The 71041-nt window shown below is 42.9% G+C and overlaps 4 protein-coding genes across 12 annotated transcripts in view; 2 read left to right on the top strand and 2 right to left on the bottom strand.

Annotated features, from left to right (window-relative positions):
- Window positions 1-22466: 22466 nt before the first annotated feature.
- isg20l2 (interferon stimulated exonuclease gene 20-like 2) lies at window positions 22467-32564 on the bottom strand. 2 transcript variants are annotated; one of them, XM_039807368.1, is made up of 4 exons: window positions 32414-32564; window positions 25387-26195; window positions 24237-24437; window positions 22467-23024 (listed from the first exon to the last, which is right to left on the bottom strand). In XM_039807368.1, exons 2-4 carry the CDS (start codon window positions 26050-26052, stop codon window positions 22899-22901), a joined length of 993 nt encoding a protein of 330 aa, XP_039663302.1. In that variant the 5' UTR covers window positions 26053-26195; window positions 32414-32564; the 3' UTR covers window positions 22467-22898. The 2 variants fall into 2 exon arrangements, with proteins under 2 accessions (XP_039663302.1, XP_039663301.1); XM_039807367.1 differs by lacking the exon at window positions 32414-32564 and adding an exon at window positions 31644-31759.
- Window positions 31805-46947, top strand: rrnad1 (ribosomal RNA adenine dimethylase domain containing 1). 2 transcript variants are annotated; one of them, XM_039807365.1, is made up of 8 exons: window positions 31805-32459; window positions 34030-34148; window positions 35509-35725; window positions 36712-36774; window positions 39051-39188; window positions 41872-42662; window positions 46248-46432; window positions 46551-46947. In XM_039807365.1, exons 1-8 carry the CDS (start codon window positions 32358-32360, stop codon window positions 46697-46699), a joined length of 1764 nt encoding a protein of 587 aa, XP_039663299.1. In that variant the 5' UTR covers window positions 31805-32357; the 3' UTR covers window positions 46700-46947. The 2 variants fall into 2 exon arrangements, with proteins under 2 accessions (XP_039663299.1, XP_039663300.1); XM_039807366.1 differs by lacking the exon at window positions 31805-32459 and adding an exon at window positions 33886-33927.
- Window positions 46948-48042: 1095 nt separating this feature from the next.
- On the top strand, window positions 48043-59974 carry LOC120563199. The gene is made up of 11 exons (XM_039807369.1): window positions 48043-49753; window positions 50125-50490; window positions 50874-51239; window positions 53034-53387; window positions 53517-53534; window positions 54878-54941; window positions 55990-56033; window positions 56227-56377; window positions 56518-56631; window positions 58470-58537; window positions 59799-59974. The coding sequence occupies exons 1-11, from the start codon at window positions 49358-49360 to the stop codon at window positions 59820-59822; spliced, it is 1965 nt and encodes a 654-aa protein (XP_039663303.1). The 5' UTR covers window positions 48043-49357; the 3' UTR covers window positions 59823-59974.
- Window positions 59975-61541: 1567 nt separating this feature from the next.
- Window positions 61542-71041, bottom strand: part of LOC120563201 (NLR family CARD domain-containing protein 3-like) — a 15472-nt gene continuing 5972 nt past the window's right edge. For 4 of the 7 annotated variants that reach the window (XM_039807376.1, XM_039807373.1, XM_039807370.1 and 1 more), the window contains 8 exons: window positions 70162-70269; window positions 69555-69612; window positions 68735-68963; window positions 65461-67258; window positions 65208-65381; window positions 63423-63596; window positions 63262-63308; window positions 61543-62883 (listed from right to left, as the gene is read on the bottom strand). In XM_039807376.1, the coding sequence (XP_039663310.1) occupies window positions 62348-62883; window positions 63262-63308; window positions 63423-63596; window positions 65208-65381; window positions 65461-67258; window positions 68735-68963; window positions 69555-69612; window positions 70162-70269 (3124 nt within the window). In that variant the 3' untranslated portion in view covers window positions 61543-62347. Of the gene's footprint in view, window positions 62884-63261; window positions 63309-63422; window positions 63597-65207; window positions 65382-65460; window positions 67259-68734; window positions 68964-69554; window positions 69613-69960; window positions 70009-70161; window positions 70270-70467; window positions 70794-71041 lie in introns of those variants that run through there. The other 3 variants (XM_039807377.1, XM_039807375.1, XM_039807372.1) reach the window with 3 other exon arrangements.

Here is a 71041-nt window from a genome sequence, read left to right on the forward strand (position 1 = left end):
GGTATAAAATGTTTGTACTTTCCCTGTGCCCCGAATAGTAGCGTTGTAAGGTAATCAGTGATCCGCGCTAGCTTGTTTCAAGCTACAAACACATTCAATTAGCATGAAAACATGTCCCAGAGAGCGATCGAGTGGGTACACATCTGTTATTTACCCCTAGGTTCGTTTTGCGCCAGAATTGTCCTTTAACCTTTCTATAATGATTCCTTATGATTCCGTTTGATTGTTAAAGAATTGAGACCAAGATACAGTTTGTGAGCCTTTCACTCTCTGACGGACAAACTATATAACGGAGACACAGTTTCTAAATGACCTCAAACATATCTTGGACATTTCTCTCCTGACGTTTCTTCTTCTTTTAGTTGCTAATTTTTTTTGTTTTTTTTTTAATTTAAAAAATAACCTTTCAGAGAACAGGAAGTGCCTGAGCTGCTGTGTTTTCTGCTTCTGTCATGGTTGTGTATGTTTATGTTTCGGTTTCCTGTTTTATTTTGTAGTCTGTTTTTCTCCCTTGTCATGTCTTGTTTTACTTCCTGCCTTGTGTTTCCCGCCTTTGTGATTGTCTGCCCCGCCCCGATGCGTTTCACCTGTTCCTGAGCCCTCGTGCCAGCTGTCCCTTGTTCCACCCTCGTTACCTTGTGTATTTAGTCTCTGTGTTTGCTTTGTCTGTTGTCAGACCATTGTATCGTAGTGGCTGTATCCTGAGTCCTGTCCTAAATGGCTTCCAGCTTAGAGGACAATTTCTGCTGTCCGATCTGCCATGAAATCTTTAAAGAGCCTGTCCTCCTGCTGTGTAGCCACAGCTTGTGTGAAGAATGTCTGCAGAGCTGGTGGAAAGTGAAACGAATCAGAGAGTGTCCAGTTTGTAAGGGAGTATCTTCAAGGTTAGCACCACCTTTAAACGTGGTGTTAAAGAACCTGTGTGAGAGTTTCTTACTGGAGAGAGAGAGCAGAGAGCTTCAGAGGCTCTCTGCAGTCTGCACTCTGAGAAACTCAAACTCTTCTATCTGGACCATCAGCAGCCGGTCGTCCGTCTGCATTCAGAAACGCACTCCACCCACAGATTCATGCCCATCGATGAAGCTGCACGACAACACAGGAAGGAACTTCAAGAAACTCTGGAGCCCTTAAAGGAGAAGTTACAGGTTTGCGAACGAGTTAAAGTGAAGTTTGATCAAACCGCAGAACACATGAAGGTCCAGGCCCGACGCACAGAGGTGCAGATTAAGGAGCAGTTTAAGAAGCTTCGCTGGTTTCTAGGAGATGAAGAGGAGGCCAGGATGGCTGCGCTGAGGGAGGAAGAGGAGCAGAAGAGTTGGAGGATGAAGGAGAAGATAAAGGCTCTGTGCGGCGAGATGGCAACTCTTTCAGACACAGTCCGAGCCACAGAGGAGGAGCTGAGAGCTGAAGACTTCTCACTCCTGAACAACAAGGCTGCAGTGGAAAGAGTCCAGCAGCGCCCCCTGCTGGATGACCCACAGCTGCTCTCAGGAGCTCTGCTAGACGAGGCCAAAGACCTGGGCGACCTGAGCTTCAACATCAGGAACAAGATGAAGGACATGGTCTCCTACACTCCTGTGGTTCTGGACCCAAACACTGCTGATCCAGCACTCATCCTGTCTGAAGCTCTGACCAGTGTGAGGCGAGGAGAAGAAACGCAGGAGCTTCCTGGTAATCCAGAGAGGTTTGATGACTACTGCGTTGGGCTGGGTTCTGAGGGCTTTAATTCAGGGACTCGCAGCTGGGATGTCGAGGTCGGAGACCGTACAGACTGGGACCTGGGTGTGTTAGCGGAGTCTGTCCAGAGAACGGAAGACATATGGTCTGGATTATGGGTCTTACAGTTTGATGAAGGTAAATACTCAACATTGTCTCCACCAGATGCAGACAGTGTTCTCGTTGTGCAGAAGAAGCCCCAGAGGATCAGAGTGACTCTGGACTGGAACAGAGGAGAGCTGTCGTTCTTTGATGCTGATGCTAACACACACATACACACCTTCAAACACACTTTCACTGAGAGGCTGTTTCCATTGATGGGCACTGGGGATGAACTGAAGGGTTTTACCACTGAAGGTCCGTGTGACGGTGGAACAGAATGATGAGCGTCAATCTGTTCAGACAAACTGAATTCTGTGATGGAAAACGATAGCTTTTTGACTAGGACTGGGTTAAAATAATTATTCAGTTAAACTCAATCTTTGTTTGAGTGATTTGATATTGATTATTATTTTTTTTTTATATATGCCTCTTTACTGTTGATGTATAACTCAACACAAACGTTTTGGGGGTCAGTTCTTAATGTCAACGTTAACCTGGTGCATTATAAAAACCTCCGATGGTTGCTTCTCGGATTGTACAATTTACAGCATTATTTCTCCAAGTATCTCTTTTACATCCAAGCAAAATTGGTATTGCAATTTCCCTATACGTAATTAATATTGAATCGGAAATGTAATTAAATCGGGACCTTGTGAATCAGAATTGAATCGACCCGGGAAATCATTGACGATACCCAGCCCCATTTTATTTTTTTCATATTTAAAGTCCAAAGATGTTAAAACAAATGGTATAAACTGATAAAAATCAGCCAAGTAGGTCATTTTGTCCATTCGGTGTGTTTGTTTGCCAGCAGGATTACAAAAACTGTCTGTCCTGATTTTCAAGAAATGTAGTGGAAGGGTGAAGCATGGGCCAAAGAGGAACCCATTCAATTTTTATCCAAATCAAGGGAAGGGAAGGGGGGGAGATACACAAATTGTTTAACATTGTGTGATAGGGTGTTTGGCCTTGGCAGATGTCTACGCTCTCTCGTCTAGTTTAAAATTTGTTTTTGTTCATGTCAAAGATTCTTCTGGAGAGAGAGAGAGAGAGAGAGAGAGAGAGAGAGAGAGAGAGAGAGAGATACTGTTTACCATCAGCACATCTATCCCATTTCTATGTATATATATTTTTTTTTCTATTCTCTTGGCTGTTTAAGGACTGTTTTTAATTGTATTTGAAAGTCCTGTTGCACTTTGTCTAAATGCTTTTAATATTTAATTTATTCAAACTTTTTATTTAAATTTTCACAACAGGTGACATGTAGCACAGGCCATAGTGAACAAAGCACAGTGAAAACTGTGTCACTTCCCCTTAAATCCCCCCCACCCCACCCACAAAACAACCCAGTTCAGGTCCAAAACAGATGAGGACACACAACACGGACCCATACACACTGACACACACGCCCATAGTAGAGGCACACTTTAATATTTTATTTAAATCACTTTAAATTGCCTGGTTGCCGAATCCTGGCTATGTTCCAGATGTTAGGTTAATTTATTAACATTATCCAGATAAACCTTACTGATCATCTTTAGAACTAATAAGTCCTGTTTCTGAATTACAAGACCTGTCAATTAATGTGATTGTCAGTAGCTTCCAATGGATGTGGATGGTTTTAGTGTTTCCTGTTGGTTTACCATTAGATCATTGATTATATCTTTACAGTGATCCCTAGTGATACGTTTATTGATTAAAATGTTAGAGATTTTAAAAGAGTCTCATGAAGCAGATCATTTGTAGCTTTGGGCAATCTCATCCACGATTGTTGCCTTTCTTCTGTCGCTATTTTTCAGGAAGGTAGCTCTGTTGTTAGCTGTAACTTTTTCCTAAGCTAAAACCAACTGTCACTGAGCTCAACACCAGATCTGGTGTCTGAAACCAGGCTGGGAAAATTAGAGAGGTAACTTTGGCCAGTATTCACCTCCATAATCTGAAAAGTTAGAATAAAGGAGACGGTAAAGCTGTCAACCTGTCAGCTTCCTGTCATACTGGTTTTACTTTGTCTTTACTTTTTATCAAATGGCTTAATCGCTCCTGGCAATCTTCCACCAATGTCTGACTATTCAAATCTAACACTCCCTTTTTTTCTAACTTATCAGCTATCTGTCTGACTGTGACTGTCCAAACGGTCAAATAAGTTGTTTGTTCAAGCAGCAATTACGACTCCTATTTAAGTTTAGAGTGGCAGTGCCTTCTTCTGTGGCCACAGTGGGTATGACAGGAGCAAAGCAGGAAGTATGGTGACGAAGTATAAGAGCGCCAAATCGGGGTGGTGAATGGGTCAAACAAACACAGGACTTTCACCCATGGAGAGTAGGGGTTTGAGTCCTGTTTGAACAGAAAAGTAGCGATTTGTTTTTGTAACTTTACAAAAAGTCTGATTTTAACCCAAACCACGATCCTTTTCTAAACTTAACTAAGTAGTTTTGGTGCCTAAACCTAACCAAACTGCGACCGTTTCACAACGGTAACGACGTGTTTAAAACTGCAACTTCTATGTACTCTGGTTTAGATATGAGGGCGGAAAATGGGTCGTATTAGAGGGTAGGGCTGGATGATTAATCAAAAATGTATCGACATCAAAATTCTGAAGCTGTTATCAACGTATTTGTCCCATGACGATAAATTCCATAATTTATTTCCATTGATAGGCCTACTTTCTCCTTAAAAACATTCTGCTGCATGTGCAGGGTCGGAAATTAACACTCGCCAGTCGCCAAATGTGGGGGCAGGCCGACAAACACACACACACACACACACACACACACACACACACACACACACAAACACTGGCGCACCCACCAGACACCAGCCACTAGCTTCTGTTTACTGATAGCTAGCGTTTAACTCAGGCTAATTCATTATCTAGTAAGTGGCAATTTTTGGCAGCCAGCCTTCCAAAGAAACAAAAGACACAGTGAAATTAAATGTTAACTGATCATTAACCATTGACAATGGTTATATATAATCGATATGGTTTCACGGGTCACGTAGCTCTCCACAAGCAGAAAAGAGAGGAGCTTAAAACGCCACTTGCTGGTTCAAAGTTGGGACTAACAAGTTAATTAGCAGCAAAAGACGTTTATTTTTAAAACTTTATACAAAATAATTAAAAAACGCAGTGCCTGTCGTCGAATCACAAAAAAATTCAATTATCGTTCATTTATCGTTATCGAGGTAAAATGTGCAATTCATTTTGATTTTAGGTCATATGGTGCAGCCCTATTAGTAGGAATAAACAACCTATATCGTCTTATGGTTTGAAGGACTTGTTGGTCTGACTCACTCTTTTCTTTCTAAGACACACACACACACACACACACACAGACACTTAGTCAGGCTGAGCTGGGTGTACGGCCTCAGTGATTAGGAGAGAGAGAGAGAGTGAGAGAGAAAAGAGAGAGAGAGGTTTTCCTAAGGGGAGGCAGAGCGGACAGAGGACGCATCCCAGGCAACAAAGACAGGCATCGCAAGAGGCTGAATAATCAATGACATCACCTTGAGGAAAAAGGCGGCGGGGGCCAAGAGAGAGGATGTTTGACCGCTCAGTTTGCCAGGAAAGGTCATTTGAGGCTGGATGGAGAATGCAGAGGGTGAGGAGGTGGGAGGGAGGGAGGGAGGGAGGAAGGAGGTGAACTAGATTCTTAAAGGACTGCAGCCGCTTGGTAAGAATTTGGCCCATTTGTCGCTTTACCCAGTGTGTGATGAGAGGCCTGGTGGTCCGTTAGACATCAGTGCAGGCTGTTCCCATGAACCATTCGTTCATATTTCTACAAAAAGCGATGTGATGTAATCCGTACGTATTCCACATGTTTATTAATGTATGCACCACATTGACTGTTGCTGTGTTAAGAGCGCTCTGCTCCGTGTAGGGCGGAGGTCGGGGGAGGATTTTTGGGTGAGAAAACACAAGACTTTCACCCAGGTAACACGTGTTAGTTCCCACGAGTGTTTTAATCCAAAACACAATCTTTTTTTCTAAACTTATCCAGACATTTTGTGGCCTAAACTTAACCGTCGACGCCGCGTGACAGTCACCTTATGTCGGCTAAACTCAACAAGCAACTGCCGCTGAAACGATCCGCACCTCAAACTCTGCCCTGTACCCGGTTCACAGTCACCTTTTCTCGGCTAAATGTATCTGTTAAGACCGCTAAACTTACAGTGCTCAGCATAAGTGAATACGCCCATGCTAAAGTCGACTAAAAAGAGGAATACAAAAATCATCTTTTGGAAATTTATCTTAATGTCTTAATTAAAAAAATGAGGAAAAAGCCAATCAATTTTCGTGTATCGTAAATAAATAAATGTTCTTCCTTAAAATACAGGGGGCATAAGTAAGTCCACCCCTATGTTAAATTCCCATAGAGGCAGGCAGATGTTTATTTTTAAAGGCCAGTTATTTCATGGATCCAGGATAATATGCATCCTGATAAAGTTCCCTTGGCCTTTGGAATTAAAATAGCCCCCCCACATCATCACATACCCTTCACCATACCTAGAGATTGGCATGGGGTACTTTCCATAAAATCATCTCTCAATGCAAATCAAACCAGCTATTAGGCTAACTGACATAAAACCATGCCAGTCCTAGGTATGGGGAAAAAAATTTTAATATTTTAAAAAAAAAAAAAAAAAATTATATAATAATAAGGAAAGAAAAAAAAAGAAAAAAAAAAAATCGGGGTATGGTGAAGGGTATGTAAGTGTGATGATGTGGGGGTATGGTGAAGGGTATGTGATGATGTGGGGGGTATGGTGAAGGGTATGTGATGATGTGGGGGTATGGTGAAGGGTATGTGATGATGTGGGGGTATGGTGAAGGGTATGTGATGATGATGGTAGGGGGGGGTATGGTGAAGGGTATGTGATGATGTGGGGGGGGGGGGGGGGGGCTATTTTAATTCCAAAGGCCAAGGGAACTTTATCAGGATGCATAGTATCCTGGATCCATGAAATAACTGGCCTTTAAAAATAAAAAAAACCTGCCTGCATCTATGGGAATTTAACATAGGGGTGTGTATACTTATGCCCCCTGTATTTTAAGGAAGAACATTTATTTATTTACGATACATTATTCATTCACAAAGAAAATTGGTGTCCTTAAAGGTTGGATTTTTCCTCATTTTAAGATCAATTTCCAAAAGATGATTTTTTTTATTCCTCTTTTTAGTCAACTTTAGCATGGGTTCATAAACTTATGCTTGGCACTGTAAGTGTCATGTGATCGGTCATCGCGTGAAGGGCCGGCCGTCACTGTAATGTCGTAGAATATTATAATATAATATATAACTGTTGTGCGTAAGTTTTAGTACAATATCATTTGAACCCGTTCGTGAGAAAGTGTAGCCCAGTGCAGCACACATACATTTTAGCATACAGCACAACAACAATGTCCTCATGGCTCAACTACAAAACAGGCTATTCCAAAAAGAACATCATTTGATGAGTTATTTCTGCTATTTCTGAATTTCAATTTTAGCTTCCTACAAATGTTAAAAACATGAATTGATTCAATGAGATATTTCGATAGGATTCAGATTTGGTAAGCGGATTCATACAAATCTATAAAAGTGGAGGAACCCAGTGACCTACAGTATACTTCCCAGACTCTCTCTCTCTCTCAGTCTTTTAAACCCACCACGGAGCCGAACACAGCCTCTCTTTGCTTCTGTCTGTCACGCTGGAGAACAAAGTGCTGAGCCATTGCTGCCCCTTGCGCTGTACCGCTCTGCTTTCTCCCAGCAAGGACCACCGGCGTCACCCATTTGGCCCCTCTGCTTCTCCTCCATCACCTACCAGTCCCACATCGCGCCACCTCGAATGACTCGTTCTGCCCGTCTCCAGGGGCAACCCCGGCCCCCCCTGACAGACACATTCTGACAGGAAGCAAGGAGCAACCGGGGAGGGCTGGAAGCAACGGAGAGATCTCTCAGAGGGAAGAAGAAAGAGACTTCGTACAGCTTGACTGAGCGCTGAGAGAGACATTAAGTTCACAGGAACGATTTGGAAACGATTCACCAGTCGGCCTCGAGCCGCAGCAGCCATGTCTTATTTGCTGTTAGCTGCTGACTGGTGGAAGTTTGTGTTTGTGTGTGTGTGTGTGTGTGTGTGTGTGTGTGTGTGTTGTAGTCTGCATGCCACAAGCTGATTAAGCAGAATTGCTGTGAGCTTTAAAGGCTTATATCTCAGACAGGGAGACAAAAAAACAACTGGTCTGCACTCATTATTTAGTTTGAGACACATTTCAGAGGAAACTTCTCGATGCGACTGCAGAGAAGCTACACCTACTGTTAGATATAGGCTAGTCTATATCCACGACGTTCCGCATCCACAGGGTAAATCCAGGTAGCTAGCTAGACTATCTGTCCGATCGGAGTTTTCTGTCGCACGACTAAAAACAATCTTTGAACGTACACATGTTCCACCAAAACAAGTTCCTTCCAGAGGCTATTTTGCAGAGGCGCCGTGGCTCTGTCCGGCAATTGCGATTGGTTTAAAGAAATGCCAATAAACCAGAGCTCGTTTTTATCCCATCCCGGAATGCTGTGTGGACCCTCCTCCGCAGCGCTGTGGAGGAAGGTCTGGATAGAATTGGAGAAAAACGTGCTCTAATTTATTGGCATTTCTTTGAACCAATCACATTCGCCTTGGGCGGCGCCAAGCACCGGATGCAGCGACAAGCGCCTCTGCAAAATAGCCTCGGGAAGGTACTTGTTTTGGTGGAACATGTGTACGTTATGGATGTATTAAGAGAACGGTGGACGTAGGGAGGTGCGCTCTGGAATTAAAATGGCTGCCGAGTGTGTAATTTTTACACACTCGGTTCTAGCTCGGAGGATGTTTCCCCGAATCAACCAGAGTTTAGAATGCCAACACAAAGAAAGCGGAAGGTAACAGACATTCAGACAAAAAATGAGGGCCATCGGTCACTGAGAGACCGGAACTAGATAGAGTTTAAGGGCGCTTTCACACCTATAGTTCGGTGGACTCGGTGCGATTCATGGCCGAAGTTGCAACATTTTAGCATTTTTCATTTGGTTCGGTTTGCTTTCACACCGCACGTTGTCAAACACACCAACCACTGTAAACACACGTCACACGGTCGAGACAGTTGCTTGTTTATTGGACAGAATATCCAAAACTCGCCGTCACTTCTGGTCTCAGAAATAATGGAGCAACACCACGTTTATAATGACTCGGGTTTTCTGGTTCTGCTTTAGAGTTTGTAATATTTCAGAAAAAGGCAAAAAATGAGCAGCTGACAGACAGCGAGTGAAGGAGAGAGATGATGATGATGATGATGTCACCCAGACGACCAGCCATGTGTGCTCAGAACACCTTATGGATCTGAAAATTATCATCCCTTAAATCATATATAAATGTGTAGATTGTGTGCACATTTGAAATTGCAGGCTAGTAAATGCTCTGTTTTTGGTTCACTTCCTGTATTTGGGTCGGATTGCGCTCTTACCTGAAGTGAACTGAACTCTAGTTCACTTGGAAGCGAACTGAGACCCCTGTTTTTAAGTGGACCAGAGTTCGGTTGTTTGATCCGCACCAGAGTCCAGATGAGCTTTCACACCGCCCCAAATGAACCGGACTATCAGACCAAACACTCCAGGGTTCGTCTTAAACGGCCCAAACGAGGTAGGTGTGAAAGCAACCTAAAACTAAAACGCAACGCCTGAAACACTGCACATTACATGTGTAATAGATAGGGGTGTACATATCGAGTCCATGATCAACAATCCAATGTTATTGAGGCAAAGTGAAAACATTGATAGGCCTACATATCATCTTTAAGATAAAAAAAACTATGAGCAACTTAATAAAAATCTCCAACTTGATCAGCCACAACATTAAAACGCCTACATATTCATGCATTAATAATGATAATACTAAACCATTAACACAACGTACAGTATACAATCATATAACACTCTGAAAGAAGCCATTCTGCACAATGAGCACTTTGGATACTTCAGGTACAATATGCAGATGATAATTCTTTGCTTTTACTTTGAATTCAAGATTATTTTTTTTTTGTGTGATAAAGTATATTTTTACATTCTGGTATCACAACTTTAGATAAATGCTACTTCTTCACCAGCTGTCTGTGGAAACACTTAGTGATGCTGTCTGCGTAGCTTTCTATCTGGATGTGCAGCCTAACCACGCACATATCACGTTTCTCTTTAAAATTGATCATAATATTGGGAGCATTAACAAGTTAAACTTACAATTACTTTTTTCAATTCATTGCTAGTCTTTAAGTAAGTGCACAGACAGACAGTTTACATGAAATGTTGTCTATAAACAAGAATTCAAGATATGATAGGACAGGGCGATATCACAATAAAACCAACGAAAGGATAGGAAGGCCGGGGATAGTTGTAACATTTTTTACATTTCTGTCTGTATTTAGGATCTCCTTTAAGGCAGTGGGTTCAAAATGTGATGCAAACTAGTTACATGTGTATGCTATTATGTGTGTGTGTGTGTGTGTGTGTGTGTGTGTGTGTGTGTGTGTGTGTGTGTGTGTGTGTGTTGAGAGGCATCTTTGGTCAGTCTTTCATTTTCCAAGACTGAAATTTAAGGAAAAGACATAAATACAACCTAAATTTAGCTTGGGGTAGGTAGGTTGTAACATTTTCTAACCCAGACTCTTGTTACAACTAACCCAGACTATTGTCGCCATGAACTAGCCTCATTTACAGCTAACAGCTACAACATTAGCACTGACAGCCTGCATGAAAGACATCCATATAGACACACAATAAGCATGATTTAAGTTAGTTGAGTTTAACTACAAAGCTGGCATTGCTATGCCAAAAATAAATGAGGTTAAAATAAATACTTTCCTACCTGAAAATGAGTTTTTTTTCTTTCTAAAATGGGCAATGTCTGTCACAGGGTTGTGCTTCTTCACACGTGTAGTGGTCAGAGCCGGCCCGACCCATAAGCGAACTAAGCGGCTGCTTAGGGCCCCGGGGCTACCAGAGGGCCCCCAAGAGCGCTTGAAATGTCCCACAATAGAGCTCATAACAGAGTCAGTCTATATAAAGATAGCATTGCTGCTAGTAGGTCTCACATTAGTCTTTAAATGCATAGGCTATTTGTGCATTATGAGTGCTTAAACTAATATTTACAATACACAGAAGTTGGTTTAGTCCCAAGTGCAGTGGCAACATGTTACAATGTGGAGAGTCCCCAAACCAAATCCTGCTTAGGGCCCCCAAAAGTCTAGGGCCGGCCCTGGTAGTGGTAATAAGGACTAAACAGAGCACGTTTAGAGGGATCCAGGTGATTCCAAACTTGTTTCTGATTGGACAAATTAGACGGGATAGGCCCATGTTACAACTATCTCCCGTCTCCCCTTAATGTCTAGCTACTGTCGGGTTTTTTTGTCATAGGACTACTGTTTTTGTTAGTTATCACTGTGATATATTTGGTTATATTTGTCCATTGTGGGAAATCTTGTCCTGCAATAGGCTACACTTATTGTTGCGGCTGTTAAGCAGTCCAACAAAGTGCTGCCGCGATGGACTAAACACTGAGAGATGCATTTAAACACACCATGACGCGCTCGAGATTGTATTGCAATGATGTAGTTATTCCTCTTCTTCCACACGTAAAATACAACTAGCACTGCAGTTACCAAATTAAAAGTTACTTCATGAGTAGAAATAAGTGGTCAACAGAAAATGTTCGCTCCCAGGCTCACCCCCTCTGTCCCATTTCTGAACCTGGATGGTGGTGTTTCATTTGGGCTCATTATATTTCACTCAGAGCACAGACTGAAAGCCTTGACAGCCAGTGCAAATCAAACAAACTATGACAGGTCTGCTGAACAGAACATATGCATCTCTCATCTGAATGGTGGTTTGGGGTTGTTCTCATTGCCTCTGTTCATGGGACTTCATTCTTTGTCTCCTCATCATTTGGTGACAGAACTCAAGCTGGCACAAGCAGTGAAACTGGGGTTGGAACTGATGGGAATGTCTCACTGGGTTTTATGGTTCATGGCTCAGTGTGCTGAGTAAGATGAAGAATGGGAGGCAGGTGAATAGGAAGGCAGACTGAGAACTGGGGCAGGCTGTTAAGCTTGTAGAGGGACATTTCAAGACTCTATGTCCAAACTCAGCAATTAGTTAGGTAGGAGAGCTGGGTAGCAGAGACTCAGTTTACTTTGGGACAGGATTGGGCAAACTAGATGCTAAGCACAACTCTAGGACTTTGGGACTGAGGCTGAGAGCCCCAGGACAGGCTCAGGGGCTAGGATCAGGCACTGACTAGGACATGACATAGGACTGGAACTGGACAGGAGCTGGAGACAGGAGCTGGGAGGGCTGGACAGGGACAGGAACAAGGCAGGCTGGAGCCAAATACAGGGACCCAGGAGACAGACTGGAAAGACTTGGGGCATGGAGCACACTGAGGAAGGCGAGACTTTGGGGATAGAGGCATTCAAAGAACCAACACCACCTTCCTCCTGTCACTAAATCATGCCATCCATGAAACCTTGAGAAAAACTAGATAGGAAGGTCATTCCATGGGCAGAGCAGGGGGATCTTTAAAACAAACTTCACATGGGACAGGCTGGCGAGAGCTGGGGCTGAACACAGACCCTACTTGCCAATTCCCAAACAAATGCTCCTTTGGAACTGGCCCATCACCTGAAACCTTTGGTGCATGCCAGCTGACTTACAGAAAGGAGCTAACAACAGGTACAACACCTAGCAGCTCTAGCAAACAGCAACTAAAACTTTGCAGATGGTTTGGGTCACTAGAAAGAGAACACTAAATGTAGAAAGATGCTGCAGGAGAAGACATGGTCTGCATGTTTAGCTCCATGGCTATTCTTCAGAGCTCAGAGCTCATGAAACTGGGCATGCTCCATTCAAGAATGATCACCAAACAGAACAGGAATCGTTCTGCTAGAATAACAGCTTGAGGAAAACCCAGTTAAAACCATTTTCCTCCTTCATTCAATAGCACTAGATTAGAATTTGCTGATATAAATGCCAGATTTATCAATGCTTCCATCCATGCTCATTTGGACAGGAGAGGGAATGCCCCCATACTGCACTTCGAGAACAGACAGCACAGGCAGGAGGAGGAGGCATGGGCTAGAACTTTGGAGACTACCAGTGAGGGATTTGAACTGCCCCTTCTGCTGCAGGCTCACTCACTGGTGTTCTTCGGAACATCCCTGTGCTGCTCCGGCGAGCCGCGGCAGAAACCAGCACCTCAGAGCGGCTGGGCAAAGCCGCGGGCAATCTCCGGAACCGGGCTTGGCTTCCCTGGGCAGCGCGGCAGGAGCTCGGCACGGGACTTGGGGTGCTGGGACTGGGAAGCCTGCAGGAACCTCCGGCATCTGAGCAAAAGGCTAAGCGGCAGAATGTGACTACTCGGAATGGGCATGGCACTTCAAGCCACCACCGTTTAGGGGCTGCGAGCCATAGGCAGAAGAACAGTAGTAGAACTTGGAAACCATGCCATTCCCATGGCTCGAATAAACCCTGGCAGCTGCTGAGACTGAGACATTTGAAAACTTGTGCCGCTTTGAAAACATTCCGCATCTAAAATGGGCAGCTGTTTCCATGTGAATACCACGTCAGTGGGTCATTCGTATCAACTTCTTAAAAATACAACCCTACCTGAAGGCTAAAGGGACTCATAGATTGTAAATTCCTGATATTGTTCTTGATGAAAATTGATTCTATGAATCTTTTTTGGGGGGGGGGCATTTTCAGCCTTTATTTAAACAGGACAGCTGAAGACATGAAAGGGGAGAGAGGGGGGGGTGACATGCAGGAAAGGGCCGCAGGTCGGAGTTGAACCCAGACCCTCTGCGTCAAGAAGTAGGCTAAACCTCTATATATTGGCGCCTGCTCTACCAACTGAGCTACCCGGGCGCCCTTAATCTTAAAAGGGACACGCCGACTTATTGGGACTTTGTCTTATTCACCGTATCCCCCAGAGTTAGACAAGTCCATACCCTTCTCATCTCCGTGCGTGTTGCAACTCTGTCTGACGCACCCAGCGCTAGCCTAGCTTAGCATAGATCCTGGAGGTAACCGGCTCCATCTAGCCTAGTTTAGCACAGATCCTGGAGGTAACCGGCTCCATCTAGCCTAGCTTAGCACAGATCCTGGAGGTAACCGGCTCCATCTAGCCTAGCTTAGCACAGATCCTGCAGGTAACCGGCTCCATCTAGCCTAGCTTAGCACAGATCCTGGAGGTAACCGGCTCCATCTAGCCTAGCTTAGCACAGATCCTGGAGGTAACCGGCTCCATCTAGCCTAGCTTAGCACAGATCCTGGAGGTAACCGGCTCCATCTAGCCTAGCTTAGCACAGATCCTGGAGGTAACCAGCTCCATCTAGCCTACTGCTCCCAGTAAGTGACAAAATAACATCAACATGTTTCTGTTTACATGTTGGGATTTGTAGAGTCACAGGGTGTACAAATAACCAGGTCACTATGCTTTTACTATCTAGTAATTGTTGACTCTATACTCCAACTCTGAGCAAACTCCAGGCGAGCTCTCTGCTCCTCGCCACGGGGCTTCAGGTGCTGCTAGCATATCACTCCGCCCAAGTAGCAGAAGAAGCAGTGCTTCGCCTTCTGAGAATATAGTTCCCAGTATGTATACGGTTAGAAGATGGCTGTGTCTCATGTGATCTTGTTATTTGTACACGCTGTGTCTATACAAATCCCAACATGTAAACAGAAACATGTTGATGTTATTTGTAATTTGTCACTAATTGGAGGCAGTACCCAGGCTAGTTGGGCGAGCTGGATTACCTTCCAGGATCTGTGCTAGCTAGGCTAGGATGGAGCCGGTCCACCTCAGGATCTGTGCTAAGCTAGGCTAGATGGAGCCGTTACCTCCAGGATCTGTGCTAAGCTTGGTAAGCTGGGCTGGAGACGATTCCAGGATCTGTGCTAAGCTAGGCTAGATGGAGCGGTTACCCCGGATGCTGTGCTTAAGCTGGGCTAGAGCCGATTTTCCAGGATCTGTGTGCTAGGTAAGCTGGGCTGGAAGCTGATTCTAAGCGCTATTAGGCTAGATGGAGCCGGTTACCTCCAAAATCTGTGCTAAACTAGGCTAGATGGAGCTGGTTACCTCCAGGATCTGTGCTAGGCTTAGCTAGCGCTGGGGGCGTCAGACAGAGTTACAACACGCTCGGAGATGAGAAGGGTACGTATGGACTGGTCTAACTCTGGGGGATACGAAGTGGGGATGGAATTGAGAACAGCATCAATAGCAGTTGGTCCCGTTGGATGAATCTACTGTTGGGTGCTTGAATGTCTACTGGACATGGCAAAAAAAAAAAAAATTTCCCAAAAAGACGAAATAGAGATTTCCATTTCCTCTTCTGCAGCTTTCATACACGGCAGTACAACTTTTTGGGTATGTTTCCACACTTGATGATCCTGCTTCCACCCCTCGCTGTGTGTACTGTACGTACTGTACGTGTGAGGTTAACTGCCAATGTGCAAAATGGACAAATTCCTCATGGCTTGGTAGCAGGTAATAAAAGTCGTATTATACACATGCGGCTGGTGCTGGACCCTGACTAACATGCTGTGTGTATGGAAAGGTTAATCTGCAGACTCAAGCTCACCAATAACTAAAAATGACCCAGGGGGGTAATACAATCCATAAAATCCACATTGCATGGCCTAATGAGACCAAACGGTGCTCTTTCATGTATTTCGAGGACTTATTAATACAGCAGGTGAACACTTAATCTTCTTTAATTTCAAATATCGAGTATTTAAATCAATAATGTGGAAGTGCATTAAACAAAGGTCGAAAGAACGAAAAGTATCAGAGAGCCGAAAGATGTATTTTCTCGAATAGGAAGGAGAAAATCTTGTTTTTGACATATTAACACACCCACAGAAGAAAGCCCAAAGCCTCTTTTGTTTCTGCAGCCCTGGCTTTTATTTATTTATGTAATATCTAATAACAGGGCATAAAATCAAATTACTCACATTATTACCCATGAACAAGGAGATTTAGGAGGGATAAGCAGTATGGGATAATCTAGACTTTAATCACTTGTTGCTTTGCAGTTTCTTTTTTTGCTCAACCTTGTGTGTAACCCAAAAAGGCTGAAGAGGTCCAAGGTTACTTGGTGAAGTGAAGGCCTTCACGTGATGACTAAAGGCCTTAGTATGCTTCAAGTAAAGGGTCTGATCTTCCAAAGGCAACCAAAATCCCCTTTTTTGACGGATGAATTAAGGGGAAGGTTGTGTTCCACAATTTTCGTAATTTTCTAAAAACCGACAAAGCCAAGCGTGCAGAGGTGTTTGATGAATTGAAGTTTGTGTCTGGATGAATTGTAAGAACAGGACACACGATTTAAAACTGGCACCCACCTATGGGATCAAATAAGGGTCATTACTATTTTGAGCTTGTAAAAAAACAAGTTTTGTACCTGCAGAATTATTTTGTGCATGTGTGAAAAAGAATAAAAATTGCTCATGGGGCAAATAAGCACAAAAAAACGTTTCCTAGCTTCCGGGTTTACTTCTGCATGGTCTCGCTTTGCCAGACCTTCCTCTACAGCGCTGCGGAGGAGGGTCTGGCTATAGTCCATACAGCATTCCTGGATAGGAGAAAAACGTGCTCTGGTTTATTGGCATTTCTCAAACCAATCACAATCGCTAAGCGCCGGATGGAGCAACGGTGCCTCTGCAAAATAGCCTCTGGAAGGAACTTGTTTTGGTGGAACGTGCATACGTTCAAAGGTTGTTTTTAGTTGTGCGACAGAAAACTCAGATTGGACCGATAGTGTAGCTAGCTGTCTGGATTTACCCTGCAGAGATCTGAGGAGCAGTTAACACAAATCCACCGGAGGTTAGAACGCCAACACAAAGATAGGCCAAGGTAACGGACATCCGGCCTAAATCAGGGACATCCGGCGGAATTTCCGGCAGCACCGAAGCAATCCCGGAAGTGGAACGTCAGGGATACAAACTAGCTTTTGAACTGTGCAGCCCACTGCACATACACTTTGAACACGGCCCCTTAACTCAAAATCTGTGGCCGTTTCACGGAATCGCAAAAAATCCGTGATGGGCCCTCGGAAGAATTCCGTGAAATGACCACGGCCCCTTAAGTTAAGGAAAAGGTCGTGGGTAGGCTTACATTTCCAACAATGGAACGGTTGGGTTTAGGAAAATATTAATGGGACGCGGGACAACAATGGGATGGTTGGGTTTAGGAAAATATTAATGGGACGCGGGACAACAATGGGACGGTTGGGTTTAGGAAAATAATAATGGGACGCGGGACAACAATGGGACGGTTGGGTTTAGGAAAATAATAATGGGACGCGGGACAACAATGGGACGGTTGGGTTTAGGAAAATAATAATGGGACGCGGGACAACAACGGGACGGTTGGGTTTAGGAAAATAATAATGGGACGCGGGACAACAATGGAACGGTTGGGTTTAGGAAAATAATAATGGGACGCGGGACAACAACGGGACGGTTGGGTTTAGGAAAATAATAATGGGACGCGGGACAACAACGGGACGGTTGGGTTTAGGAAAACAATAATGGGACGCGGGACAACAACGGGACAGTTGGGTTTAGGAAAATAATAATGGGACGCGGGACAACAATGGGACAGTTGGGTTTAGGAAAATAATAATGGGACGCGGGACAACAATGGGACAGTTGGGTTTAGGAAAATAATGGGACGCGGGACAACAATGGGACGGTTGGGTTTAGGAAAATAATAATGGGACGCAGGACAACAATGGGACGGTTGGGTTTAGGAAACGTGACACGCGGGACACGATCCCCGGTCTCCTGGGTGAAAGTCCTGTGTTCGACCCATCCGCCACCCCAACCAACCTCCTTAAGCGGATTTTGGGGCTTTCATACTACTCGCTACCGTAGTCGCTCCTAATGCCACGTCATCTTCTCATTGACTTTACGTTGGCATTGTTTTCCGTGGTGGCCACACGGATTTTTCACACATTCCGTGCCACCACCACGTAATGCGCGGTTAACAGTTTGTGATCATTTCACGGAATTCTGTGAGACCAGGCTGCACACACACACACACACACACACACACACACACACACACACACACACACACACACATTGAAATAGTTAGTTTTCTAGGCTGTGCATGGTTGGAAAATTCCTAATACAGTACAACAGGATTAATAACTTACCTTGTTTACAGCTCGAGGTGTCCTGTCAACAGTCTCTTTTATAATGGGACAACCAATCTTTTTATGAATGCTTTTAGGGGGTGTTTCTTCAAGTGAGAACATGTTCTTCAGTAATTTGGGTGAGTGTTCAACACCCAGACATCAGGACTCTTTACAGAGGGGAAGACGCTGCAAACCCTTTAGCTTGGTCTCTCTATGTTAACAAAGACTTTTTATTATCTTAAGCCAACTCTACTTTTTGACTGTGGTTCCAGATTTCTGCTGTGTGGTTTGTTCCGGTCCTAAAACACTGTGGAGTTCACAGCACAGGGGGATTCCACCGCTTACTTTGCCAGCTACTTAGACTGTGACCATCAGATGCTTTGGCATCCTCTGAGGGGGGGTTTTCAGCTGCCGCTTTGGACACAAACAAAGAACAGACGCAGGACTGGTTTTTACCTCAGGACACCTCTTACTTGCTCCCTTCTAGAAACTTTGGCAGGATTTTGTTGAATTCATATCTTCCCTTAGCCTGACAAGCCAGACCTACATCAAGATGTTGGGTCTGGGAACTCCCCATTGGCAGGGCTCAATCCGAGGGGCGGGATAAATGGTTGTCTTTCAAATTCCCTCTGCACTCATAGCCAACCAGAGCAACGCTAGTTGATAGATTAAACTTTTGCCGTATCCGGTCGGCAAAACTCCGAACACATCTTCCTTTTTTAAAAATGACTTCAGTGCCGTTCTTTGTTCTTTTCTCAGAAAAGCTGAACTCCAAGTCTTCCAGAGTCGCGGCCAAAGCCGATTCCAAAGACCGCTGTTCGCCAGCAGCAGCAGCCATCTTCTTTGTTTTCAAGTAGCGGGGTATTCACGCGGAACCGTCGCAACTCTGCTGTCCTTATGTTAAGCCCGCCCACCGACTATACCCGATGTGATTGGCCTGACCAGAATTAGTTTTTTCAAGCTCGCAAGCCAACGGAGAGTTGCTAGATTGCTTTTTCTGCCGCTAGGGTGCGTCTAGATTTCTAGGCTAATCTTCCCTAACAAAGACCTGCATGAAATGCTCACACTGGCTAACACTTTCTTTAAAGTCACTGACACTTCCAGTCGTACCCGATTTAAAGAGTCATTTTAGTATTTTTCAACCTGGACCCAATTATCCCATGCATTGGTGCCTAATGTGAACAAAATCTTCAACAAATCAGAAATCGCCAGACTCCATGTAAATAATCAGGACTTTTAGCGTGTATAGAGCCAGCATATCTCCACCAGACTCCATGTAAATAATCAGGACTTTTAGCGTGTATAGAGCCAGCATATCTCCACCAGACTCCATGTAAATAATCAGGACTTTTAGCGTGTATAGAGCCAGCATATTTCAACCAGACTCCATGTAAATAATCAGGACTTTTAGCATATATAGAGCCAGCATATTTCAACCAGACTCCATGTAAATAATCAGGACTTTTAGTGTGTATAGAGCCAGCATATCTCCACCAGACTCCATGTAAATAATTAGGACTTTTAGCGTGTATAGAGCCAGCATATCTCCACAAGTAAATGGGTGAATTAAGAGTTTATTTCAACCAAACCAGAGTGGTGATTGTTGGAACGGTGGAAAGACGAACCAAGATGGCTTTTGGTAGTTTTATTTATTTTCTGTCGACTTTGAGTGAAGTGTGTTTTACGATGAAAAAATAACTATTTATTTACATGGAGTCTGGTGAGTTTGGTGATGGTGATTTCGGGGCTGTTTCATGTAAAACAAAAAGGATCTTACTCTTTAACAGAAAAAGGTCTATCTCTGTAGGGATCCTTTCCATAATGTTGTCAGACACTTAAAATAATAATCTGAGCCTGTCAGCGGCAAAAACAGGACTTTTAGTGGATGAAATTGAAGGTACGCTTTTGCCCAACAAGGTTACATTGAAGCTTTTTTGGCTTAAAGGTACACTGTGTAGGAATTTCTCCCATCTAGCGGTGAAATTGTATTTTGCATTCAAACGAAGTGCTCTCTAGCGCCTCACTTTTTCAAATGCGTGTTGCAACTACGGTAGCCGTTATGTGCTAAGAAGCTATGACAACATCTCTTCCAATAGCGCTTCATCGAGTTATCTTTCGGGAGATGAAGTTCGTTATTTCAAACAAACTGCAAACTTTTTTTGGCGACGAGGATTCCTTCTCCTGTGGCTCGGCTTAAGTATGATCCTCCGTTATGAACTAAAGGGCAGTGCAGGCTTTAAAGGTGCTCTAAGCAATGTTGGGTGACGGCACTTCTTGTTGACATTCAAAGTATTTCCAAACAAAACGAGGCTAACTCGCCCCTCCCTCCTCCTCATCCCATCCCCTCCCTTCCGTGCTTCCGCGCAATTCTTCGCTCACGAGGCTAAGCCAGATCATTGGCAGAGGTCATTTTACACCAACGAGGACATATTTATGAATGAAGACATTGATTTTAGCTAATAAAATACTTCAAACACTACACAGTATACCTTTAACACTGGACTTATTTCAAAAATTGTTGTCCCTATCAGTCACTTAGACACAAATACATGGGAAAATAGGGTCCAGGTTGAAAAATACCAAAGTGACCCTTTAAAATGCTGGTGAACGGTTGTTAGCGTTGGGGCAGAGTGTTGTCTGTGAGGTTTTGGTACGTTTCTTCCTCTTTCGTGAGCTTCCGTGTGCCGGCAGTCGTGTCTGCTGTGGCTTTTTCAGGCTTCCTTCAGGAAGGATGGTCTGCTGTATAATTAATGAGCAGGTGTTGAATTCCCAGCAGGGAAAACAGTGCTGATCGCTCACCTTTAAGGACAAACACTTTGCCAGAGGATAGAGAAAAGTGGAGCAGCGTGAGGCTGTTAGAACGGTATTTTTTTTACACCAGTGTGAATATGGCCACTGCTGTCAGGACAGAGGAGAGCAGACACCGTGGTGAAGCTGTCCACGAGCTCTGAGGAGAGAGACAGAACGGGAAATCAACACCGGACAAGTCAAACATCCGATCCTGGACAGTTTGTTCCGTCAGTAGAAAGGTGAAAGTGAGTGAAAGTCCTTGATGAAGATAAGAAATCCATAAATGTTTCCTATTTAATTTAACCTTTATATCAGCTAAGTCGATTGAGAACAAATTCTCATTTGCAACGCAGATGATCTGGTGATTCTTTGTCCATATAGTGCTGGCCTTCAACAGTTACTAAGGCTCTGCTCCCAATATGGCTCAGACTTTGACTTTAAGTACAATTCTGAGAAGAGTAATATTATGATTGCTAGAAGCAGGGAGGACAATAAACTGTCATTTCCTGCTTTCTCTCTGTCTGGTAGTGTGTGATGAGGTCAAATACTTGGGGTACTACATAACTGATGATCTGTCTGATGATAGGGACATTCACAGACAGTACTGTATGATGTATGCACAAGCTAATATGCTGAATCGCAAATTTAGTGTGTTCATTGTCTGTGAAGACCACACTTTGTATTGTGCTATGGACCGTTTTATTTTTGTGTGTGTGTGTGTGTGTGTGTGTGTGCTGAATAAAGAATAAAGTAAAGATATTCAAATACCTCAAAATGATTGTGGTAATGATTTATTGAAGATAAGCACCGAGATGAATCTACGGCAGACAACTGAACTCTGTCTGACGTTGCATAGGAAACTGTAGAAGTGAGCACGTCCATATTCCAAAACTGCAGACTTGCATCAAAAGAGTGGGGGAGAAGAGTTCAGGTAAACAAGTGGTCAGCCGCCATGTCAAGTACAAGTCTCATAAAGACAGTGATGAAGAACATCAGGAACGTAGCTACAGCCGAGGACACAGAGGTCAAAATATTTTTACTAGGATAATATTCAGTAACTACATCAACATTTACTTTAAAATTAAGGCCTCCTGCTCAAATATACTATATCCTGTGTACTGTATGAGCTTATAAAAGTATGTTTTTTGGGGCAATATACCTTACCAACTACTTTGCTTAACAGTGCCTTTTTTCTAGACGTGTATTCGTGCACTTTCTCTATCATTTTTTTTCAAACATTAACATAAAAAAACAAACACAGTCACATTTTAAAACATGTCTCAAAGTGATAAAACGTAATAACCATTTCTTATCCATAAAAGCCACATGCGGGACTAATGACTTCTGCATTTCTAAAAAGGAATCCTGAACCTCCCTGAAGAAGACCACTGGTTGATCTAAGCAGCATTTTGTACGCATGTCTTCACTTAAGGATGAATAAAACTGTAAAAAATGTAAAATGACATTTGAGCTCTTTTAGTGGCGATTTGGTCAGACTTGAAATTGTCTCTATTGTCTACGCTCAGATGGCGAGAAGACGAATGTACACCGAAGTGGCGTAAGCATTAATCGGGGGTTGAATGTTGAACTGCAGATCCTATTAAAAACACTTACCTAGTGGAAACTTAAAACCATTATTTTTTTGTGGGTGTGTGTGTGTGTGTGTGTGTGTGTGTGTGTGTGTGTGTGTGTGTGTGTAGGGGGATCACTGACAGTGTTTCAATGATGTACTTTCTGTTGCTGGACTGAATACATGACTGCCCCCTAGTGGCAGGAGCACCTTTAAACACAATGCAAACCCTGAGAAAGAACTGCTGAAACCCAAAGTTTTACAGCAGAGTGTCTGACCCAGCAGTTATTCTATTCTTCTCCCGTGATAATATTACAGGTTGGGTTTTTTTTTTTTTAATCCAGCTGGTAAAAGCTTCTCCAGTGTACTGAATAAGCAGGTACAGTTTTGGTCTGGTATCTTCACTCGCGTGTCAACGGGACAGTAGGAGTTGGCCCATGTGGCCAGGTAAAAAAAACAACAGCATCCTGCCACACAGAGATGTTGATCCAAACTCTGGTCTACCTCCACGTTGTCTCCTCACACCTGGCACTGGCTGGCCTGTGGTTTGGACGCCAACGTCCTCTCCCACTCGTCCTTCACCACTTTGTAAAGCTCCATGGTGGCTCTGGCGTCCTCCACAGACGAGTGGCCCTTCCTCCCAGTCTGAAGACACAAGAGACACTTTGGCTGAAACATTCCCACTCCCAGGATTCCTTTAACCTGCAGCGGTGGATCTGTCATTGACTATTGACTCACACATGATCAAAGTAGATTCCAGCCTCTTGTTTAGTACTTTCTTCAGGAAAGAACTTTAAACCTAAGGGCTCCCGCACACTGGCTGCGTGTCGGCTACGTGGCGTGCCTGTTGTCATTTCGGCTCCTATGTTAACAGGTTAGAGCTTGCACACTGCCTGCGTGACACGCATGGCTCGAGCCGCGCCGCAAACGCGTGGATGCTAAAAATAGAACCAACGCCTATTTTTTCACGCGACACGCAAGCGTGTTGGAAGCGTTTCCAGGCAAAATAGAATAGGAAAAGATGTTTATATGTCGTTTAGACACGAATACATTTAATAAATGACATTTTGATGTTTGAAAGTCTCTAGGTTTTGACATAAATGCAGATATAAATTTAATCTTTTTAAATAAATATAAATAATAATATGCGATCTTCAAATATTGCACCTGTCAATACAGAACGAAATATTCTGTAGCCTATTTTGCCGTCAATACTGCCGACGCTGTCTTGGCTGTAATCAAATCAGTATATATTTATGAACATGAAGTATATTACTTCTTGAGTGAAGTCAATTTCCACAACTCTCTCTCCATAGGTCGAACAAGGGTGATCCAAATCACGCGACTGTTTTTCTAGTTGAAACTGGGCACTTTCTAGTCTACACTTCGAGTTTGTAATGATGGACGACCAATCAATGGGACGATCAATGGGAAACATCCATGTGTACAGACAAGGCTAGCAGCAGCAGCGCCGCGTCAGACACGTTTGTGGTGTGCAAAGACACAGAAAATGCGGCGCAGCCGCCACGCTCACGCCACGCAGGCAGTGTGCAGGGGGCCTAACTGAAAAAACACACAGATTTGCAGTTTTTCACACCAACAAAAAGTCCTTTGCAGCCGTGGAATACACAACACTGCAGGCCTCTGCTAGATCTACACTACTATGTTTTGGTTAAAAATAAATAAAAAATTATCTTTTGCTATATTAACACCTCGCGTCCACACTACGCTGGCGTTTCTGAGCCCTTAAAACGGAAATATCTGGAAAACATTGCTAACCCCCGTTGTGGTTTGAAAACTCCAGGGTAGCTCTGTATGTACGGAAGCTGCTGAAGACCAGCGTAGAGCTCCTCCTACCTGGATGTCTCGGTTGAAGATGGCCTTGGTGAGTCTCTTCAGCGAGGCACACTCTTGCACGGCGAAGCCGGCCTTCTCGTTGAGCAGAGGGATGCGAGACGTGTCTCGGGTCAAGGCGCCGGGGTGAGAGTAACCCAGGACCTTGAAGTCATTGTGGACGGCGTGGCCAATCACCACCTTCCCCATGAGCAGCCTCAGTATCTTCCAACAGAGGGAACACATTCACTCTCAGGAAATCATCGGGTTTATACACAATAAACTGCACACTAGGGGCACAAAATTAGCACAATTCACCGGACAAATGCTGATTAAAATATGCAAGCGGCAACTGCCAAGAAAACCAATGAGAATCTATTGAGTGGCTGGTAAAACGTGAACATTCACTAGCCATTTGGCCGCTGGACCAAACAGTTAAAGGTGCTCTAAGCGATGTTGGGTGACGTAACTTCTTGTTGATGTTCGAAGTATTGTCAAACAAGCTCGCCCCTCCCTCGTCCTCATCCCGTCCCCTCCCCCCTCCCTTCCGCGCACTAATACATCCATGGCACTAACCCCCACCCCCAAATCCTTCTTGTCGGTTATTTTTAGTGTTGCAGGTTGGTGCAGTTTGTTTTTGATGCCTTTTTCGGAGCCTGGGCTGTCTACAGAGACCGCACTTTTTTTTTTACAGTGTGTTCAGGGGACAGGCAGCTTGCGGATAGTGAGGAGATGTTTGCTGTATGGGACAAAAAAAATGTTGTAGCCTAAAAAAAACGCGTCACATCGCTTAGAGCACCTTTAACTTTGCACCCAGTTTGGCAGACTTGGGTTGGCAAACCGTGTCGGGCAGCGGTTTAGGACTAAATCATTGTCGATGATTTTCTAAATGAATGGATTAATTGTTTGGTCTCTAAAATGTCAGAAAATGGTGAAAATCTGGATCAGTGTTTCCCAAAAAGCCCAAGCTGACGTCCTCAAATGTCTCGTTTTGTCCACAACTCAAAGATATTCAGTTTACTGTCACAGTGGGGGGAAAAAAGCTCACAACGGCTACACGTTACGTTACATCTCAATACGTTTCTGCAGTGGGAAAGTGCAAAGAGGCGATGGACGCAACCGAGGAAAAACACGTGTGTAATCAAACAGAGACCCCGGGCAACGATTTCCTCACCTCCTTCCTGGCCTCGGCGTACGGTATGGCGTTGACGAGGTCGCTGCGCCGGATGCCGCTCCACCGGGTGCGGTAGTCGGTGACGGGCACGGAGGGGTTGATGAATTTATCGTAAACCACGTCTCCGTCGTAGGACACCAGACTGCAGCGCGCGAGCTGGCTGATGCTCCCCTTTGGTCCCGTGCCCACCATCTCGCAGTCAATGGCGAGGAACTTGGTGGGGTTCCCCGTTGACGTCTGAGCAGCGGCGGGTTTATGGAGGCTTGAGGCTGAGGGGCGATGGGCAGAGGCTGTCGGGTGTGCGTTCCCAGGCTCCTTTGGCTTTTCGTGGCTGCCCGTGCTGTCCACAGAGGCAGCCGAGGAAGGCGGGCTGTGTGCGGACGTCGAAGGCTGGGCGCTAGAGTGGGAAGCGCCGGGTGCGCCGCTCGGGCGAGGTAAACTTTTGCCGTGCGTGGGAGCGGAGGGATGCTTTGCAGGTGCTCCGTTCTGGCGCGGAGGAGGTGGCTCGTGTCTGAACTGTCCCACTCTGTGGTTGTATTTATTTCGGCCTTGCGGGAAGCCCCTCTGCATCTTTTTACGAAACCAATTGTTGTTCCTCCTTTGGTTTCCTGTCTGAGGTCCGCTCTGCGCAGGCTCATCAGACACGTTGAGCATAATGTCCGACATGGTTGTGGTCGCAGCCCAGCAGAGGACAAAAGTAACGTTTGCTCAAAGCAATTGTTTAGATCGGCTTCACTAGATCTCCTCAACAGGTCTTCGCCCTTTGTAGTCCAGTGTGTATCGGCTGAAACCTGTTAGAATGTATCATCCTGCAAAACAAACACAACATTCATTTATCGAACCATGTCTCGATTGGCAGGACTTGAATGTATAACTGCTATATAACCTGTGTGCGCACCTACCTGCAAGCTAAAGCAGGAATTTTAAGAGCGGCATTTGAACGCACGATCGAATTTACATAAATGTTGACTTTTGTTTTCTCATCAGTAGTGGTGGAAAGTAACTAAGTACATATACTGTACTAAAGAACAATTGTAAGGTACTTGGATGTTTACATTTTATGCTACTTTATACGTTAACTCCACTACAATTCAGAGGAGAATATTGTACTTTTTACTCCACTACATTTATTTATTAGCTTTGGTGGCTTTGCGGATTCAGATTATTAACACAAAATACAAATCAACAAATGAAATAGGATGTATTATTATAAGATAAGATACCCAGAAGTATATAAAGTATGGTTAGGCAGCATATGGATATTATATCGATATCGTAATATGAGACTAGATATCGTCTTAGATTTTGAATATCCTAAGTGTTGCCTTTTCCTGGTTTTTAAGGCTGCGTTACAGTAAAGTGATGTCATGTTCTGAACTTTCCAGACTTAATAGCTGTTCTATTATTTGCCTTTACCGACTTAATCATTACATCTACATTGCTGATGATTATTGATTACAAATCTCACGGTGTAAATATTTTGTGAATGCACCAATTGTCAACCCTACAATATCGATATCGAGGTATTTTGTCAAAAATAACATGATATTTGATTTTCTTCATATCGCCCTGTCCTAATATATAACCTAATTAAAATTAGCTCCAGCTTTACCGGCTGCAACGTTAAAGTGATCAACACATGAATACATGATTCATCATAATCCAGTAATGTCATGTTTTATTCTGAAATGGGCCATTCTGCATGATGAGAACTTTTACTTTTGGTACTGTGAGAATATTTTAATGCTTATACTTTTGTATTTTTTACATGTGGACAATTTTAATTGCAGAACTTTTACTTGTTGAGTATTTTTGCTTCAGTGAAAGACAAGAATACCTGTTCCACCACTGCTTATCAGATCATGGTTTTAAACGTACATTATGTAACTTTCTGCCGCTAGGGGTCTCTCAACCAAAACAATGGACGGCAAAACTGGACTTTTGTTGACTATGGGAGTTTTTAGTGTTAAACACCTTCGCTGCCGGTTAGAATGCATCAGTTCACGGACGAGTTTACCCATTCAAGTTTATTCACGTTACGTTTAGTAACGTCTATTCATGTTATTGTAAGTAAGTAAGTAAGTAATTTATTTGATATAGCACCTTTCACAGACAGAGTCACAAAGTGCTTCACACAAAATACATTTGATTAAAAAACATTAAAATCCAAAACAGAAAATAAACAAGCAACAATAAATGCAGTTAGAGTGAGGGTTCAAAAAACCCAAAAATTACAAACATGAGACAAAAGCCATTTGGAACAAGTATGTTTTCAAATGCTTTCTAAAAGCGTCAACCGAGATTGCAGAACGTAAGTTAACAGGAAGAGCGTTCCACAAGGTCGGAGCTACCACTTCGAAAGAACGGTCACCTTTAGTCTTTAAACGAGTGCGAGGGGCCATCAGTAGTCCCTGGTTAGAGGACCTGAGTGACCTGGTAGTGATGTACGGCTGGAGCAGGTCAGAGATATAAACAGGCGCCTGACCATGCAATGCTTTATATGTCAGAACTAGAACCTTAAATTGGATCCAAATTGGATTGTAATAAAATAGCTGCAGTTTCCCCAACATAATTACGTTTTTCTCGATTAGATTTTTATTTGTAGCTGACCAGTTAGCTAGCTAGTAAGCCAGCAAGCTAACCGTAGCCAGCAGCTAAAACACAAAATATTTCACATATCAGTGTCACCTTTTGGATGGTTTCAACACCGGGGCGGACGGGGTGTGTTGTAACGCTAGCTAGCTACTAAACGAGGCTGAGAGACGGGTGTGGATGGGGATTGTCGGGGAAATCTCTGCGATGGCGAGCCAGGACGTTCGATGCCGGTTGTGCAGCAGCAGAACATCTCCCAGCTGCCCACAATTATCTCCCCTTCACTTTTCAGTAATCTTAACTCTTCGTTTTGGTGCTTAACCCACCTTTTGTTTTAATTTAGCTAACCGTAAAGACAGCTAAACGCGAAGGGGGGAGAAATTCGGCAGGGAGGAGATTTTCAGAACATACACCGGTGGCGCTGCGGAGATGTAGCTAACGCTATGGATGGCCGCTGTTGTGATTCGGTGCTGGATCTGATATGGTCTGTTTCCCGACGTTTAATTAAACTGCCATTAGCGTCGTAAGCACCAGGCACTGGAGATATGTTCTGGCCGGGGGGTTGCTGTAATGAAAGTAGCTGGCTGATAGCTGACTGGGAACTAACGGTAACTAGCTAGCTAGCTAGCTAGTTATACAGACAGACCGGGGTGTGCTAGCTGGCTAAATTAGCATTAAATTAATCGTCTATCTATACGGCTAACGTTAACGTTACTAGTGAAGTTATTCGTGGGTTAGCTCAGTCCTGTTAACTGTGGTTGAAACAGTCATACTAAAAATTACTTTATTAGCGTGTTGAACGATGTTGTAACCTCATAATGTTACCCACAAAGCATTAGCATCAACGTGAGCTACTTGCCAACCAGCACATTGTAGTAACGTTAAGCTGGTATCGATATTGAACTTTCAAAATAAATAAGGTCTCTGTTGTATTACTGTGATAAAAAGCGGGATGTTATTAATCACAAAATTATGCTGTATGGCATTAGGGGTGGGAATCACCACAGGCCTCACGATACGATATCATCACAATACTTATGTCACGATACGATATTATTGTGATTTTAAACATATATAACTGCTAAATAATTAAAAACAAATGAATGTTTTCTTATAATTAAAAAAAATAATGTAGTGCTTCAGTGAGAGTTTGCGAACTTGTCTGTTAGAGACAGAGGGCAAACAATTACAGGTTCAAAGAAACAGGTTTAATATCCTGTGTCGCTGTCGCCAATGCTATGCACCTGGAACCCAGTCAAGGACATTTTTATTTTTTATTTATTTCTTGTTTACACCTCATTATCATTTAATTTGGTTCTGGTAGTCCATAAAAGGGACTTTCGTAGTTTTTTCATATGTTCAATAGTTTGCATTTATCCTCTGTTATAATAATACATACAATACAGGCCAAAAGTTTGGACACACCTTTGCATTCAATGCATTTCCTTTATTTTCATGACTATTTACATTGTAGATTCTCACTGAAGGCATCAAAACTATGAATGAACACATGTGGAATTATGTACTTAACAAAAAAATGTGAAATAACTGAAAACATGTCTTATATTTTAGATTCTTCAAAGTAGCCACCCTTTGCTTTTTTTGATAGCGCTGCAAACCCTTGGTGTTCTCTCAATGAGCTTCATGAGGTAGTCACCTGAAATGGTTTTCACTTCACAGGTGTGCTTTGTCAGGGTTAATTAGTGGAAGTTTTTCCCTTATTAATAAAAAAGCAAAGGGTGGCTACTTTGAAGAATCTAAAATATAAGACATGTTTTCAGTTATTTCACACTTTTTGTTAAGTACATAATTCCATATGTGTTCATTCATAGTTTTGATGCCTTCAGTGAGAATCTACAATGTAAATAGTCATGCAAATAAATTAAAAAAAACACACTGAATGAGAAGGTGTGTCCAAACTTTTGGCCTGTACTGTACATATTAGAGATGCACCGATAGACCGGCCGGTGACCGCAATTGGCCGGTTTTCACGTGCTCGGCCATGACCGGCGACCGGCAGGTCAGTCTGACATATGCCGATTTCATGCCGGTCAACACTACAATTAACTGACAACATAAGTTATACGAGTTACAGTTCTCAAGGATGCACGCACAGGGGAACCTCGGGAATTAACCTGCAACATGTCAGCTGTTTGGGAATTCTTCAGCGTGTGTGCAGAAGATAACAAGTTTGCAATATGCAACACTAGCAAGGAAAAAGTAGGGCGTGGAGGGACGACACCAAAAACCAAAATCACATTTTTTTTAGTGCGATATTGGATGTGAAAAGAAGGAAATGGTTCTAACATTGACCTTTAGATGTGTGTGAATTTCCCACACCAGGAGTAATTTATATAGTTCTATTTTATAGTGATCCATTATCTGTTAAAGAAAAGATAGAAAATAAATATTTGTGTGTGCTGTAAAGTGGTTAGAAAAAAATGAAATCGGAATCGCCTAAAATCGGTATCGGCTGGCCTAACTCAAAGAAAATCGGAATAGGCCTAGAAAGTTGTAATCGGTGCTTCTCTAATGGTGTAGACACATATAGCCGACGGGCGAACGTCGATATGATCAGTCGCGTCCCCGAGGTCCAAAAAACTGCCACAGAACAGACCAAAAAGACGAGAGGAGACGAGACGTAATACATCTCCATAACAGCAGGCGGCGCTAATCTGTGTTGTTGCCCAAGAAATGAAAACCGGCAGCTGATTGGACGAACGCGTCACATGGGTTTGTTTTCTCCGGAAATTCAGAGCCAGACTGTCATGGCGGCCGTTCAGAATACGATCTTATATTGTACTAAAATAGTTCATCGAGACATGTTTCTGAAAACATTTTAAGCGAGAAATAGGTCGTGCAGTTGCTGAATCTGTCTTCATTTCAGCTCAACAAAGGTCAGTTTAAAAGATTTTCATCAGATTTTGAGAGACTCTAGTCACCTCATTGCGCTCGTCATTTCCGGGTGAGTCCCGACTGCCCTGCCGCCGATTGAACATGTCAGGTCGGCCAAAATGAACGCAGACAGCCCCCCAGACTGATGACGGCACGGGACACACCGAACAGATTTGAGCCACTGACCTCGCCAGACTGTCCCACGGCCGATAATCGGCCTGATGTGTCCCGGCCTTAAGACATATATTCATTGCTATCCAGTGAACTTACTGATTTAGAAAGGGGGGAGGTTAACATTTTTGCAAGGCACTGTATCCGTGTCACATGCTCATTAGGGGCTGAGCCCCCGCTAAAGCTCGGATCCTAGAATCGCCCCTGACGTGAAACAACCTACATTTGCTTCATCTTTAACACTCCTGTACAAAGGATTGACAAGCTACTGACACAAAACTATGTATGTACAAACAAATTAAACATGCAGCTAATGTCCTAATTAGCTCGTAAAGAAAAAATAAAAAAAAATCTAACGTTGAATTTCGCTTCTGACATTAGCGAACGCGGATGTTGACGAGCGAACGTTAGCTCGCTGACGCTAACGCTATCGGAGCGGTTACTATGCTAACTAATTCGGTGGTTAGCGGTTGCTAGATACGACCGTTTCTTAACGGAAAATTCGGCTTAGCGTGTTTGTGAACGTTAGTAGGTTGATATCGATAGATTCCCAATTTGGAAAATCTCTGAAAATAACTTTGTGAAATGTAAAACCAGACCTGCTGCACACTGTGGACCTCAGTCTTTCTTCCTGCTCGCAACAAACTATCAATATCCGGGTCATGCTGCCTTCGGGGACAGCCAGAAATTGTGAAATACTTGGTTGTAGACGCTTTAAATTAACTCGTAATTTTAAGATAGCCTACTTTGTCATTATATTGCGATACTATCTATTATAATGACTTAAAGGATCTGTTTTAACAACATTGGCGGAAATGGGCATCCATACCTGAATTAAACACACAATTTCTGCCATTTACTCGCCGCAGCCAGTCAACAAAAACATATCCATAAAACAACCACTAGCTAAATCAGAGACAGCTTAGAGAACCTTTGACTTAAGACGATATCGCTACCTTCTTAATTTGTGGTAATTGATTGAATGTTGATTTTACGAATATCGATTGTAAAGTCCGGGATCCGACCTACCGATGCGGAATTTACGTGAAGCACCTGAACGCACTCTAGCTGCATGTGAAAGCAACTAGCTGGCTAGCTAGCTATTGGCTAACTACAATTAACATTTGTGAAATGAAAAGCACGGGACTTTAAGTTACGTTACTGTGCGGGTTAGAACGTATTTTAGACACACTTCCGTGGTTTTAACTGGGAAAATAACTTTGCGTTTACAAGCTAACGTATGTTACCATTAGCTCATCTCCAAGTTCTATGTCAGTGAAACTGCTAGCTAGCTAGCAGCAAAGGCTTTGGAGATGTTTACATCCAGCCTTTCTACACAACAACAGAGGGACCTGGCGAAAAGACTCACCACTTTCCTGTCTCAGTACAGCCACGTATCCGACTCCTATATCATTGTACGTATCGACGATTGACTTGTTTACAGTTTGCAGCCTTTCCAGATTAACCCAGCTAGCCAGCTATATTAGAGGAGACAATTCCTGCTGTGTTTTGAAACAAAGATGCTTTAAAAAAAACAACATGAGGCTGCTATGGCAACTTACTTTTCCATGACAACACATTGTTATCGTGCATAACGGTACATCATTGTGTACATTTGTAGCTACATTTTGTGTCAGCCATATGCATTTTTTTGTGAGATGTGGTGCAATGTAACTTAGTGCATTTACTCTGGTTTTGCACAAAGAGGAGTATTAGGGCTGGGCGATAGGGAGAAAATCAGATATCGCGATATTCTTGACCAAATACCTCGATGTCGATATTTTGCGATATTCTAGGGTTGACAGTTGGTGCTTCAACAAAATATCTTCACGCTTACATTTTAGATAAATAATCATCAGTAATGTGGACATAATGTCTAAGTGGGGGAAAGGCAAATAATAGAACAGCTAGAACAGTCTGGTAAGTACAGAAAAGTACATCACTTTACTGTAATGCAGCCTTGAAAACCAGCAAAGGACACCACTTCTGTCATATCACGATATTACGATATCCAAATCTAAGAGGATATCTAGTCTCATATTGAGATATCGATATAATATCGATATATTGCCCAGCCCTTATATATATAGATCAGGCCCCTATATACATTTAGGTTCACAATACATTTTGGCCCACCTACTTTTTGTCATTTTTCACAGCGTTTCTTTCTGACATTTTTGACACTTTGGGCATTTTCTTAGACATTTTTTTGCCACCCAATCTGTAAGTGAGAAGACTATATGAGACATGCAATAATTCAGTCAAAGATATTTGACTTTTCCCATGACATAAAAGCAATACACTCTATGTCTGGCCCTTGATGTGAGTCTCATTTTCTAGTGTGGCCCTTAAGGAAATTGAGTTTGACACCCCTGAACCAAAGGATGAGGTTTTACTTTGTGTGTGGCGAAAATTCCTTCTTAAACTAAATAAAGTCCTTAAAAGGCCTCTTGGATTAGCAGGAAAATGCGTCGTCACAAAGCTAAAAACAGCGATTTTTCTTCTGTGGTTCTCACAGGACAGCAATGCCACAAACATATGATGTTCATATAGAATATGATGCATCCCTGCATATTAAATAGGGGCATACCGATACTTCGATCTGGATCGATATATTGATTCGATCCTCAATGATCCAATATTATCAATGCAAAGTGAAAATATCAATACATATTGTCATCTTTAAGATGCGCCTACATTTTGAAAATTCCCACTTAATATTTATTCTTTTTATTCAAAAGAATAGGTTGTTTGTAATCCAGAAACATCAGATAAAATAGGAAAACGCTGACAGGGAACATATTTCTTCCACCACTGGATGGTATATGTTTATATTCTTGATTTGAGAACTGCTGTATGGAAAGGATCCTCCAGCTGTCTGGTGTAAAGAAATAAGTTATTTAACCACAATTAGACAACTGGATTTCTATACCCCATCCCTTTGCAGTTTCTCTAATAACTGTCATTTTGTTATTTCCCCTGCAGGAGTTCTTCACTGAAGATCTCTGGCACACATTACCCAACACCTGGCAGCCTATGCTGCAGGACCTGTCGTATCCACAGATCGCAGACCTGTTACTGGATGCTGCACACAGAGACAAGAGGTACTACTGGATTGTAACTAGAGATGGCCCGATACCATTTATTGCTTCCCGATAACGATTCAGATACCTGAACTTGCGTATCGGCCGAAACCGAGTACCAATCCGATACCAGTGTGTCATATATTTTGTTATGTTCTAACAACTGTATACTACTATCCCTGTATGGATGTGATATGATTTCTATCTTTGTTGTCTGTCTGGCTCAGGTTAAACTCTTTGTGAAACATGAACAAACACAAACAATGAATGCCACAGAACTTTCTTTTATTATCCAGTTTGACAGTCAGTTGTCAGCGCATTTTCAAGTCCTTACTCCAAGGAACACAAGAGTGAAGAAAGTAAAAGCAACAAAAAAAAACGCACAACAAAAGCACAGAACAGCAAAGGGTTACTAGATAATACCAATGCTTTACTATAATCATAACTATTTGTATAGCACTTTTAAAAACAATAATTTTTTGACAGTGCTTTGACAGAAGAAACAGAAGGACATACAAATCAAAACAACACATATATACACATCATTGTAATAGTGAAAATAGAAGATGGGGCACCTTTGAAAAAGTACAGTAAAAACGACATATAAACAAAATTAAATATGGTTCAAATGAACAGGCGATGGGGTAAAAATACGATACAAAAGACGACATCACATAAAAACAAGTCTATAAAAATGTGTTATTTAGTTATTTAACCTTTGTCTTCCGGTCGACGATGCAACTTCTTATTTTTCTGGGTCAACATTTAAAATGAAAACTTTTTTTCAACTATTTGAGCGAAGTGTTTTTTGTCACTTTTTTCAATAATTTTGGACATTTTCCTCTTTTTTCCCTTTTTTTTATTTAATTATTTTCAAATGCTATGAAATAAAATACTAAACTGATCATTTAATCTACTTGAGAAGAGCGTTGTATAGAACCATCTACATATTTCTTTTTTGTTGACAACTTGGTTAAAAGAAACCCAAATTTCTGTTATAGAAACTTTTTGAAAATGGGTCAAATTTGACCCGAGGACAACAGGAGGGTTAAAAAGAAGTCCCTGATTCACCAAGCCTTAGGTTGTTTCAAAGCCGAGGAGTTGGATTTCTGCTCACTATCTTATCAGGAAACTGTAGTTTGTTTGTGTGAAGTCTGGCAGCAAATTAGGAATATTACTTGTCTAGAGTAGATTTATGAGGGGTCTCAGAATCCAGTTTAAATCATATTGAGTGAAAAAAATAGAAAAAAATAATAATTAGTTCTGAACTAATGATTCTGAAGGCATGTACTAGATGCGGTCTTCTCTAACAGGCTGATTAGTTTCTGTTGCTGCCGGCCTCGTGATCAAAATGATGACCGTAGAGCGTTTGTCATTACAGATACCCTTCGGTGTGGCCTCTGTCGCTCTTGGCGTTCCGTGCCACAGCTCACGCTCTGGCGTTTCCCAGAGAGTGCAGGCGGGGGCGAGGCACGGCGGCCGGCTCGGAGAAGCCTGAGGAGTTCCTGCACAACCAAAGTCAGAGCGCCCTGCTGGGACACATATTCAGGAAACACGTCAAACCCAAGAAACAGCACGAGATCCGCAAGCTGGGCTCGGTACAGGGTTTAATATTTGCTACCATGTCCCTGATTTTTAAAGGACAAATCCGGCACAAAATGAACCTAGGGGTTAATAACACATTTGTGCAACCAGTACGGATGGGCATCGTTTGGATTTTAACGATTCTGATTCCAATTCCGATTCTTCCTTTCGATTCCGGTTCTTATCGATTCTCGATTCCGATTCTTTGAGGGGTGGAGTTGAAACGGGTTAGATGCTTATTTCACAAATAAGAGGAAAGTTTTATTTTGATTCATAGGTGGCTTGCAGTTTTACAGCTTTTACAATGCAAAATAAAGCCAGACTAGAGCTCCGCTTACTGTGCTGCACGGCTCCAACACAACAAGCGCATGGCCGCTACGGAAACCAAAACTTGCGCATATTAAATTTGCAACCTATGATCAGATTTGAAACCAAATCCTCCAAACGATTCCGATGGAATCGTAATTTTTGAAACGATTCCGATTAGGAATCGGTTCTCGATGCCCAACCCTAGCAACCAGTAACATAGCTCAAGCACGGCGTTCGTGGTTCGACTGGTCAAGACTGCTCAAGACTGTTTTCCCAAGATGGCGCCCGCCTGTACCCGTGAACGGTACTGTCTTTATAAACTATCTTTTTAATAAACCGTCTGTACACTTACAAAGTTCTCAAGTCTTCGGTTAACATGTAGGGACCCTCATTATGCTACTGTGGAAGTGTGGTGCTATTTTGAGCCTTGTTAGTGGTGTAGAAATAGCGATTTCCTTTTACTTTACGCATGCCCCAACGACTAGCGTTATAAGCTAATTAGCGGTTTGCGCTAAAACTGGTCACATTCAATTAGCATGAAAACATATCCCAGAGAAAGGTCGACTCGGTACACATGTGTGATTAACCCCTAGGTTCATTTTGCGCCAGATTTGTCCTTTAAGTTGACATTTAAAAACATGGACTTTTTTCGGTTAAGTGGTTTTAACGTGTTTCTTTTTTTAAATCCCAGCTGGTAAAACAACTTTGTGACCAGACTGACTGCAACAGTGTGGTGGATGTGGGCTCTGGACAGGTATTACTTTATTCCTATTACACCTATTTATATTTGTATATACAGTGCTGATAGAGATTGCAGTTATGGTAAATAAGCTATAATTAAGGTGTGGTTAAGTTTCGAACTGCGAAGATTAATCCATTAATCGATTAGATGCCAACTATTGAATTTATCGCCAACTGTTTTCATAATCGATTAATCGGTTTGAATAAAAATATTTTTTGTGATTTAAAAAAAAAAATAAGTCTTCTCTAGTATTTTCTAGTTTCTGACAGTAAACTGAATATCTTTGAGTTGTGGGCAAAACGAGACATTTGAGGACGTCATCTTGGGCTTTTTGAAAAACACTGATCCAAATTTTTTACCAGTTTCTGACATTTTATAGACCAAACAACTAATCGATTAATCGAGAACGTAATCGACGATGAAAATAATCGTTAGTCGCAGCCATAAAACATTGAAAAAATGCTCATCACAATTGGGTCATCAGATTGCTTGTTTAGTCCATTTATTATCAAGTAAAAGCAGCAAATCTTCAGAAGGTGTTAAGCAATTAAAACACTTGGTTAAGTAAGTCTAACAATATGCTATATATATTTTTTTTTATTGTCAACAAATCATATATGTCTCACAAATATAGTGTTTTTAAGTAATTCCTGGTTGTCCTCCCCCAGGGAAATTTTAAGCATCAAAGACTTAATTTCCTGCATTTTGATACACTTTAATGCACCAATTCACAGCTGAAATACCTTTATTCAGCCTATGCAAAGAAAAAAAACACATGACAATTCAAAATATGTCAAAAATATAATGGAAAGTATGTTGTATGTTATTGTGCATTTTTAAGTGGGAAATCCTGGAGCTTTCTTAGTGGGTATACCTGCGTATCACGTAGCAGACTGATCTCAGGAAGTGGCGTATGTATGACACACCGATTCGTATGCCATTATTGGCGTGTTATCAAGACGCATACTGACTTTATCGATGCCGTTTGGCCTCAATTGACTTAGATTACCTGGCGATTGCGTGTGAATTTACGCCGTAGCGTGTAGTATGAAAGGGCGAAAATCCGCTTAGGATGGTCGAGGTGGTGGACGGGTCAAATACAGGACCTTCACCCAGGAGACCGGGGATCGTTTCCCGCGTGTCACGTTTCCTTTGAGTCCCGCGTGTGACGTTTCCTTTCCACGTTTGTTGTTTTCCTAAACCCAACCGGTTCTTCTTTTCCTAAACCCAACCGGTTCTTCTTTTCCTAAACCCAACCGGTTCTTCTAAACCCAACCGGTATTCTTTTCCTAAACCCAACCGGTTCTTCTTTTCCTAAACCCAACCGGTATTCTTTTCCTAAACCCAACCGGTTCTTCTTTTCCTAAACCCAACCGGGTATTCTTTTCCTAAACCCAACCGGTTCTTCTTTTCCTAAACCCAACCGGTTCTTCTTTTTCCTAAACCCAACCTGAGTTCTCCTCTAAACAAAACCTTTAATCTTTTTCTAAACCCAACTGGTTTTTAACTTTAACTTTTTCAAACCTTAACTCTTTCCTAAACCCAACCGGTATTCTTTTCCTTAACCCAACCGGTTCTTCCTAAACCCCCGATTCCCTTTTCCCAAACCTTAACCGGTTTTCTTTTCCTAAACCCAACCTGTTTTTCCTTTAAACCCAACCGGTTCTTCTTTCCTAAACCCAAACCATTGTTCTTCTTTTCCTAAACCCAACCGGTTCTTCTTTTCCTAAACCCAACCGGTTCTTCGTTTCCTAAACCCAACCGGTTCTTCTTTTCCTAAACCCAACCGGTATTCTTTTCCTAAACCCAACCGGTTCTTCGTTTCCTAAACCCAACCGGTTCCTCTTTTCCTAAACCCAACCAGGTCTTCTTTTCCTAAACCCAACCGGTTCTTCGTTTCCTAAACCCAACCGGTTCCTCTTTTCCTAAACCCAACCCGCGTGTGACGTTTCCTAAACCCAACCGTAGCCTCGCGGTAACACGCCACACGTAGCCTCGCGATAACTCGCCACGTGGCTTTAGAAAGCGCCATGTATGTTTACCCTGTGACGTTGCAGACTGCCGTGCGCTGTATACAGCATAGACATACACGCGGATTGCTCAAAATGCGTACAGATAACACGCCACTTGGCTTTAGGAAAGTGGTGTGTATGTTTACGCGAAGTCATGATGTCATATTGCACGTAGACTACACAGTTGGTGTGCGTCTTGTGATGGTGTATGTGCACCTCACATGAATAACAATAAAATCATCGCACATTAAATGTTTTTTTTTTTTCCACCCACAGGGTCATCTGACTCGTTTCCTGTCCTTTGGGCTCGGACTGTCTGTGACCGCTATTGAGGCTGATCACACCCTGGTTGCTATGGCGTCCAAGTTTGATGGACAGTTACTGTGGGCCTTGGAGAAGGAAAGGCAGAAAAAGGTTGGGGCTTTGCTGAACTTATTGCACACTACCATAAACAAAGCAGAGCATTAAATTGTCAAAATCCTTTTTTTTGTTACACTCGCTGAGAGGTTCCTAAAAAAACAAAAATTGAAGCCTTTTGGTATTTGTTGGTTCATCACCTTTCACATACAAGTCATTCAATTAAGATAAAAATCTTATAGCAGCTTCAACGTGCTTTATCTTCTGCTATAGATGATACAGTGCCTTGCGAAAGTATTCGGCCCCCTTGAACGTTTCGACCTTTTGCCACATTTCAGGCCTCAAACATAAAGATATAAAACTGTAATTTTTTGTGAAGAATCAACAACAAGTGGGTCCCAATTATGAAGTGGAACGAAATTCATTGGCTATTTCAAACTTTTTTAACAAATAAAAAACTGAAAAAGTGGGCGTGCAAAATTATTCAGCCCCTTTACTTTCAGTGCAGCAAACTCTCTCCAGAAGTTCAGTGAGGATCTCTGAATGATCCAATGTTGACCTAAATGACTAATGATGATAAATAGAATCCAGCTGTGTGTAATCAAGTCTCCGTATAAATGCACCTGCTCTGTGATAGTCTCAGAGGTCCGTGTAAAGCGCAGAGAGCATCATGAAGAACAAGGAACACACCAGGCAGGTCCGAGATACTGTTGTGGAGAAGTTTAAAGCCGGATTTGGATACAAAAAGATTTCCCAAGCTTTAAACATCCCAAGGAGCACTGTGCAAGCGGTAATATTGAAATGGAAGGAGTATCAGACCACTACAAATCTACGAAGACCCGGCCGTCCCTCTAAACTTTCAGCTCATACAATGAGAAGACTGATCAGAGATGCAGCCAAGAGGCCCATGATCACTCTGGATGAACTGCAGAGATCTACAGCTGAGGTGGGAGACTCTGTCCATAGGACAACAATCAGTCATAATACTGCACAAATCTGGCCTTTATGGAAGAGTGGCAAGAAGAAAGCCATTTCTTAAAGATATCCATAAAAGAGTCGTTTAAAGTTTGCCAAAAGCCACCTGGGAGACACACCAAACATGTGGAAGAAGGTGCTGTGGTCAGATGAAACCAAAATCGAACTTTTTGGCAACAATGCAAAACGTATGCGTTGTTTGCGCGTTAAAAAGCAACACAGCTCATCACCCTGAACACACCATCCCCACTGTCAAACATGGTGGTGGCAGCATCATGGTTTGGGCCTGCTTTTCTTCAGCAGGGACAGGGAAGATGGTTAAAATTGATGGGAAGATGGATGGAGCCAAATACAGGACCATTCTGGAAGAAAACCTGATGGAGTCTGCAAAAGACCTGAGACTGGGACGGAGATTTGTCTTCCAACAAGACAATGATCCAAAACATAAAGCAAAATCTACAATGGAATGGTTCACAAATAAACATATCCAGGTGTTAGAATGGCCAAGTCAAAGTCCAGGCCTGAATCCAATCGAGAATCTGTGGAAAGAACTGAAAACTGCTGTTCACAAACGCTCTCCATCCAACCTCACTGAGCTCGAGCTGTTTTGCAAGGAGGAATGGGCAAAAATGTCAGTCTCTCGATGTGCAAAACTGATAGAGACATACCCCAAGCGACTTACAGCTGTAATGTAATCGCAAAAGGTGGCGCTACAAAGTATTAACTAAAGGGGCTGAATAATTTTGCACGCCCAATATTTCAGTTTTTTATTTGTTTAAAAGGTTTGAAATATCCAATAAATTTCGTTCCACTTCATGATTGTGTCCCACTTGTTGTTGATTCTTCACAAAAAATTACAGTTTTATATCTTTATGTTTGAGGCCTGAAATGTGGCAAAAGGTCGAAAAGTTCAAGGGGGCCGAATACTTTCGCAAGGCACTGTATCAAACTATCAACACCATCAAAACCATATTTATTTACTCATCTGTCAGAACTTCTCCTCATGCTTTTAAATTGCTTCCAGGGGATGAATAAAGTTATTTGAATTGAACTGAATGGAATCAGTACCTTTTCTTTTTTTTTTATTGAAAAGGAATTCATTTAAAATATCAAGGCATAGAAAACATATAACAAACCTATAACAGTAACACCTCTCAACATACGTACATACAGGGCAAACTGGATAAAAGGATATCTTAAAAAGTAGAAAATCTAGAAAACAAAATAAATACATACAAAAAAATAAGGCACTTGTAGTAGAGAATCTTCATGTTGCTAGGGGTCCTCAAACATCTTTATTTCCTCATTAGCTTAAAGTGCTCATATTATGCTTTTTGTTTTTTTCTTTTTTTTTTTTTTTTTTTTATTTTTTTTTTTTTTTTTTTTTTGTTTATCTTTCTTTTTTTTTTTTTTTTTTACAAAAAAAACCAAGAACACAAGAATTACCAAGCACACTTATGTACAGGGTTCGCCCTCATACTCTGCTCCTGACTGGCTAGTAGTCCTTACCTAGGTACTGTCAGGGCACGCCCTCATACTCTGCTTCTGACTGGCTAGTAGTCCTTACCTAGGTACTGTCAGGGCACGCCCTCATACTCTGCTTCTGACTGGCTAGTAGTCCTTACCTAGGTACTGTCAGGGCGCAATTCTGGTACAACCTCTAAATACAATTATGAACCTGAAAATGAGCATAATAGGAGCACTTTTCATCGTTTTCAAAGTGGAATCTGTCCCTAAGGTAACAAACATCTGTCTTCCTTTCTAGAACTGCTCCTCTCTGGTCCCGGTGTCACAGTCCTCTCCCCGCCATGTGGCCGGTTGGGTAAACCCCAGGGCATCATGGGAGGCCTTCATCAAGCAGCTGAGTGTTTCAGATTGTGTCGACGATGGTCTCCCAACTCCGTCTGGACCCAGCAAAAAGAGACTGCGGGGCTGTGAGCTTCAGGGGGCCTCTCACGTGGTCCAGACGCCGTCATGTCGTGTTTGCACGGACTCTGAAAGTCGCTCGCAGGACTCTGAATCGCCATCGCAACGCCAGTTAAGCAAAAGCGAGTCTGAAGAGGAGCCTTCTGCAGAAAAACACTGCTCGTGTGGAGAAAACAGCCAGCGGCATCAAGACTTTGTCCTCACCGGTCTCCACGCGTGCGGCGACCTCAGCGCCACACTCCTGCGCCACTTTGTCAGCTGCCCATACGTCCGCGGCATCACCTCGGTGGCGTGTTGCTACATGAAAATCACGACCAAAGAAAACCCCGCCCCTCCGGGATTGGTCGCAGCTCCGCAGACACCCGGCCGGGAAGCGCTCCCCTCAGAGTTCGGCTACCCGATGAGCTCCTGGGTTGGGGGGCTGCCGGGACACCAGCTGTCCTATAAGGCGAGGGAGGGCGCGTGTCACGCCGCTGAGGACTATAAACGGAGGCTTCGGGAGGAAAGCGAGCTGCTGAGGACACACTGTTACCGGGCGACGCTGGAGACGATCATCAGGGAAACGAGGCCAGATCTACGCAGGGCAGGAATCCAGACCATAAAGAAAGCCCACTTACTACCGTTTACAGAGTGAGTCAACGCTGCAGCCTCCACTGTTTACACCAGTGTACAAGTAGGGGTGGGTACCGAAACTCGGTTCCACCGGGTACGCAACCGGTAGGAATCGGACCGGATTAGAACGCAAATTTCGGTCCCTCATTTCGGTTCCACTTAATGTGTCAACTGAAATATATTCCCTCTGTCGTTCCGAAACGGACGTAAAAATATCACACTCTCTCTGTAGTCTACCGTTAGCTAGCTACCGTAAATGTAGGCTACTTTTAAAATGCCGACGTAAAAGCATATTAACCATTCACTGCACGTTATCGCTAGTAAACATATTACGCTTGCTCTGGTAGTCTATCGTTAGCTAGCTAGCGTTTTAGTGCATTTAAAATGCCTAAAGCAAAGCGGTCGAAAGTGTGGCTGTATTTCACAGCCAAGGATTAGGTAACTTAGGTTTACTTATTATATATTTAAGTACTTTAAAACGTTATTATATTGTTCAATTTAAATAATTTTCAATTTAAAATTTTTTTTTCTTTAATGTAATTTTTTTAAGTTTTTCAAGAATCGGTTTAGGAATCTGAATCGTTTTAAAAGTACCGGTTCGGAATCGTAAAAATCCAAACGATACCCAACCCTACGTACAAGTCCAACAGGTTGAATGTTAAAACATAATGTAGAACTGTTCTGTCTAAAAATGCGAAACCCAAACAAATCGTAATGATTGTTTTTCTTGTGTAAAGCCCAGTTCAGACCAAAGATTCACAAAGAGACAAATTTGTTCATCGCAGGGAAAAGTCGCAGCAGTCTGAACTGGCACAGAAAGTACTTCTACTACTAACTAAAACTACTACTACTACTACTACTACTACTACTATAGTCTTGCATTGCCAGACCTTTGAAGGTCTGGCTAGTCCACACAGCATTCCAGGCTGGGAGAAGTAGTAGTCTCGGGAAGGAACTTTTTTTGGTGGAACGTGTGTACGTTCAAAAGTTGTTTTAGTCGTGCAACAGAAAACTCAGATTGGGCAGATAGTCTAGCTAGCTGTCTGGATTTACCCTGCAGAGATCTGAGGAGCAGTTAACCATAGTCCTCACAAATCCACCGGAGGTTAGAACGCTAACACAAAGAAAGCGGAAGGAAACGGGTAATTATACACCAATTTCGATTTTGGGAGTCGTTTCAAAAGTCTTGGAGAAAATAATACAAGAGCAAATATATAATTAGATTAGTAATTCTGATTTGTTTTATGATTTGCAATCTGGTTTTAGAACATCTTATTCTACGGATACGTGTTTATTATATCTAACAGACTATTTAAGAAGAGAGATCGATTTGGGTAAACTTTGTGGCATGGTATTGCTAGACCTCCAGAAAGCATTTGACACTGTTGACCATCAGATCTTGCTGATTAAACTAAAAGCCCTAGGTTTTAACAGTATGGCATATAATTGGATTTGATCGTATTTGACTGAAAGGCATCAAAGAGTTGATATTAACTGCACTCTATCTGAGGCAAGAGAAATAACGTGTGGGGTGCCACAGGGTAGTGTCCTGGGTCCATTGTTGTTTCTCTTGTACATCAACGATATTAAATCTGTTTGCAATTGTAATCTTTTTCTCTATGCGGATGATTCAGCCTTGGTGTTCTCCAATAAGGACATACAAGTTATTGAGAATCATTTAAGTGATGAGTTACAAAATATAAGTGAGTGGCTGATAGAGAACAAACTGTCTTTGCATCTGGGGAAAACTGAATCTATTTTATTTGGTTCTAAAATAAGGTTGAGTAGGACTCCTGAGCTTAAAATTTCTTTGGGTGGTATCCAGATTGAATCTAAAAATTGAGATAAATATTTGGGCTGTGATTTAGACAGTTCTATGAGTGGAGAAAGTATGAGTCAAAAGGTTATCAAAAAAGTGAACCAAAGAATTACATTTCTGGCTCGTAAGGCTCAGTTTCTAAATAAAGAAACTTTAAAAATGTTGGCAAATGCTTTAATTCAGCCACACTTCGATTATGCCTGTACTACATGGTACAGTAGCACACCCAAGAGGATAAAAGTTCAACTTCAAACGGCACAGAATAAATTAGTCAGGTTGATTTTAAATCTCAACTATAGAGATCATGTTGGCTCTTCTGAACTTAAGAAATTAAAATGGCTGACAGTTGAAAACAGGGTGAGACAGTTGAAACTAAGATTAACAAGAACGATTTTGTATAAGAATGAGCCAAGGTATTTTAAAGATTATTTTAAGCTTATTAGAAACTCTCGTAGCTACTCAACTAGAGGTAATGCCACAGACATAGTTCCGTGTAGATTTAAGACCTGTTCTGGGCAAAATACTTTTTTGTACATGGCGGCAATGGAATGGAACAAACTCCCAGTTGAGATTAAGTTAAGCCAGTCAGATTGTTGTTTTAATCGAGCATGTGGTGAATGGTTGTTAAATGCGAATTAGATTCAATCTTTTATGTAGTCTTAAATGAATATTTATTATTACAGTGTATATATTTGTATTTATTTTGTATTTGGATGTGGTTGAGTGTACACAAGGTACCTTTTAGTCAGCTAGCTTGCCTGGACATCTTTATCAGACTACAACGAGGACCACAATGGAAATAAGTTTGTAACTTTCTTGTGTTATCCTCGACAGTTCTGATAAATGTACATTGTCACTGTGATGGCATCTTGTTATGCATTTATTTCTGTTACTGTCTAATAAATCAAATCAAATAAAAACGGACATCCAGCTGAAAAGAGAATTTCCGGCGCAATCCCGGAAGTGGAACGTCGTGGATATGGACTACTACTACTACTACTACTACTACTACTACTACTACTACTACTACTAATTTATTGTAATCAAACAGGAACAGTTTGGGACCCAGTGGACTAGACAACTGTTGAACACAGCTAACTGGAAATACAAAGGTTGTAGTAGCAGTAGGTTCACTAAAGTTACTCAGAACAGATACTTTTTTTTCTTCTTTTTTTTTTTTTTTTTTTTTTTAAAATGTGCTTTCATTTCAATGGAAATGGGAAAAACTATGCCCTGGAGGATGAAAACAGGACTCATTAGGAGTAAAGACTCTTATATAAGCCTGGTTCAAATGAGCGCAACTGTTTTAAATAAAGACCACAATTTGCTCCTCTGTCTACAACCATGTACAACCTGAAAAAATAAAAATTTTAAAATCCCCTCAGGAAGGCGTTACAGGTCTGTCAGAATCTGCACATCCAGGTTCAGAGACAGCTTTTTCTCCACAGCCATCACAACTCTAAACATTCAATTACAGAAATAGGACTTCATCATGCTGAATGATTATCTCACCTGTTTTGCATTGCATTTGCACTTTTCCAGTACTGTGATCTTTTAAAAAAAAAAGTAGAGTAAGTGTATGACTGTATACTACTATGCACTAGAAGCACCTGTCCCATTATGTGTGTATGAGGGTATGGTTTGTGGAAGGGGTATGGCATGTGCGTATGAATGTATACTTCTGGACACCAGAAGAGTAGCACTTCAATTTCATTGTGACAATGTTTTACATTGTTTTACAATGACAAATAAATGATTCTGATTATTCTGATGTTCCCTCTCAGGTACGCCCGTCTGGGTCTGGCTCGGGTCGGCCTGCCTCCCGGGTTGCCTCTGGCCCCGCAGCGGGTGGAGGCCATGTTGAAGCAGCAGCGCAGGGTGGTGGTGTACTTCAGCCTGGCCCTGCTGCTGGCTCCTGTGGTGGAGACGCTGGTGCTGCTGGACCGGATGATCTACCTGCAGGAGAACGGTGAGCCGCTGGGTTCTGTGACACAAACTGTTAGAAACTGCTGTTAGTTCGTGGCGTCTCTCTCTCTCTTTTTTTTATTTCCCTTCAGCTCTAACCCGAACCTCATCTCTCTCTGCAGGCGTGGACAGTCAGCTGGTTCCTCTCTTTGACCCGAACTTTTCTCCAAGAAACTTTGTGCTGGTGGCTCTGAAGGCGCGTGGACAAGGAGGAGGCAAATGGGAAAAGTCAAACGATATTTGTCACTCTTTGGTGAGAAAAGTAACTTAAATTCCACAAGACGAGGCTGCGCTGCGCGCCCCAGAAGCAACTCTCTGCTCCGCAAAAAATGCTGCATGGCGGACAACGAGACAAAACCGGAACGCGGTGCATCTGCGCCCGGTGGAATTTCCGGGTTACACTTCCTTTTTTAAAATGAAATATGACTCAAGATTCTCTTACAAAACAAGGGATCCCAAGTCTTAAGGTCATTTGCTTTTATTCTCCGTTTTTAGAGATATTAAAGAATGAACATTAAAGTAACTGTTGTTTTTTTTTTGCTGGCCTGTGGACATCCTCTGACAGACATGATCTTCCTGCTGTGGATCCCCTCCGGTTTTCAGCCCTTCAGCCTGTGACACAGGAACACACTGGAACTCTAAGGGCCCTATTTTAACGATCTAAGCGCACGGCGTGAAGCGCCTGGCGCAGGTGGGTTTAGGGTGTGTACTAATCCACTTTTGCTAGTTTGACGGCGGGAAAAAGGCTCCGTGCGCCAGGCGCTTGGTTCAAAAGGGTTGTCCTTAGTGTCTTCATTAATCATAGGTGTGTTTTGGGCGTAACATGGAATAAACCAATCAGAGATCATCTCCCATTCCCTTTTAAAAGCGAGGCGCGTTTGGACCTTGGAGCATTGCTGTTATGATGGAGGATTTGCACCGTAATATTGTTATTCGTGCACGAGCCTAGAAGCATTTTACTAATTTGCTGTTGAAGGTGCCCTGCCACGCAAAACCATTTTTCCTAGCATTTTTTTTAATATGTCAGGTCCATATGTGTTTGTGTTATGTTGTGAATGTGAAAATGAACTGCTACCTCCTCTGTCAGCTCTAGCCACTGGAAAGAAATAAGCAGAGAAATCAGACCAATTACAAAAGCTGGTCAGTCTGACATCATACTGGCTGAGCTCATTACTATTCATGAGCTCGCCCAGTTGCGCTGGGTAAAGGATGCTGATAGCCAGGCTCTCATTGGCTAGCTGTTAGCCAATCAGATTCAAACAGCTTAGCTTGTTGAATATTAATGAGAACTGGCAGAAATCGAGCAGAGTCTTCCTGCAGACTTTCTATACCACGCTAGAATGGCTTGAAACAAGGTAACCAAGGCATTTCTTCCACAAAAAATGTTAGAGTCCATGGTAGAACTTCAGACATCACCACAAAGTCATGAATTACGTGTGGCAGGGCACCTTTAAAATAATGAAATGCTGCACTATTGACTTTAGACCAGGTTTTTGTTGGTCAATGGCGCGATCACTTCCCGCTGCCTCAAGATAGCAATACGCCAAGAATGCACCTGAACACACCTCCCTGTAAGACCAGCACGTCCATGGGCGCAAAGATGGGCGCAGGTGCATTTGCTATTTAAACGATGTGGGCGCTGGACGGGAAACTGACAACTGGGTCGGTCTTAAACTAGCAAAGACAGTTGCGTCGGGCTTTGCGCTGCGCTGTGCCGGGTGCGAGATAGAACCCTAAAGCTCTTAAGCATGTCGCTGAACCAAAGTAGACACTCAGTTCTGCTTCCATAAACTTTTTTTTTTTATCTCAAATTCATCTAAAGTTCATGTTTTTGGAATGTGTGTCATGAAATTTGGCATGAACCAAATAAAACAAACGTCTGGAATCTGGAAGTGGTGGCTTCGTGTACCAATGGACGGACTGCATCCCCATCTCTACCGCCACACAACTAGCATCGCTAAAAATCCTGAATATTGTTTCTGAAACCATTAGGAAATACTATATTGTTTAGGCCAGTGGCTTCCAAAGTCCTTGAATCATTCATTTTCACTATAATTCCATCCGTACATAACACAACGACAGAATGTATTACTATTTTTGGTCATAGGTATCATACACTTTCTGTTAGCAAAAGTCCCATCAGATTGGAAAACCTGGAACTAAATCTTCAGTTCAGGACTGTTGATGTGGAAAAGGTTTGGGAGCCACTGGGTTTATGCAACAGACAACCACACTGTGTAATCAACAAACATGTCCTACTCAGATGTCTTTCATTAAATGCATTCATTTCATTTACACGGTTGAAGCGTTTTTATCTCTATAAAGTCTCATGCTTTCAGGCAAACTTCAGGCGTGCTCAAAACGACTTTAGGAGGACAAGGTATCTCTCAGCCAGAAAGCCAGCCCCGTTCTCTCTCTCTCTCACTGCTGTCGGATTGCGTGAGAGAATCAACTCATCCCGTTTACGGTAAAACAACATGATGCCACACGGTGGGCGTGCAATGCTGGAACTCATTTTTTTATTTACGGAAATCGAAGCTCCAGAGAAGTGAAGATGCCGAAATACTTTCCATTGAAAGAACTCAGGTTTATTGTGCCAGCCTTTGTGCAACTAATCCCCCTCCACCCACCCAGGCTACACATTAAGCACACAATCACAACCAGATGTTGAGCTTCTTTTAAAAGCCCTTAGTTCTCAGAGTAGGGCTGCTGCTCTGAGACCAGTTTGGCTCTCTTTTAGTGTTAAGCATCTTATTGATATGTGACCTTAGCAGTGCTCCTAAATCAGCGCCTCGTTTGTAGAGACTCCATTCGTGGACTCGTACTCCACCTCCCCGAGCACAGCAGCAGAGACGCACACTGGTCTCCAACCTCCAGAAGCATTTGTTCCATACAGCACAGGCCAGTTTTTAGACATTACCGAGAGAACATGGAGCATTTGGTCTTGGTGGTTCTGGGTCTGCTGCTGTCGCCCCACTGTCTCCGGGCACAAAGCAGCAGCAACAGGGCAAACTGCAAGCCAGTGACGGCCAGCTTTTGTCAGGGTGTGGGATACACCACCACCCCGCATCCCACTGGAGCGCTGGGCTTCAACCTGCAGCAGACGGGTCAGATTGTGGAGACGGCTTGCTCGCCGCACGTCGCCGTGCTCATGTGCCGCGTCGTCGTGCCCGAGTGCGGCTCGGAGGACAACAGCAGGATGAAGCCGTGCCGAGCTCTGTGTGAGAAGGTGAAGACGGACTGCGAGTCTGCCCTCAGAGCCAAGAGGCTGCTCTGGCCCACCAGGCTCCGATGTGAAACTCTACCAGAGTCCAACTGTGTGCAGGTTAGTTTTTATATATATATATCCAGCTTATATATTTTATTTATAGTTTCTCTGTTTTACAAACAAGAAACAAGCATGGTAGAACACAACAACTATTTTTAGCCATCTGTAACGCACAACAGTCAATGCATGATAATTAGAGTTTACAATCCTCGAAGAGCTGTTTGTTTACTTGTGTATGTATGTGAATGCTTATGTATGTGTACATATTCACTTCTGTATATACAAACTTGTACATAGGATCCCATTTGTGCACAGAAAATGTTTTTTTTTTTTGGCACCATGCAATAAAGGGCAAAGGGTTGGTGGAAACGACATAATCAAGAGTATTGTTTATTTAGACGTCACTGATTTACGTTCTGTTCCTCCAGGGTCAAGACACCAGGGTAGCTCCAACCTCTCCTGCAACATGTCAGACCATCAGCGTCCATCTCTGCATAGACATGCCGTACACGGAGACGGTTCTGCCCAACCTCCTGGGCCACACGAGCCAGGAGGAAGCGAGCCTGGTGTTACAGACGTTTAGTCCAATTATACAAGTGGGCTGCTCCTCCGAGCTGAGGCCTTTCTTGTGCTCCGTCTACACTCCTAAGTGCGTGTCAGGAATACCTCGGCCTCCCTGCAGAACGCTCTGCGAGAAGGCCAGGTCCGGCTGCGAGTCCCTGATGAACAAGTTTGGCTTCCAGTGGCCAGAAGCGCTCAGGTGTGAAGCATTTACCACAGAGTCCTGCGATAAGGTAAGTCTGCTCTTTCTTTACTTGGGCAGGCCCCCGAATGTTTACAATGTCTGCTCACATGCGCTCTCGTGTGACATAACGCCAGGCAAAATAACTTGCAAGTTTCGGAATACACTTTACTTGAAGGTATCTACATAAGAGTGACATGACACTGTCATGAACGTGTCATAAACATCATAAACAAGTCATAAACGTTTAGGACATAACGCTTCTTTTAGTAAGTGTCATTCGGTTTTTGTCCTGACAAATTAGGGTTAGAGTTAGGGTTAGGGGTTACGGTTAGGGTACATGTGTCTTGTCACTCTTACGTAGATACCTTCAAGTTGAATTTTTTTTAAAAGACACTTGACTGAATTCACTGATTAATGTTTCTGCTCTTCCAGAGTCAAGACATGAGTTTTACTCACACGTCCTTTGCAACCTGTGAGCCAATCAGCGTTCCTCTCTGCGTAGGCCTGCCGTACACTGAGACCGTCCTGCCCAACGCTCTGGGCCACAAATCTCAGGAGGATGCAGGCATGGAAATACATCAGTATTCTCCGCTTGTAAAAGTGGAGTGCTCCCCTCACCTGAAGCCTTTCTTGTGCTCCGTCTACACTCCCGAGTGTGTGTCAGGAACACCTCGGCCTCCCTGCAGAACGCTCTGCGAGAAGGCCAGGTCCGGCTGCGAGTCCCTGATGAACAAGTTTGGCTTCCAGTGGCCAGAAGCCCTCAGGTGTGAAGCATTTACCACAGAGTCCTGTGAACACGTAAGTCTGCTTATTTTTACTTCAGTGTCAAGATGAACAGATCTTTATGGATTTCAAAGCCATTGGGGAAGTGATGATATGTTGTTCTTTTGATATTGTTTTCTTTAGGTGTGGCCATCCCCTTTTTTTTTTCTTTTTTTTTAAATTGCACTGTATTTTCCATGCACCTGTGAAACACCTTGTAAGGTTTAAAAAGAAGGTACAGAAATAAAGACACTGTAAACTCTTGTCTGCTACAGGGTTAAAACTCCACATTAAACTGTAACTATCATTCTTTTTGTAGTGGTGCCTTTTTATATTCTATTCATTGTTTAATTTGTTCAGTAAAAGAATGTTGGAAATGATTTCCCATCATTTGTGTTAGATTCAACAAGCAATTTGTTGTATTCTAGCAGAATACTGACAGCAGCAGTAATGCAGAACTAAGTACACTTTAATATCTGTTTATTTATCTCAAGTATTATCGTTATCGCCATATTCTACAATGTTATCGTATATCGCATATTCTCCTCATGTCGTGCAGCCCTACCACACGCCAGCTGCTATGAATCTATCCGAGTGCAGAGTCCGAACTTTTTGCAATGAAGGCATTTTTGCTAAAGGTGTAGCCACAGTAAAAATGAGAAAGGGCCACACAAGCCTGACCAAAGGGAGTCAGACTCAAAGTGACAGGCTGCGTCTGAAATTCCACAATAAAATGATATTTAGTAGCTAAAACAATATATGAGTTTTTTTTTATAGGATGTCTGAAACCTTAGTACGAAACCAATAGTACGCGAATTGCAAACTATTTCCGGTAAAATATTACAGTATGCAATACTGGACACTACGCTGGCATAAATATCCCACAATGCAATGCAGGCAACGGCAACGTTCATAACAGACAAACGGACAGAAACCAAGGAGCTCTGTAACGCACTAATTTACATTTCAACATATTTAAACGACTATTGGTCTAGTTATTCACCTCTTTCAGTAATTTAAGCGTTATCTGGCGATCCCGCTAGAGCCGAGGTCAAGGGGTAAAGATCAAGGGGGTTAGCGAGCATCCGGAAAGCGTACCTCCTATGGGGAGATTCTGAGGCTAACAAGCCATCACCTCCCGTTAGCATCCCATTGACTCCCATTCATTTTGGTGTCAATTTGACGACGAATAACTTTACATCTGAAGTGTTTAAAGACTCTATTTGTCCATTGTTTATTTCTAAAGAAACACGACAATGTATAAAAGGCTCCATTACCTTGTACCTCACGTTATGGCTCCGTAGCAGATGATTTTGTAAAAATAGGTTCACGATTGTGTCATAACCACGTGACTTTCTGTCGCATAGTAGAGGAATTACCGTATAGTACAGGAGAAGCTCACAGGCAATCGGGGGGACGTGGAGGCACAGAATCAAGGGAGAAGCCCATAGAGATTCCATGAAAGCATCGGAACAAAATATTTCAGCGTTTTGATGGATTGGAAATACTTCGGTGTGTGGCAAGATTGGGAATGATTGAGATTTCTCTTGGCACAGCTAGCAGAAGACTTCACACTTTCAGACGGGTTGCGTTGGTTGGTACATTTACGTCGTCAAGCTCACCGGAAAAGTGCTTCTAATAGACTTCACCGGTCTCTGTGGAAGTCTATGGCGTCCCTGTGTCCATTTAATGAACTGTCTATGGAAAAGATACACACACTACTGTTTATTTACACAAAAGTATGTTGAACGATAGTTTACATGTTGAGTATGTAGTGCAGAGTCTGCGATTTTGGACGCAACCTCAGTGTGCACTTGTGTCTTGTTCCAGTACGGGGTGGGCAGCAGCGGGGGGTTCTGTGAGCCGATCACCATACCGATGTGCCAGGGCCTCTCCTACAACCAGACCATCACTCCTAATCTTCTGGGACACACAAGCCAGAGGGACGCGGTGGTGAAGATGTCCTTTTTCAACTCGATGGTGCAGACTATGTGCTCGGTGGACATCCGGCTGTTTGTTTGTACGGTGTACGCCCCCCAGTGCGTGGCGGGGGAAGTGCAGCGGCCCTGCAGGTCCTTCTGCGAGAGGGCCAGACAAGGCTGCGAGGGTCTGATGAACAGCTTTGGCCTTTCCTGGCCGGACGAGCTGCAGTGCAACTTATTCCCAGAGGAAATGTGTATATCAGTAAGTACTGGACGCCTTGTTGATGAGAAAGGAATCAGAAGAGTTCGGTGTGATAATGGAAACTGTATTTTCTATTGGATTTCTCTCTGCTTATCTATCTTTACATGACTTCTTTCTTTTCTTTTACAGGAAGACAGAAGGCCTGATGTAAGTGTCTTCTACTTCTAAACTATAACATCCGTATTTTATATTTGTTGGTGATGAAGATTTTTTTTAAATGTACATTCCCACGGTATTACTTCTAGTCATTTTTCGGGGGTTGTGACACTCAAAGAAATGTATCCACAAATCTACAGAATTCTCTTTCGCCATGTAAGATTATGGGATAAAAGTATTTTTGGGCCAGAGGACATCACCGGTGTGAGTTGTAATTCCACTGTTTGGCCGCTATGTTTAATTTATTCCAAAGCTTTCAAAGCCCGGCCCACTTCCTGGGGGCCTGAGTTTTTGATCACCAGTAGCGCTATAGGAAGCAATACATATTCCTGTATTCCAAAGGTTTCACACTGTTTTACTGAGAATACCAAGATATGCAGCAAAGGCAATGAAGAAGACTGCTAGCAAGTAAACAATGCAGCTTTTAAAGTTTAAAGGTGCACTATGAGTTCCTGCATGGTTTCAGTGCGATTTCATTTTTGTCTCATTGTAGGCATCTCTCCTTAAAACGCTAGCTGCCTGCCCCCTGAACACACCGTGAAAAAGCCCGGTCTCTGGAGACAGCACAGGGGTCGTAAACGTCAAACAAACACTAGGGGCACAGGCTGTGCACCAAAAATACAACAAACCACGTTCCAGCCGATCACCGACAAGATGGGAGGGGGTGGGGGTTGTGACAGTCAGTTAGTCATGACAGTTACGGGAACATGGGGGGAGGGGGGAGCTTGCTCTGTTTTGTTTGGTATTTACTTGGAACATCAACAGAAGTGACGTCATGCAGGAACTCATAGTGCACCTTTAAAAGAAAGACCTAATTTGCAGGTATTGTTTGAGGAAGACAATGCATTCAACACGTTTGTTAGACCTCAGCACTGAATGGAAATAGAAAGCTGGTTTCTTTAAACTCCACAGGGCACTTTTAAATGGCAAACTATGATTTTTACATTACATTGAAGGAAAATGTAAGAGTTTGATTGGCTTTGATTCTCGATCAGCAGAAAAGCGTGAAACCTGCTGCAGGATTGTGTATTGCATCGTGTGCTTGAACACATCGTGTGTCACAGGAACCCTCTGGTAAAAACATTGCTCTTAGTGGTCGTAAACTTCACATGGTACCTTTAATTGACACTAAAAACTCTGTGCTAAAGACTAAAGATTGCTAAAGACTAGCCGCAGGAATATTAGTTTTGGAGCACGTAAAATGTTTTGCGGAAAGAAATCCCTTTTTTTGTGATAAAGCTGAAAACATTGCACTTACTGTATTTCACCCTAAAATATTTAAATTGTGTGAAGCAGATCTTTGTTCATCTAACATCTGTCCTTGTTTCCAACAGATGCTGAGTGCTGAAGGTGTCCTTGCTAAGCTGAACGCCGGTGGCTACTCTGTTCGTGGCAAATGTCAGTTTATTTTCCACTCATTTTAACAACACTACATAATCATCTGAATGCGAGGTTTTTAAAGTGGAACTATTATGCTTTTCTGTATTTCCTGTCATATCTATAATGTCACTATGTTGGATGTTAAACGTACTCTGGGCTTGGTGTCATGTTAAACCGAACCAGCCTTCTCCGGCCTTCTATGATTGGCCATCTGCTCTAGGTAGGCAGGACTGGAGTGTTCTTTTAAGCTACTGCGATGTTAACATTGTCTCATGTAGCTGCATGCTACCGTTAATAAAAGATGTAAGCTTGGCGGCCAATGTTGTTAAACTCGCCCCAATTCCGGGTCACATTACTCCTGAAACATTACTGGTTATGGTGGCCTGGTGTTTATACTTGTGCGCTGGTGTGTGCGTCGAGCCGGCGTATGTGTGTATGTGTGTGGTAGAGCGAGGGAGAAGTGAGAGAGTGACAGTGATTAGCTTCGGTGCGAGTACCGACTCTAGAGTCATAGTGAGAGAAACAAAGTGTCTGCCCTGTTCTTTCTGACCACGGTAGGACACCTTTAGCAGGAAAAGTTAACCCTCTCCTTGATTTCATGTTGTTTATGGAGAAGGAGAACCAGGAAATGAGTCGAGAAATGGAATGCTACCAAGCCACGGTCGAGCGACATGCGTCGTGTAGTTAAATTTTTTGAGAGGTACACGCCAGGTTACGGCGTAGGGTCTGCGGGGGTACGCTGTCGATTCTAAACACGACCATAAAACGTCCTTCAGGCTCCGGTGTGAAACAACAGCGGAGATTTCAGAGACTCGCAGACATGTGCTGACCAATCAGAGCAGACTGGGCTTTAAGAGCTTAAAGAGTTCAACAGAGCGTCTGATACAGAGGGTGAATACAGGTGCAGTAGCCATGGGCAGTATGAGACAAATGAAGTTTTTTAAATTTTTTTATTAAAGCATGTAAACATGTTCTAGTAGAATCACAAAATACAAGTATGAACCTGAAAATGCCATATAAAAGGTCCATTTTAAACTCATGAACATATTTATTTTCCCTAATACAGCCCTGAGTCTCAAGACGGCCCGCCTCCTGTTGACTCTCATGGATGTATCCATTGCAACTGCTGGTTCTGTTAATCTGCTGAGTATTTACAGCCACATTTAGTTAAGACATACACTGGTTCTGAATGCCCTGGATGCAATATGTTTCAATTCATTTTGCTGTAATAGGAGCCATTATGCAATAAGGTGTTGAGCTATACGTCTTCAATCCATTTAAATTCGTTAACCAGCACTCTCAGGCGGACAAGACTGGAGACCTGGATGTGGTGGAGGTCTTCAAACTGGAGCACTACGTGGCTGCTACCAGGAGGGAGTACGTGGAGAGCTACGAGAAGAGGAGCCCACCCTCCGTCACGCAAACCCAAATGAAAAAGATTCTGTCTGGCCGGAGTAATACATTGTTTCTTTAATTCAGCCTAAAAGCTTCTGTAGTTATTTGAAAAAAACCCAAAAAAGACATTAACTGAGTCAGTGAGTCAATCAGCCTGGTTCCATTTGCTTTTTTATCTCTTGTTGTCTTCGTCTTGCAGATTTCGATTTAGACGATGAAACCTTCAGAGTTCTGTGGTACGAGCACAACTCCAAAGGTGGGATCGACTACGATGAGTTTGTGGCCGTTGTGACAAAACTTCATATCCTCAGAGGTAATGGAAACCAAATTTCACTGTGTAAAAGTTCCACACTACATATAATTGAGTACAATTTTCAGACACTTGTATTTTACTTTAGTATTCCCATTTTCTGCTACTTTACACTTCCACTCCACTACAATTCAGAGGCAAATATACCTTTTACTCCCCTACATTTATTTGCTAGCTTTAGTTACTTTGCAGATTCAGATTAATGGTACAAAATAAATAAATGATGGTATTATATCAATAACACTCACAAGCTACCGAGCAGTATATAAAGTAATGTATGTATAGAATGTTATGTAACACTTTCTCAAAATCAAAATCAAATGCCTTTTGGACATTTTAGAAATCAGATTTTGGATCTCCAAACTTGTACTTGTAATTGCTTTACATCTGTTTATCAAATTGTTTCAGCAAGTTTTAGTGTCTTTCTGTGTGTATCTATCTCTCTTAGGATGGTGTTCCTTTCTTTTCTGTGTCGTTTTCTGTCTTTGTTACTCAATGTCATTGTAAATGAGGGCTGCCCTTCAATGAGCTTTCGATTATAAATAAAGGTTGAATGAATGAAATGAATGTACAGTATATATTACATTAATCTACAATAATCATAATCCAATGAAAGAGGCCTAATGTACAGTACCAAAAGTGAAAAGTTTGGACACGATTGAGCTGCAAATGGAGTATTTTTTACTTTAAATGTATTTCGATGCCAGTATGTTTATATTTTTAAATGCAGGAGTTTTACTTCTAACAGTATTTTTACACTGTAGTATTGTTGCTTTTAAGTAAAAGATCTGAGAACTTTTTCCACCACTGCATACTATTTTTAAGCAGGACTGGGTATATAGTGTTTTCACACAAAAAGTATTCCAAGATAAACTTTAAAACACAGTTTCAAGTAGATCTGATCAACTTCTATAAGTTTACCATTGTGACGACCCCTGTGTCGGAGAAACATATCCCGGACGAGCCCCCAATTTGTTTTGGCCTTTTAGGCTTATTAAACCAAATTAAATCAAATTACACCAAATCAAAATGATTATTAAGGTGTGGGGCGTGGTTAGTACAGTCGGCGGTGTACGTGTGCAGAGAGATCAGCGCTGCACTGCCAGGCTTAAATAACCTGGGAACACTCAGGTGTTTCAGGTTACACTAATGCTGCGTTCCAGGCAACCCATAACTCGTGTTTTTACGACCTTCTCCCCGTGAAAGTGTCCTGGAACGCCAGTCAAGCCCGTAACTTACTCCCCGTGAACTGGTACCAGATCGTTGTACTCCCAGGTAGTTTTTCACGTCACACAAACATAAACAACAATGGCGACCCCTGTTGATGCTGTACAGACGCCAGTGATTACCGTGAGAAATAGAAATAAATAGACATAAATAGGCAACGTAAAGTAATTCAGCACATTTTAATCAAAACAATACACATACGATTGTGTACTACTACAGGTTATGTTTATTAAATGAAGCCCAAATTATGTCGCTGACTAGAAATCGCTAGTATCAGCTAGCGCTAGCTAACGTCAACGTTAGGTAGCTAACACTAGCTAGAAGGGTTTGTCGTGACCTTGCCTGGAAGGCTACCAAGTCGTCAGTCGTGGCTTGAAGTCATAACTTGCGGGCTAAAAACTGTGTCTGGAAAGCAGCTTAACGATTCAGCAGACTCAGCAGAGCATCCGGTAAATCGCACAGCAAACAAGACACAGCGGGGTGTCCTCATCGCACTATTTTCTCTCGTCATTGTGATGAAATTATTCAGACTGTACATTAATGTGACACTCCTTGTGTTCGTTTTGTGTGAAATTCAATTCAAGTTCAGGTTTTAAATTTGCTTCCCGTCTCAGATCGTTTCCAGGCTCATCTGCTGAATTTGCCGTGTGACTGCCAAGTCGCCAGCTTCTCTTTCAAGCAGGTGAGTGTAAATGTTTTCAATAATCCTGTCATATGGCCCAAATTCTGTTTATTTACCTGCATGTGAACCTACAAAGATACATATTTTAAGTACAATAGTCTCACCTAACTTCTGAAAAGAAATAGTTTGCAGTGTATATGTTTGCAATGAAATACACATTATTTGCCTTCCAAAAACAGATACAGTGTTTCCTTTAGGATTTTTTTTTAGCAGTGGGGGCAGGTCTGTCCCAACAACAACCCCCTTTAAAAGGTCCAGTGTGTAACATGTTTAGTTTAGTATCAAAATCTGTGTTGCCCGTTCCCAAACTTGTCCTTTTTCATGAATATTTACCACCACCATCAATTCCAAATATTCCTTTTGGCTTGAAATTTTACATTTGCGTTCACATGAACTGGGGGTAGACGCTCCATATTCATGCGCCATCTTGAAATACGTTAGCTGGTAAGGGACATACAGGACATACTGCTCTGCCTTTCGTGTTTTCTCTGTCACATGATAAACTCATAGGTGCTGCTAATGCTGCTAACGGGTATCGTAGCTTCTCAGCCCCGGCGAGTTTGAAGAAGGAAACATGGAGGACCACACGTATTCAAAATCCAAATTTCAGGAACAGGAGTCTTCTTCTTCGTCGCCCAGAAAAAGAAAAAGGAGATTGAAAAGAACAAGAGACCGGCTTTTTGTAGCGTGAAGGCTACCGTAGCTGTAATACGTACTTTGAACTGCGTGGTGCGAGAGACAGAATGAAGAAAAGTCCGCTGCCTCTCTAAAACAGACATCCACGCGCCGTGCCGCTCACTCAACCGACATCAGACTGCAGTATCGCCGTCCACCTGCGGGGCTGGACAGGCTTTCCAACAGGCAGGATCATTTAAAAGGCAACCGCGACTATAGTACATTGTGCGTCTGCCCTATTTCTGATACCGTGGCGGCAGAAATTTTGCCATGGCGAGCCGCCACTACAAAATCAACATAGAGGAAACACAGAGATACTAAAACATACAATAACTAATAGAAAGACTTGGCACTTACAAATAGCTGCATGCGCGCAGGACAGCAAAAAGCAGCTTCTTTGAACTCCAAATGAACTGTATCTTTAACTGCACAAAATTGGCTGCGCATTAACGAGCTCAAGAATGCTCCAACCTGATTTTTATATTCTAAAAAATAAACACATTTAGCTATTTTTTTCCCAGTGATGCATGTTAACAGGTCCATGTGTTATTACATGCAATAATGATTTTTTCCTTTCTCTTTTCAGTTCATGAAATCAGCCTTACTCTGAGGATCAAACAGGAGCTGAAAAGGGAAATTAGTACCACAGCTGTTTAGAGCTGTTGGGACCATATACTGTATGTCCTTATGATCATCTTCCATTAACACGTTTCCATTCTTAAAGTACAGAAACATTAAAGGAAAACTAAACACTGAAAATAAGCTGTTGTGTGTCCGAGCTATTTCTTATTGATGTTTGAAGTTTATGTTTTTTCAGAACACTTATACTAATTATGAAAAATGGTTACATCTCATTTGTGCCTCATATTGCAAGAACACTTTGCTTATGTACATCTCTAAGTCTGTTTCCCATTCACAGCTAGTCACCTCTTAGTTTATAGTTTATTGGATCAGGGTTTTGATTACAAGCATACAAGTTAAATGAAAAAGAGTACAGAACAAAGTTGATTAGAAACTAGAAAACAATGTAGATAAGGTAGGTTAACATAGTATATCATCCATAGTTCGGTAACATTAACAAGCAGTGGGTCTTAAACCTGGCTCACGTTGTTTACATTTTACAATGATCTAATTCATGAAATACATTGACCAGTGAACGATATAAATACGGTCTTCAGTTCGGGAGGGGTTAAGAGGATCCAGTATTTTGACCTGGGACACAACAAATGTTCCTCCAAGTCTAGAGCTTCTTAAATCTGCATCCACTGCAATAAAGCATCCACTGCTACAAAAAAGTCTTACTAGAACAATGAATCAATAGACAAAAAAATGTTATTCACAGCAGGTCTTTTTTTTTGGCATGTTTAAACCCCAGTGTTTCTAAAATGTAGCAAAATGCACTTCTTAAATAGAGCACACTCAGCTCTCTAGGCTTTGTCATCTAGGACGTATTCTACCTCTTTTCCACTGCTGCAAATGTCGTTTATTTATTGTGTAAATCCCAGTCTCACTGCCACTAGGTCTTCCTGTTAGGGATGCACCAAATCCAGGATTCGGCTTCGGATTTGGACGAATATTGGGCTTTTTGACGGGGTTCGGTTTCTAGAATTTTTTTTCCACCGAGCCCTGCGCTTGCACTCCACGTGCTACGCTGGTCGACGTAATGACGGCGCCGTTGATTACAGGAAGGTGTTTACGTAGGTGGAGCGTTCAATGCAGTAGGCTGTGAGAAAGTGGACATGGAACTGGTGAGCGGAAAAAGTTGTAGTTTGGCAGAACTTTCAGTCAAAAGAAGGCCATTCAAGTCCAGCTACATGTTCAATCGGTTCTATGCCGATTTGTCTCGTGGTGGCGAGGACCCTAAACTATACACAACATCGCCGCTGTTAAAACATCTGCGTATGAAATATCCGAAAGAACACGAGTTGAGCATGAAGGAATCTACAGACAGCAGCCAAAATGCAGCAACTAGATAAAGGGTGTTTTCACACCTGAAAGTCCGGACCAAGGTTCATGTTTTTGTTACATTGTATACATTTGATCCGGTAAGTTTTGGTTTCACACTGCAGTTATGCAAGCGCACTAAAGATCTCTACGTGACAAACCTACGTCCTGCCATCATCACATACGGGAGCTGCGTCTCCAGATACTCATAATTGATTGGTTTGTAGACGGGCTTCCCCGTCCTCTCGTATCCTCTCTCTGTGTCTGCGAGTTTTTTCAACTGATTGCTGCTCTCCCCTACTGACTGCTGCTCTCTCCTACTGACTGCAGCTCTTTTTATTTTGTTGTGATGTTGAGAAGCGAGACACGGGAACTTTCTTTCTGGAGCATTTATTCAGAGACAAACCTACACTGTACATTTACTACCACTTAACAAGTAAAACTGCTGATGTATTCTCTGCTCTGATAGCCGGCAGCTGTCTGCTCTGAGCGCTGACACCGTTACCGTCTCTCACGTACACATAAGCACCGAGCTGTTCCTTAAAAGGAGCTTCCCCGGTCTTGTAACACGAAGAGAGCCTGCCAGAGCTTCTTGTATTTGGTCCAGAAGTCCGAACCATCCAAAAAATGCTTTCACACTATAATGAACCGGACCAAGAGAGAGTCCGGACCGAGACCACCTCTTTTTATCGGACCAAAATTTGGTCTTTTCAAAATAAAAGCTTGCGTCTGGTCCGCTATGTTTTCGTACGGTATTTTGGATCTTTTTTAACTAAACAGTACAGCAAGAGTCGGGTTGGGACAAATTGGGGCTCGTCCGGGATTTAATTGGGTGCTATTTCTAGCTCATTTTGTCAGCAGTTGACTCTCCTGAGCATGCATGTGGCATGCACCGGCTGCATGTTTTTTTCTGAATTATTAATATTACTTAAGCGTTCAATTACTGATTTTGGTTGATTAAAAAAAGAAATGTTATCCCTTCGCAGCCTACTCTCGTGTTCTTCCCGTTTTTTGTCACAGCCTATGAGCCGGGTTGTGACATCCCGGATGAGTCCCCATTTGTCGCAAACGAGGAGAAAACAAGGGTAGGCTGCTAAAGGTCAACATTGATTTAGTGTCTAGTGGCAGGGAGGCTGGGGTTGTCACATTAAACTCCAAAACCCACTCAGAAAAGGAAAAGGAGACTTTGTTTTACTGTATGTAACATAAAGACACTGACGAGTTTAACTCACACATCTTAATCCTGAAGGCAGGATAGACCGGCTCGGTGAATGTGGTGTGAAAGGTGTAGATGTGGCTCAGTTTATCAGAGGAGATTCTGTAGAAAGACAGAGTGCCAGCATGCCAGTCTAGGTACACTCCCACTCTGCTCAAAGGGGGGATATCGATGAACACTCTCTTGTTAGTGTGCAGGATTGAGTAGCCATCTTTGGAGCAGCACAGACTCCACGACTGATCATTCCTTCCAAGACAGCAGTCGTCACTCTGTCCTCTCCTTTTGATTCCTTTGTAAGCCACTGCTATATAAACATGGCCTTCCCACTCGACCTCCCAGTAACAGCGACCTTTCAGACCAACGGTACACAGCAGCTGTTTCCAGTAGTCAAATCTCTGCGGATCATCAGGATATGACTGTGTTTCTCTTCTCGCTGTCACCTTCCTGTTGTTGTCAGACAGTAGGAGCTTTCTGTTTGCTGTGTTTGGGTCCAGTGTGAGTTTACGGGCGTCTAATGGAGATAACAGTTAAAATATTAGCATTGTCACTGTGAGCATATTAGCATGGTGATGTTAGCATTTAGCTCAAAACACCTCTGTGCCACAAGGAGGGCTGTCTGTGTGGACTGGCCTGCTTTGATTCCAGACCATATCCAAGCACTTTGTGACAAATGGTTTGCTGAAGTATCTCAGAAATACAGAAAAGACAGATACATAGTTTTGGGGGTTTGAGGGGCCCAGTGTTGCTGTTTTTTTACAGAAAGGGAGTGACAGTGAAAGATTAAAAGAACAGTGTGAGAGGAGAAGTGGTAGCAATTTCAGACAGACTCAGAATAGCAGAAGAAATTGTGCACTACCTCTTCTCATTATAAAAAAAACAACATACTTACACTTCCTCATACCAGCTTTCATTGTCTGTGGTCCACCATGCTCCACCCTGGTGCAAAAGACAAAGTCAGATTAGCACTTAATAACTATATTAATAAAAATATTTTCTTATTGTGACCTCCTGACTCAAACAAACTCAACCTACACCCTTGTCTCACCATACCTGAGAGTTTCCAGTCTCCAGCTTGGATCCTCCAGTCCAGCTGAAAGCAGCTTCACTCCAGAGTGTCCTGGATGATTGTAGCTCAAGTCCAGCTCTTTCAGATGGGAGGGGTTGGATGTCAGAGCAGAGGCCAGAGAAGCACAGCCTTTCTTCGTTATCAGACAGCCTGACAGTCTACACACACACACACACACACACACACACACAGAATTAAGTATTAAGTATTTTACTTGTTCCTGCTTTTTATGGGAAGTGCTTTTGTAATTCTATCTATCGATCGTCATCGGCTTATCCGGATTCGGGTCGCGGGGACAGCAGCTCCAGCCCCAAACTTCCCTTTCGAGAGCTGCATTAACCAGCTCTGACTATGGGATCCCGAGGTGTTCCCAGGCCAGGGTGGAGATATAATCTCTCCACCTAGCCCTGGGTCTTCCTCGAGGCCTCCTCCCAGCTGGATGTGCCTGGAACGCCTCCCTAGGAAAGCACCCAAGGGGCATCCTTACCAGATGCCTGAATCCTCTCAGGGGGAAATTTCGACACAAAGGAGCAGCGACTCTACTCAGAGTTCCTCACGCATGACTTAGCTTCTCACCCTACCTCCAAGGGAAACGCCAGCCACTCTGCTGAGAAAACACCATTTTGGCTGCTTGTATCTGGGATCAAATTCTTTCAGTCATGACCCAGCCTCCATGGCCATAGGTGAGCGTAGGAATGAAAAATTGACTGGTAGATCAAGAGCTTTGCCTCACGGCTCGATGGGGTAAAGCAAATGCAATACCGTCCCTGCTGCTCCGATTCTGCAATCTCCTGCTTAATTGTTCCCTCACTCAGGAAGAACGAAGAACACCAGAGGTACTTAAACTCCTTTATTTGAGGTAACGACTCATTCCATACCTGGAGTAGGCACTCTATTGGTTTCCTGCTGAGAACCATGGCCTCAGATGTGGGGTGCTAATCCTCATCCCAGACGCTCGCGAATCGATCCAGTGAGTGCTGAAGGTCACGGACCAATAATGCCATCAGGACCACATCGTCTGCAAAAAGCAGCAATGAGATCACCAGCCCACCGAACCGCTCCCCTCCTCACCACCACTACGCCTTGATATCCTGTCTATGAATATCACAAACAAGATTGACAAAGCAACCCTCACCTGAAACAAGTCCGACTTACTGCAGAGAACCCGGACAGAGCACTCACTTTGGATGTACAGGGCAATCCCTAGAGTAGGAAAGGACTCCTCACCCCATACTCCCGCAACACCACCCACAGTATTTTTAGGGGTACCACGTCTTACACCATCTCCAGATCCCAGGGACACCCAGGCATAGGCCTTCTCCAGATTCACAAAACACATGTAGATCGGATGGGCATATGCCCAGGCCCCCTACAGAATCCTTGCTTTTGCAATTACATTTCGTAAACAAACGTTTTGTGAAAAAAAAGGCTTAGCACCAAAAGCCACATTTTTCAAGTCCAAACCACAATTTGACTGACTCTTTCTAACTAACACTGCAATATGTTTACACTTGTTTAATGTTGCTGGGCCTGCTTGTCCCTGCTCCCCCTTAAACCTCGAACTCTACACTAACTACAGGTAGTGTTCACCACAAACAACTCTGGTCATGACTTTTTTGTGTAAATAAATATATTTTTTTAATAAAGTCCATTAACTTTCCAAAGAACTAGAAGAGCAAGTTATTATGTGGAAATATATATTACATATCCTATAACAAATCTGCTGTGAATACTACGGTCATCTATTAAACAAACTGATGAATCCTGACCTGAGAACTTCCAGTCGACAATGTGGACTCTTCAGTCCTTCGCAGAGCAACTTCACTCCTGAATCCTGGAGGTCGTTGTGACTCAGGTCCAGTTCTTTCAGACGCGAGGACTGGGAGCTCAGAACTGATGACAGAGCTTCACAGCTTTTCTCGGACAGATTGCAGCAACTCAGCCTGAAGAAGAATTAGCAACAAAAAAACTAAGACTTTTTTAATGTTAACATGTAATGTATGTAGTTAGTTTTTAACCTACAGAGCTTTAGTGGAGTCTTTCATTACTGGCAGCAGCCTCAGAAGAGCATCCTCTGAAGCACAGTATTTCTCCAGGTCAAACACGTCCAGATTTTCTTCAGAAGACAGCAAGATGAAGCCCAGAGCTGATAACTGAGCAGAATCGAGTTTGTATGTGGACAGACTTCCTGAACTCAGGCATTGTTGGATGTTCTCCACTAGAGAATGATCATTCAGTTCATTCAGACAGTGGAACAGATTGATGATTCTCTCTGGAGACAGATTCTCACTGATCTTTTTCTTGATGTACTCAACTGTTTCCGGATTGGTCTGTGAGCTGCTTCCTGTCTGTGTCACCAGGCCTCGTAGGAGAGACTGATTGGTTGACAGTGAAAGACCCATGAGGAAGCGGAGGAACAGGTCCAGGTATCCATTTGGACACTGCAAGGCCTTGTCCACAGCACTTTCGTAGAGGACATCAGGTCGGATTCTGAACCATTTAGACCACAGGGAAGTTGATTTTTCTTCTGACAGCAGGTTGACACCAGAGTTAAAGAATGTCAGATGGACATAAAGAGCAGCCAGAAACTCTTGAATGCTCAGATGGACGAAGCAGTACACCTTTTCCTGGTACAGTCCTCCTTCCTCTTTAAAGATCTGTGTGAACACTCCTGAGTACACCGAGGCTGCTGTGATATCGATGCCACACTCTGTCAGGTCGGCTTCATAGAAGATCAGGTTGCCTTTATGCAGCTGCTCAAAAGCCAGTTTTCCCAGAGACACAATCATCTTCCTGCTCTCTGGAGTCCAATGTGGATCTGTCTCAGCTCCTCCATCATACTTGATGTTCTTCAGTTTGGACTGCACCACCAGGAAATGGATGTACAGCTCCGTCAGGGTCTTGGGCAGCTCTTCTCCCTCCCTGGTTTTCAACACCTTCTCCAGAACTGTAGCAGTGATCCAGCAGAAGACTGGGATGTGGCACATGATGTGGAGGCTTCGTGATTTCTTGATGTGGTGGATGATTCTGCTGGCCTGCTCCTCTTCTCTGAATCTCTTCTTGAAGTACACCTCCTTCTGTGGGTCAGTGAATCCTCTGACTTCTGTCACCGTGTCAACATACTCTGAAGGGATCTGGTTGGCTGCTGCGGGTCGAGTGGTTATCCAGAGGCGAGCAGAGGGAAGCAGTTTCCCCTTGATGAGGTTTGTCAGCAGCACATCCACTGAGGTGGACTCTGTAACATCAGTCAGAATCTCAGTGTTGTGGAAGTCCAGAGGAAGTCGGCACTCATCCAGACCGTCAAAGATGAACACAACCGGAAACTCTTCAAACCTGCAGATTCTTGCTTCTTTGGTTTCGCTAAAGAAGTGATAAACAAGTTCCAACAAGCTGTACTTCTTCTCTTTCATCACATTCAGCTCTCTGAAAGTGAATGGAAATGTGAATACTATGTCCTGGTTGGCTTTGCCTTCAGCCCAGTCCAGAGTGAACTTCTGTGTTAAGACTGTTTTCCCGATGCCAGCCACTCCCTTTGTCATTACTGTTCTGATCGGTTCATGTCTTCCAGGTGAAGGTTTAAAGATGTCTTCACATCTGATTGTTGTTTCTGGTCTGTCTGGTTTCCTGAATGTTGTTTCAATCTGTCTGAACTCATGTTCATCATTGACCTTTGCAGTCTCTCCCTCGTTGATGTACAGCTCTGTGAACGTCTGATTCAGAAAGGATGGGTTTCCTGCTTTAGCAATCCCCTCAAACACACACTGGAACCTCTTCTTCTGATTTGATTTGAGTTTACGTCGGCACACTGCAGCAAGACATTCTACAAGAAAATATGACAAATAATGCATTGGATTACATTAGATGGAACAGGTCTATTTCAAGATTCTGAAACAATAATTGCAATATCAAGCTCTCTTGCAGTAAGGTCTTTAACTCGGCCGTGCTGCTAGGACTGGGAGCTTTGAACACCGGTAGAGTGTTGGTGTTTAGAGCGCTAGCCAGGGCTATAGTAACAAGTCCAAACTCAGGTCCACTTATTAGAAGTCTGGAACTTGTCTTGGTCTCATGTTTTGTTGGACACAGTATTGTCTTGGACTCAGCTTTTGAGAACTGGTCAAGTTGTCCCTGGTTGCTGATATGGGATCAGTTGTACAGAACGTGGCCTAAATTCTATGCAAATTCTATGCATTGATTAGTTTGATGTTATACGATAGATCATTCTTTTTTATAGATCCATTCTAATTACTTAATCACTATATTAGCACAGGAAAGACTATTGTCTATTATGAACAGGACTCGATTTGCTCTGGACTCGGTCTTGTCTTGGTCTTCAATGCCTTTGGGCTTGGTCTTGACTTGGACTCAATTGAGTTGGTCTTGACTGCAGCCCTGCAACTAGCACAAGCCGTCACTCCCAACTCGTCAAATATCAACGCTTAGTCGGTGTCCCTCAGTGTCAGATACCAACGCACAATGCACCCTTTACCATCTGTATTGTATTGGATGCACCGGGCGACAATTGTAGGGAGTAGTGTGAAAGCCTGACAATTCACTTAAGAAAGCAGGTTGGGGTGTTGGATGAGAAAAACATCACAGGACTTTCACCCAGGAGACTTGGGTTTGTGTCCCGTTCTTGTCCCATGTGACTTGAACGTAAGTTTAAGCACTACCCACAATCTTTTGCCAACCCTAAGTGGTTTTACCCAGCACATTGAAGGTGACACCAAGGGGTCCCGACCCAGAGCATTAAAAAGTGACGCCAAAGGGTCCTGACCAAGCGTCAGTATGTTGGGAGTGAGAATGTGTTGGCTAGCACAGGAGCTTTGGACTGATTGGGAGAAGGAGGTTTTTAGGTCCGGGCGAGGGGGAAATGCTGGTGGATAGTGGCACAGGTGTCATGCCAGAACTGGAGCCTAGCACGGTGTCATCTCTAATGTCAAACTAGTGCTAACAGTGAAATTTCAGTTCTGATTTTATTGTTATTTGCAGTAAAGACTGTTCTTATGTTGCGGTGCTTTACTTAAGATTTTTAGTTTCGTAATTGTTTTACCTGGAACTTGGATCATAGCTCTTGTGTTTTGTGTTAGAGATACTCGGGACATTGTCTAAGGGCAAACATGGGCTCTTGATATAACCCCCGACCAACATCTCTATTCTAATTTTCAGCTAGACAAACTGTTTTAGACAAGGTATGCAGCCAAAAAGAATGTACAGATCTGATGCAGATGTTGCGCAGTGTATATAAAACATTAGATGCGTAAATCTACACTTTAAACATTTATTAAAAGTCTCTTACTGTTCTGCAGAGAGTCAGCCAGCTCCTCCTGCTTCATTCTCCTCAGGAAGTGCAGTGTGATCTTCAGAAATGCCTCTCTGCTGCTCCTCCTCCTCTGCTCTTCCTCACCATCAACCACCTCCTCGTCCTCACATTGGCTCTCTAAGATTTCTGGGTAATCTGGACTCAGAACCCTCTGAATCTTTTTAAGCTCTTTCTTCACAAAAGCAACAATGTTCTCCTCAAGAAGCTGGAATAAAACAGTAATACCTTAACTTTCAGCTTTATAAACTTAACTTTGATTCTAACATCATACAACACACCTTCAGCACCATCTGTCAAAGTATAATAGCCCACATTTAATACTATGACATTTTGAAAAATGTGATTCTGTCTCACCAAGAGTTATTTACCCTTCAGCTCAAATACTGTACTTAACCTCTCTAACCTGACTCTTTCAGAATCCTTGCTAGCGATGTAACTGTCCAACGGGAGGTGAGAAAGGTCCCTACCCAAGGGGTCGCTATTAAGGCACTTGCTTAACTTGCTAACTAGCGTTAATTCCCTTAGCCACTTAGCCTATGTGATGGACACTTGTTTATCCTTGCTAACCTCCATTTCTTTTTACCAACTTGTACAAAGTACAAAGGGGCCTTGGCATGTAATGCCTTCTCGATCAGAGATAGAAAAGTGTGCAGCGGTGCCTGGATCTAGGTGCCGTTTGTTAATAAGTAGCTCTACTGTGTAAACTACTGTATCTGCTAGGCAAACCACAATGTCTTGTTTTCTGTTTCTTTCTCTGTTAAATACAAGTTAAAAGGTGGGCTTGTACAGTACACACCATAAATATAGAGTCCCGGTCTGTTTGATGACCAACCTCTGACGTCTCCTGTTGAACTCTGTGGAGAAAACATGGTCCATTAGTAATAAGAACTTGACCGTTTGTATGTGTAACTGATCGTTGAACAGTGTAAGTAGAAATATACGCCAGTGCCTTGAACACAGAGCTTGTGAAGGAGAAACTTTCCAACTTGCCAACTTGCAACTTGGGGTTTGACAAGATATTGGATGTTTTGTAGTTATGTAAGAAACATGTACATTTGCTTTCTTTCAAAGATTGAAATGTGAAGATTGATAGGATTCTCATATCTGAGGGATTAGTACTCAGTCCAAAGGAAAATAAGAAAGGAAGATAGAAAGTATAGATTAAAATGAAATATAATGAAAAGGTTTAGTGAGAACCTGACCTGAGATACATCTGGTACTTTTGAGGACGAAGAAGAAAGAAACTTTATCTACAGAAACAAAGTTACTGGATGAGATAGAGCTGTTATTATTAAAAAACTAAGCAGACAAATTTAAATCAACAATGCATGTTACAGTTAAGTTATATAATATAGTTATACACCTCTTAGAGGATTTATGCTAAAAACGTTCTGTTGACTTACTTTGAAATTGGATCTTGCAGTCTGAAATTCATAGGGAAACCCATGGACGTGTCGCTCTTCATGGACACACAGGTTGGTGCAGGAGAATCTGCTCTTTCCTGCTCTGCCCTGAAAGAAACGGAGCATTGACAAAAGACAGGTGGAAGTATTAGAATCTCAATGACTGTAAAGAAAGATGGGTTATAACTTACCTCACATAGCAGACCAAATTTCAGTCAGACAGTAAAAACATTTTTGTTTCAGAAAATGCAGATTAAAATAAACTTTTTAAAAATGTGCACTAATTCGGGCGCCTGGTTAGCTCACCTGGTAGAGCAGGCACCCATATATAGAGGTTTACTCCTCGAGGCAGCGGCCGCGGGTTCGACTCCGACCTGCGGCCCTTTGCTGCATGTCATTCCCCCTCTCCCAGGTGGTCAGTTCTCATCTCAAGGTGATCATGCTTTTGCCATCATTGCTCCTGAAGTATTTGCATTAACCTTCGAACATCTGAACATCACTGGTCTGAGAACCTGAGACTCCTCTCCAACTCCTCTAAGCACAAACCAACCCGGTCTCACGCCAGGTCGTGAAATAGTCACGTTATTTTGATTTATTGATACATTTACAGGTCACGATTTGGACGTTTATTTCGTGTACACGTCAAGAATTTTGAACGTGTACAGGTCACGATTTTCAAACCTGCTCTGGGGGACGCAACAACGGGGAAATGAGGCGCCACACGCCGGCCACAACAACAGGACAGACCGCCACATGTGGGACGCGATCCCCGGGTGCATCCCCAGGCGCAGGGGCACACAGCAACGGAGAAACGAAACGCCACTCGCCGGCCACAACAACTGGACGGGCCGCCACTCGCGGGACGCGTTCCCCGGGCACA

This window comes from Perca fluviatilis, chromosome 7, assembly GCF_010015445.1.
Source record: "Perca fluviatilis chromosome 7, GENO_Pfluv_1.0, whole genome shotgun sequence".
Classification (NCBI taxonomy): domain Eukaryota; kingdom Metazoa; phylum Chordata; class Actinopteri; order Perciformes; family Percidae; genus Perca; species Perca fluviatilis.

Excerpts from the sequence above, each read along its gene's own strand:
- isg20l2 (XM_039807368.1), bottom strand. The coding sequence starts at position 26,052 with ATGTCGGACATTATGCTCAACGTGTCTGATGAGCCTGCGCAGAGCGGA. Across the intron at positions 24,438-25,386 it reads ACGCCGAGGCCAGGAAGGAG|ATACTGAGGCTGCTCATGGG; the intron begins GTGAGGAAATCG and ends CTCTGTTGGAAG. Across the intron at positions 23,025-24,236 it reads TCTTCAACCGAGACATCCAG|ACTGGGAGGAAGGGCCACTC; the intron begins GTAGGAGGAGCT and ends TTGTGTCTTCAG.
- rrnad1 (XM_039807365.1), top strand. The coding sequence starts at position 32,358 with ATGTTTACATCCAGCCTTTCTACACAACAACAGAGGGACCTGGCGAAA. Across the intron at positions 32,460-34,029 it reads TATCCGACTCCTATATCATT|GAGTTCTTCACTGAAGATCT; the intron begins GTACGTATCGAC and ends TTTCCCCTGCAG. Across the intron at positions 46,433-46,550 it reads GATCTACCTGCAGGAGAACG|GCGTGGACAGTCAGCTGGTT; the intron begins GTGAGCCGCTGG and ends CTCTCTCTGCAG.
- LOC120563199 (XM_039807369.1), top strand. The coding sequence starts at position 49,358 with ATGGAGCATTTGGTCTTGGTGGTTCTGGGTCTGCTGCTGTCGCCCCAC. Across the intron at positions 50,491-50,873 it reads CCACAGAGTCCTGCGATAAG|AGTCAAGACATGAGTTTTAC; the intron begins GTAAGTCTGCTC and ends CTGCTCTTCCAG. Across the intron at positions 56,378-56,517 it reads AAAGATTCTGTCTGGCCGGA|ATTTCGATTTAGACGATGAA; the intron begins GTAATACATTGT and ends TTCGTCTTGCAG.